This window comes from Budorcas taxicolor, chromosome 24, assembly GCF_023091745.1.
Source record: "Budorcas taxicolor isolate Tak-1 chromosome 24, Takin1.1, whole genome shotgun sequence".
Lineage (NCBI taxonomy): Eukaryota > Metazoa > Chordata > Mammalia > Artiodactyla > Bovidae > Budorcas > Budorcas taxicolor.
The window spans coordinates 10,846,781-10,918,869 of record NC_068933.1 but is presented as its reverse complement, the minus strand read 5'-3'; the positions used below and the strand labels follow the sequence as shown (position 1 = coordinate 10,918,869).

The 72,089-nt window shown below is 38.1% G+C and overlaps 1 pseudogene; it reads left to right on the top strand.

Annotated features, from left to right (window-relative positions):
- Nucleotides 1-32,727: 32,727 nt before the first annotated feature.
- On the top strand, nucleotides 32,728-53,651 carry LOC128068169 (dnaJ homolog subfamily A member 1-like; annotated as a pseudogene).
- The last annotated feature ends 18,438 nt before the right edge of the window (nucleotides 53,652-72,089 follow it).

Genomic DNA, 72,089 nt, shown 5'->3' with positions numbered 1-72,089 from the left:
TACATTTAAACTTCAAGCAGGAGGGTGTTCAAAGAAACACGGGAGCATATACAGATCTTTTTCTTATGTGTGCAGTGTGCTTTGAAGGGATTGTGTCTGAAGGTGGAGGTTTGAGGCAGGACTACTGGGGTCTTTGTTTCACAGGACAGGGCAGGGGAGAAATCTGGAGAAGCAATTTCCTCATGCAGTTCTTGAACAGTCTTCTAGCAGACTCTTTTAAAGTGTTTTCAGTTTTTCCTAGTCACAAGGCACTAATCAAAAGTTTAAAACAAAAGTGATGGAAAAGCCACCTGCTCTGGGCACAATGAGAAAAGGAGGAAGCTATGGTGCTGCCTGAGCAGGAGTGTGATGCTATAGTCCACAGCTCCTTTCTCTGACTAGAGGAGATCTCAGCCCTGGCAGAAGAACCAACCTGCCAGCTTCCCTGGAATTACTTATTCTCAAAAATCATGGAATTCCTACTCCAAAGTGGTTTTTACTGTTGCTGGAATTTGAAGCAATGTAATAGTCATTGTTTACACCATAGAAACAACTCCTAGACATTTTCAGTAACTTCACCTTCTCCACCACAATAGGGCCCTGCCATGATATTCAGTCCCATTGTCCCAATTCTCTTAATGTCTCTAATTTGGCCCAGAGAGAAATGGATGACTTCTGCAGAATGAGAAAGATATCTATAAGTCAGCTATCTGATTAGGGGTTAATATACAAAATATATAGAGAACTCATACAACTCAAGATGAAAATCACTAATTCAAATAAAAATAGGTAAAGGAAATCAACAGAGATTTTTTTCCCAAAGATGATACAAGAATGGCCAACAAGTACATGAAAAGATATCAGTAATACTAGTCTTTAGAGAAATGCACATTAAAGCCACAATGATCTATCACCTTATGCCTGTTAGAATGGCTGTTTATCTCCCTACATCTGCTAGAATAGCTGTTAAAACAAGGTAGGAGATGACAAATACTGGTGTGGATGTGGAGAAAGGGGGACCCTTGTGCACCGGTGGTGGGACTGTAACCTGGTATAGCCATTATGAAAAATAGTATGGAGGAATCTCAAAAAATTAAAACCATAAGCACCACATGACCCAGCAACTCCACCTCTGAAAATATGTCCAAAGGAAACAAAAACACTATACTAAAGAGACATCTAAACAGCCCCATGTTCAGGGAAGTATTATCTATAATATCCAAAACATGGAATTAACCTGAGTGTCCATTGATGGGTGAATGGATAAAGAAGTTGTGACATATACAAAGGAGTATTATTCAATCATAAAGAGAAGGAAATCCTGCCAGCTATAGCAACACAGTTGGACTTTGAGAGCACTATAATAAGTGAATTAAATCAGATAAAAATAAATACTGCATGATTTCACTGCTGTGATGACTCTTAAAAAAAAAAAAAAAAGAAACTCACAGAAAAAGAGATCAGATTTTGCTTGCGAGAAGCAGGAGATGTGGATTAGCAGAATGGAAGGAAGTCATCAAAAGGTACGAACTTCCAATAATAATGTGAATAAGTACTGAGGATACTTAGGATATAATGAATGACATGACGACGATAGCGATCAATAACATTGCTGAGGGGAAAAAGAAAAAAATACTGATTAATCCTATTTTCTGAACTTGAAACTTGTTGCATAGAATGGCCAGTCCTCCCAGGTTAGTCTAATTTCCTACAGCATAAGATTTAATACCTATAGCTGAGTTCTCCGGTCATAGTTTGCCCCCTGGCATTCAGTTACATGGACTCTTACAGCACATATTTGTACCACTAACTATGGCTTCATATTCCAGATGAAAAGGTCTAATCAGTTACCACTTCCTGGCTACCCTAACTGTGCTTTCTCTAACTTCTGAAGAATATCCTAATTTTTAGGTTGTTTTTTTAATAGTTTTTCAGTTTTATGAAGATAAAACTGACATCAAATTGTAAATTGACATCAAAAGTACAGATTATGTGATTTGATATGCATATATATTGTGAAAGGATTTCTCCCATCTAGTTAAATAGCACACCCATCACTGAACACGTAAATTTCACTCTTTGCAAATTTCAGTTATACAATACAGTGCTATCAACTATAGTCACCAAGATTTACATTAATCCCTCAAAATATTATTCATTTTTAAATTGTATCCTTTACGACTGAGTACCTAGAAAGAAACAATGCTCTGTCTTAGAGCTTAAATACACACACACACACACACACGCACACACACACACATATATACATATATATATCTATAAACACACTTTTTTCAGTCAGGAAAATGCCATTTAAAGCACATGATTTGAATCACTACTGTATAAGATATATTTCAGTTATATATACAAGCTAGGACTTGGATCACATCTAATCCAAGATGCAATGGATTAGAAGACAAATGAACAGTATCAAACATACACAAAACTGGGCAATGGTACAACTTGAACTACACTGTAAAGTAGGCATGTTCTCATAAGCTCCTTTTGTAAAGAGGGATAACAAAAGAACTAAGGATTTTATCTGTTAAAACGAGAAATCTAAACAGAACAAGTTCAAATATTGTACTAAGGCCTTGGCTAGGTGAGATAAGTCCTGGATACACTGGTTAATTGGCTACCTGTGGTGTTTGCAGACACAGACTGCGGATCTTCTCGAATGTGTACTGGCTTCGGCTGAGACTGACCCCCACTCATTTTTCCTTTGCCCTCCATCCACCGCCATCATGCTGGAGGGCTTGCCTGAAACCACAAAACTGCCTAAAACTTGCGGTTGTCTCTATGTCCTCACTTTGCCAATAGAAATGTCTAGAGGAAATAGTGTCTGCTTGCCAAAAGAAAAACACCCCCAGAAAGAAATCTTTTTCAGGTCTTTTGAACAAGAAATGAGTATGTTTCAATGGCATAGTAAAGCGTCTGCCTACAATGTGGGAGACCAGGGTTCAATCCCTGGGTTGGGAAGATCTCCTGGAGAAGGAAATGGCAACCCACTCCAGTATTCTTGCCTGGAAAATCCCATGGACAGAGGAACCTGGTAGGCTACAGTCCATGGGATTGCAAAGAGTCAGACATGACTGAGCGACTTCACTAATAAATATGATCATATAACGGTCCTCAGTTATATGATGGTCATCAATGGTAAACCAAGGCATTAAAGTAAGGTGAAAACCCACAAATACGCGTGTTCCAGATGATCCATGGATGACGGTATGCAGAGGAGAATTTTAACTTATGACTGTTTTTAGTCTCACCCATTTTTACTGTTTTTATGAATGCTTAATACGGCTCATGATATAGTAATATGAAACACATGCAATAGGCTTACAAACATTTATGTGAATATTGGGCAGTAATTCTTAAAATATTTTTACTAACAAAGTTCCACTCTTGCCATAGATTCAGGTATACTGTGGTTTATATATACAGTGCTAACCAGCTTTATGGTCAGGCTGAGATACCTAACTACAATTTATAGTATAACTAAAGTCATTGTGTGAACATTGTAAATAAATAATTAGAATGATGGCTGAAATGTGAATTTGTGTGACTAGCGAATGTGACTATCAGGAAATCTGTTTCAAGGCCTAATGAGAAGAAAATGTAAATTCTTACCAACAGTCCTTGATTCTTGCTCCCGTTATCCCAGATGAGCTTAGCCTGATATTATGCAACTGATTTTTGTATCTATAACATCTCTAGTATTACCCACACATCATTTTGAAAGGGCTAGCCGAAAGTCACAGACTCCTTTCTACTGAGCCACATGGTTTTACATCACTTGGCAGGTGACATGGAGTTTTCACATCCATGATGTCATATATTGCTCACAAACCTCTTGCTTCCTAGGATTCTATTATCCTGCTCTCTCAGCAGTAATTTCAAGCACTGACTGTACTTTCCACTAATGCTTTTGGTTTTCTGAGATCTTGCCTTTCTCTGTGATTTTATCTTCCTGAAGGATTATGACTACACTCTCTAATCTTCAAAATGCACGCCTACTCCACATGGCACTGCACCCTGCACACAGCAGACCCTCCGTCTCTGCTTCTTGATGCCTGCCTTCACTTTCTCCAACCTGACCGCCTTCCTGTCATCTAGGCCCTGGGTTTTACTGGGTTGCTCTTTCCTCCAGAAAACTTGCTTAGCTTAATCAAATAGCGCCTGAACCCCAGAAAGATTTCTCTCTTTCCTCATTCCCCACTACTACTTATTTGTAGTTTCCTGTTTCTAAAACAAGGAATTATCTTTTTCTTTTTTTTTTTTAAGCCCATATTTGAATTTACTGCATGTACTTTACTCACATTCACAGAACCAGCTTTTTGGGAAATGTTTACCTACATTGCTGAGATATCGTTAATTTTAAAAGTTATTATGAAATATTTAAGTCCATGGTTTATGTTGGTGACTGTGAATTTGGTTTAGCAATAATCACTTTCTCATGTGCCCTGTATTTGAAAACAAAGAACAAGCAAGTTAGTTGGTGCAGAGCTTAGGTTTGGGGGACTATAGCATAGGCATGGTTATACCAAAATAACTATAATACCGAGAAGATTGAGTGGTGTCATTAAAAACACTCAGTGTTTTTTCAAGTTCAAAGAAAGAAAGAGTTCATACAACCAATTTTGTCAAATTTAATAAAAACCCAAGTGACTTGTGAAGTCTCAACTCATGCACAATACTTACTGAAAAGTCAATTAATAAAATAAAAAATCTTCAGTTCCTTCAGTGTTTTATGAGCATCTGACATTTTAATAATAATACTTAAGGCACAAAGGGGCTTACCTGGTGGCTCAGACAGTAAAGAATCTGCCCAAATTACAGGAGACCCAGGTTTGATCCCTGGGTCAGGAAGTTCCCCTGAAAAACAGAATGGCAACCCACTCCAGTATTCTTGCCTGGATAATCCCATGGACAGAGGAGCCTGGTGGGCTACAGCCTGTGGGGTCGGAAGGAGTCTGACACAACTGAGTGACTTTCACTTACAAGGCATAAAACACAGTAAGTATTAAATGCAAAGTAAATGTTGAGTCGTAGTAGAGACGTAAACATGATGAAATATAATATTTCTCAAGCCGTTCCCTCCTTACAAATGATTTAGAGATGTGAATGCTACAGACAATTCGGTGCAATTGAGAGTCAAAAGAAAACAAAAACGAGTAATAGGGGGATTCTGCTGCATGGAAACCACCCTGGCATTTTTTTCAAGAGGATGTGAGGGTTTCGAACATAACGCCAATGGTTCCCTTTAGCAATTTGTGGCATCAACACCCATAATTCAACTCACCTGTTCCATCAATTATAGTGCTTATGCCGAGAGGTGTGGCAAAGCTTCTCCACAGGCAAACAGACAGACGACACAGAGAATGTTCTCAAAAAACCGCTTGCCAGTTTTCTGCACTGTCTCAAAGGCTGACTTCAGGGATACAAGTTATTTTCATTTTAACTACTTCCCTCACCTTTAAAACCACCTACTCAAAATCTCGGCAACTAGTTAGCACTCTCTCCCCTATATTTGAACTGTTTACTGGAGTTGGTTACTCAAAATTTATACCTATTTAACATTTCATGATTGAATAGAAATGCCTGTTATGGCTTCCAACTGCAAGTGAGCCTTTGACAGACGAGCTCTCCAAAGTATCATGCAGTTACTAGTTCCTTCCACAAAAGTGGAGAGAACAAAATTCTAAGTGCCCAGGAAATGAAATACTCTGGTATGCAATATTTATGCCTTCGGGGTACAGAAAAATTGGCCAAAAGCCAGTTTTTAAATAAATATTCATCGTTTCTACCCTAAAGGCACTTCTATCATATTTTACTAATAAGGATGTTGTTTAGAGATGCCATTATGGAGGTCAGAACCTAACGAAATAGCACTTTTATCTTTGTTTCCTCCTGAAGAAGAAGAAATTAAGACTGTACAATTTGTTGCCTAAATGAATTAAAAGGGTCTCTAAAGTGTCAAAACAAATAATATGTTAATTAGTCTATGGTTAAATTGTAATCATATTGATGCTCTAGATTTTCTAGGGCTAAAGTCTAATTATAACGTCAACATCCCTTTGAATGTGTATTTACATCTGTTTAAATGATCTGTTGAAATTGCTATTATAAAAATTCCTAAAAGCTTTCTTGAAATCATGTCGTTGAAAGTTTCAATCTGTCGTTCTTCAAAAGCTTCTGAACTAACTGCACACAAATTTTTCATTCTAGTCCATTTTCAGAACAAAATTCTTATTCAGTTTTTCTGTCATTGAGTAGTAACACTTCTGTGGCCCATGCTTCTAAGTGCATTTTTATCATAAGAGAAGCTGCAACTGCCAACTCAAAGAAATAAAGCATATTTGAGAACACATATGTGTTATACCATCTGCCTTGCTGTTCTCCAATACCAGGCAGATAGAAGGCTCTTTGGAACTGGGCAGTGGTCTTGCAAGAGGAACAAATTTCTGTCATGAGGCTGACATAGTGGGCAACTGTGTTCTCACACAAAAGTGTCCTCTACATCACCAAACACAAGATTCTGGGCTGACTTGCTAACTAACTAAACCACATTTATGAATTTGTCTAACGTTTTCTACATTCTCAGATAATTCACAGAGGTGAGGCCTGAATCAATTTCATGGAGTTGTCAGTTTCCCCTTGAAGTGAATAATATACAGTATGTCAATATTTTATTATATATTATGTATGACATGTGTGAAATTATCCTGATTTACACCAGGAAGTAATAAATTCTCTGTACTGAGGGTAAATAGTTCTCAGAGTTAGTTGTGTTAATATCTATGTAGTCAGGTATTCTAACTTTGGCAAAATATCTTTTCCATGTCTGTATATTTCGTGGTTAAGGTAAAACTCAACATTGAGTAAATTAGGTATGGAGCTAAGCAGTTTGCAGATTTTTAAATGGAGTTGCTTACATACAAAGAACATCAATATTTTGGTATTTTGTAGCTAATTTGAAACTCTAGAACGCCTTAGAGATTTTACAACTGTCTCCTTACTTCCTTTCAAAATATTTATTTTGTGGTTATTTTATTTTCCATGGAATCAGAGAGGTATTATTCTAGACTATTACTGCAGAGTACATAAAAAATATAATATAATTTAACATAAATATATTTTTAAGTATACTAACACATATATATGGAATTTAGAAAGATGGCAATGAGGACCCTGTACGCAAGACAGCAAAAAAGACACAGATGTGTATAGCGGACTTTTGGACTCAGAGGGAGAGGGAGAGGGTGGGATGATTTGGGAGAATGGCATTGAAACATGTATACTATCATGTAAGAATCGAATCACCAGTTTATGTCCAATGCAGGATACAGCATGCTTGGGGCTGGTGCACGGGGATGACCCAGAGGGGTGTTGTGCGGAGGGAGGTGGGAGGGGGGTTCATGTTTGGGAACGCATGTACACCCGTGGTGGATTCATGTCAATGTATGGCAAACCCAATACTGTATTGTAAAGTAAAATAAAGTAAAAATAAAAATAAATAAAAAAATAAAATAAAACAGCTTCAGTGTAATAAATATAAAATAAAAACTAAGGCCTTAATGCAGCCACAAGTTATTGAATGTTATGATAAGGCTAAAATCATTCTACATGCTACATAAGAAATGAAGTTTACACTCTCCTCAAATGTATTATCTAATTAGATGAATATGAATCCACTTCCAAATATCAGAAATATAATCAATGAAGGATTGATGATCTGTATCCTGTCTGAAATGAGGCTCGGAGGTGGATAACAAAGTTAGAGACTGGGTACAAAAAGATTCTGAGACGACAGAGTGAAATGAGTAAGGTTCATTTCAGCATCACGAGCAGGTCTTTCTGAAACAGAGGGTCATTGTATGGGATAGGAAGTTGACATTTAGAAAGACAGGTTAAGGAAGAGGGGCATTAAATGCCAATGTAAGACATAAAAAATATTGAAGATTTTCAAACACGTGAAAAAAATCTTTGCAGAGATTATTTTAGCAGTGTCAAGAAAGATGGTATGGAGCAGATTGGCAGACTGAAGGCAAAATGGTTAGAAATATATTTATTTCTAACATTCCGCTTCTAATATTGCACTATATACAGTAATGAAGAATCACATGTGATATTTATTAATAAGGAATAATGTTGCAAAATATCTGAATCTCACAGTGAAACCAGAGCCCAAGAAGGGCCTAGAAATACTCAAGCAGATCTTTCAACAATGAATTTAAGAGCTCTTCACACCTCAGCAAGTCCTAGTCTCAAAATGCTTAGAAATTAAATCATCCTCCATATCCCTGTGAGATTCACAGTGAAGCATAGCACACATTCATTTGGTTACTTAATGCTTTCTGTAAAGTAAGTTCTGCATTTCCAGACATTTCAGTGAGATGTATGTTTTACTGAGAAATATTTATGTGTATCATGACTAATGTCCATACTCTCCACAGAAATTCCTAAGCTAATTTTAGCAGCTAGACTACAATTTAACCTTGACACTTAATGGCTAACTGAATACATGGAAAAACTAGTGGTGAGGCAAAGGCATGTTTCAAAAATAGATATAATTCTGATCCTGAGTGCTAGGAGGATAACCAATATTAAGTATGTCTCAAAATTTTGCAATGAATATGTTACATATGAAGCAAATTTTGACAAAAATGCCTAATTTTAGCTTAAATTACTTTCATTTTAATATTATGTATCAGCATATAAACAGAAAATTAACACTGATTATTTTAAAAACCTATTCATAAGTAAAACTATAAAGCCTACACAATTCAAAATAACAGGACTAATATACTATCACAAAACAATATAATAGGTGATGTCATTTATTTGAAAATAAACTGGCACTTCTAAGTGATAGCATTGCTGAATTTTAGCACAGGGATTTTTATAAATTTCAGATGACTGTGCTATTATTTGACATGTAATAATGTGTCAATTCTCCCAGCATTTTGCTACATTCAATGTACACTGAAATTTTGGTTATTAAAGGTTTCCGGGTACCAAGTGGCTTTAACATTAATGCATTGTTTCAATGATCTTCCTCTGTCTTTCTTTCCTCCCCATCTTTGTGACTTCTTATCAATCATAGCATTAGAATTTGAAATAGCAAGGCAGCCAATATTATAAGGTGATTAATTAGGATTTCACTGATATTATCTTATCAATATTTTTAAAGATATATACTTATTCATAAACATCTCATAGGAAATTCAGTTCAGTTCATTCAGTCATGTCTGACTCTTTGAGACCCCATGGACTGCAGCATACCATGCTTCCCTGTCCATCACCAACTCCTGGAGCTTGCTCAAACTCATGTCCATTGAGTCAGTGATGCCATACAACAGTCTCATCCTCTGTCATCCCCTTCTCCTGCCTTCAATCTTTCCCAACGTCAGAGTCTTTTCAAATGAGTCAGCTCTTTGCATCAGGTGGTATTGGAGGTTCAGCTTCAGCATCACTCCTTTCAATGAATATTCAGGGCTGATCTCCTTTAGGATGGTCTGGTTGGATCTCCTTGCAGCCCAAGGGACTCTCAAGAGTCTTCTCCAACACCACAGTTCAAAAGCATCGATTCTTCAGTGCTCAGCTTTATGGTCCAACTCTCACATCCATACATGACCACTGGAAAACCATAGCTTTGAATAGTCAGTCCTTTTTCAGCAAAATAATGTCTAGGCTGGTCATAACTTTCCTTCCAAGGAGCAAGCGTCTTTTAGTTTCATGGCTGCAGTCACCATCTGCAGTGATTTTGGAGCCCAACAAAATAAAATCTGTCGCTGTTTCCATTGTGTCCCCATCTATTTGCCGTGAAGTGATGGGACTGGATGCCATGGTCTTCCTTTTATGAATATTGAGGTTAAGCCAACTTTTTCACTCTCCTCTTTCACCTTCATCAAAAGGCTGTTTAGTTCCTCTTCACTTTTTGCCATAAGGGTGGTGTCATCTGCATATTTGAGGTTATTGATGTTTCTCTCAGCAGTCTTGATTCCAGCTTGTGCATCCTCCAGCCCAGCATTTCCCATGATGTACTCCGCATATAAGTTAAGTAAGCAGGGTGACAATATACAGCCTTGACGTACTCCTTTTCCTATTTAGAAACAGTATGTTGTTCCATGTCCCATTCTAACTGTTGCTTCTTGACCTGCATACAGGTTTCTCAGGAGGCAGGTCATGTGGTCCGATATTCCCATCTCTTAGAGAAATTTCCAGTTTGTTGTGATCCACATAGTCAAAGGCTTTAGCGTAGTCAATGAAGCAGAATTAGATATTTTGGAAGGAATTCTCTTCCTCTTTTGATGATCCAACAGATGTTGGCATTTTGATCTCTGGTTCCTCCACCTTTTCTACATCCGACTTGAACATCTGGAAGTTCTCAGTTCACGTACTGTTGAAGCCTGGCTTGGGAATCCAGGGACCTCTGAAAACAGGTCTGAGGATGTGTAGTTTCTGAGGAGATCAAGTTTGAAAAACATCTCTGAAACACTGAAAGTCATGAGGAGAAGAGATATTTTAATTGCTTTTATTTGCTTATTATTTGTTTTCCAGGAACAGTGATTTCTTTTTGGTTAATGTTCAAGCTGGTTTTAGAAAAGGCAGAGGAACCAGAGATCAAATTGCCAACATCTGCTGGATCATGGAAAAAGCAAGAGAGTTCCAGAAAAACATCTATTTCTGCTTTATTGACTATGCCAAAACCTTTGACTGTGTGGATCACAATAAACTGTGGAAAATCCTGAAAGAGATGGGGATACCATACCACCTGAACTGCCTCTTGAGAAACCTATATGCAGGTCAGGAAGCAACAGTTAGAACTGAACATGAAACAACAGACTGGTTCCAAATGGGAAAAGGAGTACGTCAAGGCTGTATATTGTCACCCTGCTTATTTAACTTATATGCAGAGTACCTCATGAGAAATGCTGGGCTGGAAGAAACACAAGCTGGAATCAAGATTGCCGGGAGAAATATCAATAACCTCAGATATGCAGATGACACCACCCTTATGGCAGAAAGGGAAGAGGAACTAAAAAGCCTCTTGATGAAAGTGAAAAAGGAGAGTGAAAAAGTTGGCTTAAAGCTCAACATTCAGAAAAAGAAGATCATGGCATCTGGTCCCATCACTTCATGGGAAATAGATGGGGAAACAGTGGAAACAGTGTCAGACTTTATTTTGGGGGGCTCCAAAATCACTGCAGATGGTGACTGCAGCCATGAAATTAAAAGACGCTTACTCCTTGGAAGGAAAGTTATGACCAACCTAGACAGCATATTGAAAAGCAGAGATATTACTTTGCCAACAAAAGTCCATCTAGTCAAGGCTATGGTTTTTCCAGTGGTCATATACGGATGTGAGAGTTGGACTGTGAAGAAACCTGAGCACTGAAGAACTGATGCTTTTGAACTCTGGTGTTGGAGAAGACTCTTGAGAGTCCCTTGGACTTCAAGGAGATCCAACCAGTCCATTCTGAAGGAGATCAGTCCTGGGTGTTCTTTGGAAGGAATGATGCTAAAGCTGAAACTCCAATACTTTGGCCACCTCATGTTAAAAGTTGATCATTGGAAAAGACCCTGATGCTGGGAGGGATTGGGGGCAGGAGGAGAAGGGGATGACAGAGGATGAGATGGTTGGATGTCATCACCGACTCGATTGACATGAGTTTGAGTGAACTCTGGGAGTTGGTGATGTACAGGGAGGCCTGGCGTGCTGTGATTCATGCGGTTGCAAAGAGTCGGACATGACTGAGTTATTGAACTGAACATAGAAATGATGAGAAAATATTTGAGAAAATGATATATATGAAAATTTGGCATTTTCCTTGTAAGAGTTGCTGCCCCCAAAACACATTTTCCTCAGGAAGAAGAATACTTATAATATTTATAAAACACTCCAGATTTTCAGTCCGTAAATCTATTCTTTCTGGGCTTTTAGCCAAGATGTAGAAACATGCTGATAACTCTGGTGACAAAATTTGTATCACCTAGGTCATTATTATAGCTACAAATAAAATACTTGAGTTGTGTGCAATCTATAATTCTATTTAACAAAAAGAGGGGAAAAAAAGCCTGAATTTCTGTTTTATTATATTTCAACTGCTTCAGTTCCTTGAGAATATAAAGTTGGGCATTTATATGATTGAAAACTGGCCACGATGGTCAGCCTCACGTTATTGCAGGTGGGTAAGAAAAGGGAATCACTGGACTCTTAACCATGAAGTTGCTAAAGGGCACTGTGTGTTAATGCACTCTGTAGATGCTCCAACATGGTCAGTAGCTTTATTCCCGAGTGTTCTTCTGCTGGGTTCTCTCTGCTCCTCTGCTACTTCTTCAGGAGACACAGGCTTTCTGTCCCAAACTGGGAAGAACTGGTGTTTGGGATGAGTGAAGCCTGGACAGATGTAAATAGAGGGCTTTCTAGCCGAATGCCCTCCCAAACACTGAATAGCCTTCTGGTAGCAGAGGCTTCTACTTCTTTGCCTGACCTGATTTCCAGCCATAACAGATCCCCTATTGCTAATTAAGAAGAGTGGGTTGATGGTCTTCTGAGTAAACAAAACTTAGATTGTACACGGAGGAAACCCTAGAGCCTGGAGAAGCGATGTCTCATTCTCAAGCAGTAGGACTTAAAAGTGACTGCTGAATGGCTTGAAGTAGTACAGAGCTGGTACAGGCAAAGGATGGTCAATAGAGAGCATTCTTTGATTACAGATCTGAAGCAATAATAACATATTAATATTTGGAAAGTACTTCTGGTAGTTCACTTCCAGAAATTTATCCCAAGGGCACATTGGATGTACATGTACATCCCTACAGAGGTGCTCTCTCAATTCAGTCCCTCAGTTGTGCCTGACTCTTTGCGACCCCATGGACTGCAGCACGCCAGGCCCCCTGTCCATTGCCAACTCCCAGAGTTTACTCAAACTCATGTCTGTCGAGTCAGTGATGCCATCCAGCCATCTCACCTATGTTGCCCCCTTCTCCTCCCGCCTTCAATCTTTCCCAGCATCAGGGTCTTTTCCAAGGAGTCAATTCTAACGAGGTACTCTCTAGTAACAAAACATTGAAAACAAAGTAAATGTCCGTTCATGATGTGCATGGACCAAGAATTATCAGACTGTGGTAAAATGATGCTGAACAGTGTGCCAGGATGTTCAAGACATATTGTAGAGCCCAATAAAAACAGGTGATAAAATCATTTAAAAAGTATAGCATGAGTCAATGTTCCAACTATAAACAGACAGTATGCTTAAATTAGGACAACTCTGAGTTTAAGAAAAGACTATTTACAAAGATGTGTTTTGTTCACAGAAACCAGAGGGCTGCACAGGAGAATGCTTAGCTCTGCATCCCTGTCAAACAGCTCCTAGAACCCGGGGAGCTGTCTAGGGAAGCTGTGAGAGGACCTGAGCTGTGGCTGAGGTTGCTGGAGGCAACCCTGGAAGAAGGGAACCAGGGAAATAAAACCTGATTCTTCCTCTCCTCTCTCCTTCTCATTTTTGACATCTCTCACTCACTGAACCAAAAGAAGCCAGAGGGCAAGGGAGGTCTTGGTGCCTTTTGGGATAGAAAGGTAGATGGAAATTTATCTATCTAAGAAAATGATTGAAATAAGCCTGCACAGGTGTAATCAAAATTTTATGTCTAAATAGATGCATCAAAAAGTAGGAAAACACACAGAAATGTCACAACACACAGAAATATCTCAAGAGGTGGTATGATTAGATTATGGTAAATTCTTTTTTTTTTCCTCCTTTAAATTCACCAGTCTACTGGCTACAGCAGTACTCTTTTGACAAACATTTTTTCATTGCCCAAAGAAAAGTTTATCTATATTCATTTAATTATAGAATCTTAAGTTTTAGTATCTATACTTATTGTCAGTAGGAGGTTTCTATACTGCTAGTACTTGTTTAAATGAAAAAAAAAAAAATTAATCACTAGGAATGCTGAGGACAGATAGGTGGTCCAGGGATGCCTCTAAATCCTTTTCTAAAATTGACTGAGACCATCCTATACTTCAAGATAAACATATAAAGGCAAATAATAATATATAGAAAAAAAGGAATGAATCTTGGGTTTTTTCTACACAGAGAGAAACCCAATAAAGAACAATCAAACAAATTTTGGGTTCTTTTATACTTTAAATATTTACAGAAAATAGTGATTCAAAGTTAGGTTTCATATATATGCCAATAATCAAATCGCTAGTGAAAATATGTCACAAGTTGAAAGGTATAAAAAACAGAGAGGTAGATTCAGAAATTAAAGAAGTGCCAAGGGCTTCCCTGGTAGCTTAGTTGGTAAAGAATCCACTTGCAGTGTAGGAGACGCCAGTTCTATTCCTGGTTTGGGAAGATCCACTGCAGAAGGGATAGGCTACCCACTCCAGTATTCTTGGGCTTCCCTTGTGGCTCAGCTGGTAAAGAATCTGCCTGCAATGTGTGAGACCTGGGTTTGAACCCTGGGTTGGGAAGATCCCCTGGAGAAGGGAAAGGCTACCCACTCCAGTATTTTGGCCTGGAGAATTCCATGCACTGTATACCCCTTTGGGTCTCAAAGAGTCAGACACCGCTGAGTGACTTTCACTTTCACAACTTGCTACAGTGTTTTTCAGACATCTTAATGGTTATTGTAAATGACTGAGAGTAGTGATCAAAAATAAAAGAGAGACCACCAAACAGGGTGAGACAACCAATAGTATACCAACACAATGTTAGTGTTAAGAGAGGGCATTCTAACTGTAAAGAAAAAGAGTTTTCAGTCTTCTAGGAAAAAAATGAATGATAAAATTGAACTTCTTTCAGAAAGGTTAACTTTAGTTTTGAGTGTTTCTCATATAGTTGCAATCCCTCATAATATACAGACAGTCCTACCAACCTATTTGAGATAAACTAAATGCATGGATGGATAATCACTTCAAGAAGAATCCTCTCATGATCGTTTAACCTATCTGAACTTATCAAAATTAACATAGTTTTTTTTTTAAATTAATCAAGAAGCGGATAAAGCATCCATTTGGCCAACTGGGGAAAATTCATGTTATGACAGATATAGTTGGTAAGCTTTGGCTCAAGTAGAGCGAACCACTACACTCAAGCAGACGAAAGAACTGAGATGGAAAAAAAAAGGTATTTTCTGCAAGCACTGGAACCCAGCAGTCACTTTTCAGGAATAACAGAAAATAAATCCACATAAAATTTTGAGATGAAAACAAATATCAATAATTTAAGTCTTTATTGCTATTGCAGTTGGAATGACATTAAAATTTTCTCTGGGGAATCCACTTTTTTTTTTCCTTGCCAGAATCCGTTAACTGTGTCCAACAAAATGTAGCAAGCAGGGCCTATTTTGTCAAAAAGCTTAGCAATGTCATATACATATTCCATTATTTAAGCAGAGAACTCTATTTTTAAAATGAATTTCTTATTTATCATTTGTAAAGTATTTTCATTTTAGGCTTTCTGCTATATATATATATATATTTATTTATTTATTTATTTTTTCCCCCAAAATCAAGCACCCTGTCAACACTGAGTTTATCCTGGCAAGCAGCCTGGTGAAAGTCTGACTTATTGAAGAGTTCAGTCACATTACCACATGCAGTACATTTGTCTGGTTTTCTTTTTCCCTCCTATTTCCATACATATGAATAAATCTGTAGAAGAAAAATAGCACATAAATTGCTTTTACATGATAGAATAATGTCTGCCTACCTGGAGTGGATTGGATGTCAAAAGCCCTAGCATTAACCCGTCTTTGCTCTTCTGATGAGCCAAGCAACCTCATCTCATTTCCTGATGAGCAACACTAGATAACACCTTCCAACCTTAATGGAACTGTTTGGCTAAGGTATATGAAAATCTGTGACAAGTAAACACAATTAAAAACGGAAATTAGTCTTAAAGTTTGGAAGAAACTAATAAAACCTAAGGGATTGGCGAACAGAACAGAGGATATTTAAAATGGATACAGAGGAAAATGTGTTTACAATTTTCAGAAGAGGCTTGAATATCAATCTCTGTCAGTTTAAAGGTTTTTACAGGCAGTGAGAGAGGGGAAGAAAGAATGCGAATGAGAGATTGTGCACACACATAGAAGCTTTACCGTAAGGACGGAGAGGAAGCAACCCTACTTTTTATAGTTTATAGGGCTGCCTGGCAAAGACTTGATGGCCTCAAATGATTCCCACTGCCACAGAGGTCATCATACTCCCTTGCATTTAGGTTAGACCATTACAAAGCTCATTAAAATGTAAATATTACCTAAGAACGCTATTGAACCATTTTCAACTATTTAACTATCCAATTACCCAGCAGTGTTTTAACAGAAAGCATTGCAACAAAGGAGATTTTTTTTCTAGATAATGGAATAAAAGAAGCAAGAAAAGGGCACTGGTTCCAAGCTTCAGCATACATGTTTCTTGGTATCCAAGTGGGGAACTGAATCAATAGCCTCCTGGGATACCAGAACACACAAATTCTCAAGTCTCAGGTCAAATAACCTGCTGCACACCCTCTTATATGCTCTACATTATTTGTAAATTGCTTTTAATACCTAATGGACGTGCTATATCAATAGCTGCCAGTGCACAGAAAATTCAAGCTTCTCTTTCTAGAGCTAAGCTAAATTCAAGCTTGATATCTGGAGCTAAGCTAAATTCAAGCTTGCTTTCTGGAATTTCCTTTCCAAACACTTTTGATCTGCAGTTGGTTGAATCTGCAGATGTGGGACCCTAAGTAGGAACATCAAAGAAAAGACAAATATTTAAGATATATAAAGAGCTAGTATTAAATAAGTGTTGTCTGTGTCCACAAATGCCTGGGAACAATCCCCTGATTCTACACACAGACACCACCAACAGAATATAACAACATCTCTACAAACAGTGAGCAAGACACGATGCCCTCATGTTTATAAATCTCAATATCTTACCAAGTCAGCAGAGCCAAGGCAAAAAGACACAAGAAGAAAAAAGCACACCGTAAAACTATTGCTTTATCAAATAGAGCAATAAGGAGTTTGTCCATAATAAATTAGTTCTTAGAAAGTAAGGAACTGACAAGTCACCTTCTGGCATCTTGACGGCAGGCTTGCATTGTAGGTATGATAATATCCAGTTTGAAGAACAGTGAAACTATTTCTGAGAGGTTAAGGAGTTTAGCTCAGGTTGCTCAGAGGGTAAGAGCTGGGATTAGGTGTACAAATGAATTTTAATCGACTTCGAAGTCCATGTTCTTTCCATCACAGCACGTGAGGGGGTGGGGTGTTGGAACATGCTTGAAATTTTAACTTCTTTCGGTTGTTTTTGTGCAATGTGATCTGAACACTGAGTGTAACTTACATATCACACATTTCTATAGTTCAGATTAAACATTAACAAGACTTTGTTGAAACTATTATTAGCTAACACTCGCTGTGAAGGGAGAATTTGAACTACGCTTTAGAAAAATGTCTCTTGGTCACTTATTCATGGGCTCCAATCATAACAGTTGCAGGACTTTGAAAAGCAGCAGTGTTTTTTACTTTTCGTCAAAATGCTTTTCTTTGCTTACTAAACAACCTGGCATGAGGGTCCTAATACAATAAATTGGGCTAATAGACCAAGATCATCAGAACACACAAATACAAAGCATACGAAGAAACAACTATTAGGCGGTAAAAGAGTGATAATTTATGAATTTACTCATCTTAACAACTTAGTGACACATACAGCTACTTGGTTACTACAACCCATATCAGGGCCCAATGGCGCAAAGAGAGTGAACCTCTCCTTCCAGCATCCACAAATGTCATGGTAAAAATGTGATGGCCGGCAACCAACATACAGAAACAATGAGACATGGAATCAAGATCGGTAATAGAGATCGATGTTTGCTATGCAAGGTGTTGAAGGGCATCATTTGAAGACAGAGACCACACCTTTATCAAGAAGCAGACTCTATGCCTGCTAGACTGGGCATACTGCTAGAGTAATTACAGCTAGGGTAGTTAATAATCCTGTCATGATTTCACTGTCTGACCGAATGCTTCAAGACGGGCAAGCAGAAACACAAGACCATGATCTGGTTGCTTCCTGTTACATGGTAAACATAGAATATGCTATACTCAAGCATTTAGATTACTTTTCAACCTCATAGGATTCTTGAAAATTTACATACTAGATTGAAGCAGCAACAAAATTTAATCCATACTTAAACCCAATCAGTTCAGTTCAGTTCAGTTGCTCAGTCGTGTCCGACTCTTTGCGACCCCATGAATCGCAGCACTCCAGGCCTCCTTGTCCATCACCATCTCCCGGAGTTCACTCAGACTCACATCCATCGAGTCGGTGATGCCATCCAGCCATCTCATCCTCTGTCATCCCGTTTTCCTCCTGCCCCTAATCCCTCCCAGCATCAGAGTCTTTTCCCATGAGTCAACTCTTTGCATGAGGTGGCCAAAGTACTGGAGTTGCAGCTTTAGCATCATTCCTTCCAAAGAACACCCAGGGCTTATTTCCTTTAGAATAAACCCAATATATTACACCAAAATGTTAAAAGTCTATATATTCAATAAAAGTGTAATTGTCAAATACTACCGAGAAGATACAACCGTTTTTCACCCTCAAAATGACTAAGTCAACCAAGCAACCAATCAAGAAAGATCAGCAGCAAAAACTGCAGGCAAGCTCCAATTGGCTGGTAATTTCCATGAAAATTGTCAAAAGCCATCCAGAAGTGAAGCAAATTAACAAAACTAAAACTGTATTCTTTGTATTTTACTTCAACAGGTATTTCTTTTAAAGTCACCAGGTTAATTAATTATTCCTGCTAAAAGAGAAAAAAAGTGCCAGTCTGTCCTTTATATGCAATGTCTCCACCATGAACAATAATCTGGAGCTTAAGATAATTAATACTATATATCCTTGCCTTTGAACAACACAGCTGTCAACCATGAGACTTTAAAATTAATAGGCTCTTCAAAGCTATAAATCAGAAACCATGATAATTTTATATAATAATTCTTAAAATGCACTTACCTTTTAGAGGAAAAGCACAGTTCTGGCAGCAAATTGCCTGTTAAAATAAAATATATCATTTATTGGTCTCTAGTACATAATATAAAGGATGATTCATTGTTATCTGCAGCACAATTATAGGCCAACTTTAAAAACTTTTCCTGATTTCATTTAGCTTCTTTTTTCACTAAAAATTAAAATCACCTCCTTGCTTATAATAATTAAATGCCTTTCTGTTCAGTACATGTGCACTGAAAGCACAAAAGCTAATGAGTTTCATGTTTGAGAGCAAAAACAGAAATTACAGGGCACATTATCCAGGTCATGGCTGTAGATTTCAGTCCCTTCTGCTCAGTGACTGTAATACGACACATGGGAGTTAATGTCTACGCTGGAAGTTTTAAGGATTAGGTGTTAGAGCAACTTTCATTTCTACTAAATAAAAATAAAATACCAGAGAAAAGTTATTAATATAAGATGTACTCTTCTCAAAGATTGCATTAGTTATTTGAATTTCTCATATACTTTTCACTGGAACACATTAAAGTCAGAGAGATTTTTATTTACAATGCCTGACAACTGTCACTGAGATGAAACAAAGTCATGGTCCCACATAATATGCAGCCAAGATCGTACTTGAAACAATACTGACTTGAATCGATATAACATTTAATCCTAATCAGAGGCTAGGCTATAGTAAGAGAAATAATAGCCATAGAAGAAACTCCTTTGACGGTACTTTCTTTCCCACAGGACCTGAATTCATTTTCTTAGAAGCAAAAAAGAAAAAAAAATCAAGAGTAATTTTCTTATGAACTCTATTTGCATGTGTAAGACTACACAGATGCATTTTTCTCCTACTGTCTAAATGTATCACAAATCTTGATATTGAGAGGTGCCTGTAGGTATTGAAAAATATGATTTTAACTGAGTTTAACTGTATCCTCAAAACAAGTTAAGAGCCAAAGACTTGCAAAATTGATAATGTCTTGATACTAATTTGCAAACAGAGGTGGCTCCTGGTGTAAATTCATGTGAGTTCACTTGAGTGTTAAATTGTCAGGACAGGAAAATCGCTTCTCACTCTAGTCCTAGATGGACTCTTTCTAATAAGACTTAGAGACAGGGCAAGAGGCGCTCAGGGATGGAAGGAGAGGTGACCTGATGATGCTGCTGGATGTGGGGCTGGGCTGTGCTCCCGGAAGACCCTCTGCCACCCCTGGTGCCCCACTGTCTCGTATCGCCCTTGACTGCCCCCTGCAAATGTCAGGTCATGTTCCCTTTCTGAAGATGCCCTTCTCAGCCATTCCGGCCAAAACGGATTAAATCATACAATGTAAATATCCACCTGCCCATAGGGATGACTTCTAGGTGTCTCTTTGCTTTGATATAAATGGAAGCATTCAGGACAAAAACAACAACAACAACTTCAAGTCCTTGAAGATAAATAGTTTTTGTTCCCCAAAACCACCACAATAGATTAATTTCCACAATCTCTTACGATGACTGTCACTCGCCTAGTTATGGGGCCTCCATAACTCCTCTGCTGTCCACACACCTAACCTCACCCCTGATCCATTATCCATGCACATGGCAGAGAACTGTTTCTTTTGTTTGTTTGTTTTTGTTTTTAAGAAGGAACAGATATAATCATGTTTAAGCACTACTTAAATATTTTGGTTATCACTCAGAATGAATCTGAAAACCCTTGACCTGGCTTCTAAGGCTTGTTGCTCGGAAACTTTCTGACTTTTTTACTCTAATTTCTCACAACACCTTCTCATGACATTACAGATATTGGCCAGTTTCCCTGCTCCCATCAGTGACCCTCTTCCTGGTCTCAAGCCAGGATCTTGGCTAGCGTGAAAGCTGAGAAAGTCCTTTCACCTTTATGACCCTTGACTTCACTTACAAATTTCAAACTTTTTTTTTTCTCTAAGATTCTTCCCAAGAATCCTAAACTGGATCTCTTTTGCAAAACTGCAATTGTGTTTTGCTCAGTTTTCTCTTTTCAAGCACTGCAGAGAGAAAGTTTGAGCTCTGCTTGGTTCCCTACAGGTAGAGTGAACCTCAGTCTACCATCTAAATGGGGGAACTTCTCAGACCAATGAAAGCTAGGTGCCCATGCATGTAATTGAGGGCAGGTCTGAGCAAGCCCACCCACATGGCACACATTCTGTGGAGGAAGCATCAGCTTTATGTGAAGGCTCAGAAGGGAAGCCCAATTTTAAGTGAAAACATTGAAGGCGCTGATGAGCCTTAAGGCCTGATGGTTGCCCATATTCTATGTTACATAAGGTGGAAAATGTCCTCACTGTTCCTTTCCTGTACCACGCAGCTATCATAAAAAGAACCCCCCTAAATATTTTTAAGTAAAATCAGAACAATGTGGGATAAACTTATAAGATTTTCAGCAGCTGGACCACAGCCCAAATCACTGCCCAAATTACAGGCCACCTGGGCTCATTTCTGGGCAAGCCTCTTATCAGCTTCTCTCTCCGCCATCAACACATTCACATTTATCAGCTAATTTCCAACCACGGGCTGCAGCAGCTGATGTTTACTCCTCCACCCGAATGTACTGATGATGATTTGGATGTGAGGACAGGGGAGAGGAAGCCATTCAACACTCCTAAGAGCTGAGCGCCGAAGAATTGATGCTTTTGAACTGTGGTGTTGGAGAAGACTCTTGAGAGTCCCTTGGACTGCAAGGAGATCCAACCAGTCCATTCTGAAGGAGATCAGCCCTGGGATTTCTTTGGAAGGAATGATGCTAAAGCTGAAACTCCAGTACTTTGGCCACCTCATGCGAAGTCTTGACTCATTGGAAAAGACTTTGATGCTGGGAGGGATTGGGGGCAGGAGGAGAAGGGAACGACAGAGGATGAGATGGCTGGATGGCATCAGTGACTCGATGGACTTGAGTCTGAGTGAACTCCGGGAGATGGTGATGGACAGGAAGGCCTGGCGTGCTGTGATTCATGGGGTTGCAAAGAGTCGGACACGACTGAGCGACTGAACTGACTGAACTGAACTGCAGAGCTCGCCACCCTCTTTGTAATCAGGCCAAAGCAAAATTCTCTTTGAGCACAACTGGGAGCAGTAGATGTTCCCCTCAGACCATCAGTTTTCAAAAAAACTCTCCACAGAGATGGGTAATTACAGAGCTGACTATATGAAGACTGAGGTCCTTGAAATGGGCCTCTTCTTTCAGACCTTCAGTACTCTGGTTAAATTCGTGTGTGTGTGTGTGTGTGTGTGTGTGTGTGTGTGTGTGTGTGTGTGTGTGTGTGTGTGTGTGTGTGATACACTATTGGGGTGAGTGAGATAATACACTTTCCTTTCTTTGAAGGTTGACGTCCAACTGTGACTCTTAAAGACAGTGGAATTTAATCACACAGTGGCAAAAGGATAGATCAAAGTCAAAGACAAGGGGGAGAATTTTATTCGGTACATCACTTTGGCTAAATTAGTTGGGAAAGGAAGTAATGAAGGGCCCAAATCTTTATGCTCCATTAAGATTTTTCTACTTGTTTACCTGAAAGATACAGGGGATTCTAAAAAGGAAGACTGATATCATTTTTTTTTACTTTGATAATCAGGTTAGCAGTATGGTGGCTGGTTACAGTTAGGGAAACAGGCCTATTGAGGGACTTTTTATGTAACCCATAACTGAGAAGGTGAAGAACGTCACAGAGACAGAGGCAATGGGAAGTGAACAAAGGGAGAATTAAGCAATATATGGAGAAGGAAACGGCAACCCACTCCAGTATTCTTGCCTGGAGAGTCCCATGGACAGAGGAGCCTGGTGGGCTGCTGTCCACAGGGTTGCACAGAGTTGGACACGACTGAAGTGACTTAGCATGCATGCATGCATTGGAGAAGGAAATGACACCCCACTCCAGTACTCTTGCCTAGAGAATCCCAGGGACAGAGGAGCCTGGTGGGCTGCCATCGATGGGGTCACACAGAGTCGGACATGACTGAAGCGATTTAGCAGCAGCAGCAAACAACATATTTCCAAAATGTTTAAGAGGTATAACTGATAGAGTTTTGACCATCTGTGAACAGAAGTTTATAGAATATCTTTCCAGGTTTGGCATGAGTGACAATAGCTGCAATTTTCAGTTGAGTGTATCATGTAAGAAATAAGAAGAATGAGAGGTAAGAGAAGATGATGGGTTAACAGACTAAAGGTTTCAGATTATTGAAGTTCAGGAAAAACTTGGGAGACTTGGCTCAATACTTTGGTGTACATCACTCTAATTTTATAATTGAGCAAAATTAAACCAAGACATATATGCTATCTCAAAGGCATAGAGCTACTAGGTGGTAAAGAAAAGATTTTATTTCCTCCAAATTCTGTTTCCGTTGTAGAATTGGCTCCTGACTTTTAAATGCACACCTAAATACCACATTTTTTCATCTACGAGGCACTGATGGTGTCTCAACCTGTGATTTATCTAATATACTGTGAAGTTAAGATTTAGTAAACGAAAGCAGTCATCTCTCTGGTGAACGTTTTCGTTCCCTTGGTGTGAGATCCTTTTGAAGCCTAATTACTGACGGGCAATTACCTTGTCAAAAAAATGATGCAAATGGTCTTGCAGCTCGGCCCTACCATTCCACATCGATTCCACCTAATTAGAGGACCAAAAACCATGTCCATGTCTACGTCGGTGAGGACAGTGGATATGGAGCATGAAAAGAGACCAGATGGCTCTTAGAGTTGAGTTGGCTACCTAGTGAGAGATGTCCTCGGAATCTTTTTTAATTTCTCTTTTTCAGGCTGGCCTCTAACAAGCTTTTAATGGAGATTTTTATTTGTGCATTTCATCGTTGTTATGCAAATCTATTGTTAGTGAATATGCTGCCTCTCTAGCCTCTTGCGAAAATTAGCATGGTTCATTGTGGCTGTAAATAACAACTGTACTCTTTTTGATAGAAAGGATGATTAAAGGGGTTTGGGGTTATCTTTTTATTCTTAAACTTTGTTCACATTGATTTATTTGCATTGTTAACCGCAAAACATAAAAGATTATCTCAAGTAAGAGTGTGTCATATAATGTCTATTTTGCTCTTTGCTAGAAATAGATGATTATGCTGCCAAGATGCATTGGTAGAGTGATTTATTTTCCTGCATTCCACCCTCCCCCACCCAACTATGCAGAGATATGTTACTGTATTCAACTAAAGTCTTGCATTTTCATAGAGGATAAAAAAAGAATTTTTCATCGTATCAGAAAGCAGAAATATTATTTATCACCAAAATTAGTGGAAGGCTGAGACATCTGTAATTGTGTAGTGTATACAGTAATAAATCCATTCTAGAATTTTAAGAAGTCACATCTAGATGGAAAGAACTCTTTTACTTTAAAGGTATACAGTCCTGTACAAAGTCAATTATATTTTTGATCAAAAGTGACTGGTTAGAGGTTAAGGATATTGACTTGGGAGTCATACTGCCTAGGTTGAAAGGGCACTTAGTAGTTCTTCATTATGGTATGACCTTCAGCAAATTACTTCTCTCTGCCACTGTTTCATCAAATGTCAAAAGAGGAAAATAATCACTATCTCATAGGGCTATTATGAAGATTAAATGAGTTAACATATTAAAAGTATTTAGAATATGGCTGGGCACATAATTCACCCTCAATATGTTAGCTTTTATAACAGTTTCAGTGACTCTATTGCTCTACTATTTGGTAGATGAGTTACCAAGTGATATTTAATATATAAGTTAGGCTTTGCTGAATATGAAATACTGTAATGCCTCAATTACCCTGAAGTCAGCAGAAAATCAAGTAGTAATAATAATATGAGTGCCAAATGCATATCACAAATTTTTTGTACAACATCTGAAATATGTTGGCTATACAGAGGAATCTCAGAGGTGTTTTTTTTTTTTTTTTTAAGGAGGAACACTATGCTGCAAGTGATACAAATATACAAAGAATCTTTGCCTTTAAGCAAATCCATAATCTAGTTGAAAATGAAATAGGAATAAATACGATGTTAGGTAACAGAGGATTATTTCCATGAGAAAATGACAACAGAAGAGAGAACTGAGGGAAATGGTTAATTTTGGCAGGCAGGCAAAGTTTGGGAAAGATGTCCAAGCTATATCATCTTGCTTGGGTCCACACTGCTGTTTGGAAATATTTTACTCAATTTTAGAACTATAATCTCTAGCCTCTCTACAAAGCTTTTACTGTCAGGCTAACAGTGAGTGCTTTATTGCTGATCATTTGTATTGATGAAAACAATAATTAATGTAACCAATGCAGGAGACAGGGGTCTTTATGGGAGTGCACCGAGGAGAATGGACTGAACAAAACATAGAAGGCTCAGAACAGCAAAATCAATCATAAGAAAGAGTAAAGCTGGAGGCAGCACATTCCCTGATTTCAAACTATATTAAAAAGTTACAGTAATCGAAACAGTATAGCATTGGCATACACACAGACATAGATCAATGAAATGAAACAGAACCCAGAACTAGACATACACGAACACTGTCAATAACAAAGGACCCAAGAAAACACTGGAGAAGGCAGTGGCACCCCACTCCAGTACTCTTGCCTGGGAAATCCCATGGATGGAGGAGCCTGGTAGGCTGCAGTCCATGGGGTCGCTAAGAGTCAGACACGACTGAGTGACTTCACTTTCACTTTTCACTTTCATGCATTGGAGAAGGAAATGGCAACCCACTCCAGTGTTCTTGCCTGGAGAATCCCAGGGATGGGGGAGCCTGGTGGGCTGCCGTCTCTGGGGTTGCACAGAGTTGGACACAACTAAAGCGACTTAACAGCAGCAGCAGCAGCAAGAATACACATTGGGGAAAAGAACAGTCTCCTAAATAAACGATGCAGAGGAAACTGGGCAGCTACACACAAAAGAAGAAAACCAGATCCCTAACTTACAGACCCCTGATGCTGCTGCTGCTGCTAAGTCACTTCAGTCGTGTCCGACTCTGTGCGACTCCATAGACGGCAGCCCACCAGGCTCCCCCGTCCCTGGGATTCTCCAGACAAGAACACTGGAGTGGGTTGCCATTTCCTTCTCCAATGCATGAAAGTAAAAAGTGAAAGTGAAGTTGCTCAGTTGTGTCTGACTCTTCGCGACCTCATGGACTGCAGCCTACCAGGCTCCTCCATCCATGGGAGTTTCCAGGCAAGACTACTGGAGTGGGTTGCCATCGCCTTCTCCGTACAGACCCCTAACCACACATAAAAATTACTTCAAAATGGATCCAAGACTTGAATACAAAATCTAAAGCCATAAAACTCTGAAAAGAAATCGTGAACTGTCTTTGACACAGGTCTTGGAAATGATTCTTTGGATTTGATGACAAAAGGCAACAAAAGCAAAAATATACAAGTGGGATTGAATCAAAATAAAAAGCAGAGCACAACAGAGGAAACCATCATCAAAATCAAGAGTCAAGCCACTGAACGAGAGAAAATATTTGCAAGCAGTATCTCTTAACGTGTTAATATCCAACATACAAAAAGAACTCACACACCACAACAGCAAAAAGTATATCTGATTAAAAAATAAGATCTGAATAAACATTTTTTTTTCCAAAGAAGACAAACAGGAGGCCAGTTACATGAAAGGGTGTTCAGCAGTACAAATGACCAGAGAAATGCAAATCAAAACCAAAATGAAATGTCACTTCACACCTGTCAAAATGGCTAATAATAAAAAGACAAAAAAAAAATAACAAGTGTTGGTGAAAATGTAGAGCAAAGGAAGCCCTTGTGCCCTGTCGGTGGGAATGTAAATTGATGCAGCCACTGTGGAAAACCATATGGAGATTCCTCCAAAAATTAAAAAGCAGAATAAGCATATGATCCAGCAGTTCCACTTCTGGGAATATATGTGAAGGAAACAAAGACTATGGCAAAGAGATATTTATATACCAATGTTCACCGCAACATTATTTTTAACAGTCAAGACATGGAAACAACCTATGGGTCTGCTGATGGATGAACAGATCGAAAAATGCGGTATGTATATACAGTGGAATACAATTCAGGAGTGAGAAAGAAAGAAAATCTACCATTTGCAACAACATGGATAGGGTCTTATGCTAAGTGAAATAAATCAGACAGAGCAAGACAAATTGTAATTTAAATCCAAAAATCCACCACCATCACCACTACAATAAATAACCAAGCTCATGGATACAGGGAACACTGCTAATTACTGGTGGGGGTGGGGGTGGGGGTGGGGGGATAGGTGAAGGGAGTTAACAGACACAAATTTCCAACTACAAATTAAATAAGCCATGAGGAGGAAATAGCATGGTGATGATAGTTAATGATAGTGAATTGTGTATTTGAAATTTGGCTAAGAGATCAATCTTAAAATTTTTCGTTACTAAGAAAACATTGTAACAGTGTATGGTGATGGATGTATGGGAATGGATGTCAACCAGATTTACTGGTAATCATTTTGCAATACATACAAATATCAAATCATTATGTTGTATACCTAGAACTATGTTACTTTTCAATTATATCTAAATTTAAAAGTGATATTAAAAATGAACAAAGCAGCTTAAATACTATAAGAGAACAGATGACACACTGCCAGTGGATGGGAGAGGCCACCGCATTTTGCATAACATTGAAAGCACGTTCAGATGTGACACTTGATCGAAGATAGGAATGAATGACAAGCAGCCATCAGTCTGGGAGGAACCCAGCAGTAGGACTTCCAGGAAGAAGGAAGCCCAACAGGGAAGGCATGGATGGGGATAAAACTGCTGCAATCTGTGAGCAGAAATCCTTTGAGTAGGAAGGCTTCTGAGCATGGTCAGGAAGATGGGCATAGGACCAGGTTTTGACTTCAGGGTGGTTTTTTAAGTGCAAAAGGGACAACACTGAGGTTTGGAAGGAGGGGCGGCACTGGTCCAATTTATATTTTTAAAATTCTGCTGTTGTGTCAATTGCTAGCAAGGGTCAAGGGTGGAAGCCAGGAAAGCAGTTAAGAGGTTATTGCAATGACGAAGAAAGAGATGATGGGAGTTGGATACAGCAGTTACAAGTGAGATAGAGACACAGGGATGGTGCCAGAATGATGCTGGGATATAGAGCTCCCAGGATTTGCTGATGTGAGAGAGATTGAATATGAGACAGAGAGAAAGCACCATTACCTCCCAGGTCTCAGGGAGGCAAAATAGGATATGCTGCCATTTACCAAGATGGGATTGAAACAGGAAAAATAACACAGAATTGGGGAAGAAAATATTTCTGTTTTATCAGTATCAAGTGTGTGGACCACAGTGACATGTAAGTGGTAATGTTGCATACATGATTCTAGAACAGAGCTTGTCTCAGCAACAGGGAGTTTCAACCTCCACACTATTCTCTCTAAATCTAGATGCTTCTGTCCTAAGCTGTGAACTACCCTACAAAGCGCACATTTGTCTCTTGCCCCTCTCTACTGGATGACAGTATATCTCTCACATGGTTGTGATGAAAATGTTTCCAGACACTGCAAATAATGGGAAGGCAAAATTTCTCTGGGTTGACGATCACTGGGCTAGAGATACACATTTAGGTATAAAAATAAAGGCTGAGTTTGACACTGGGAATATGGATGATCTCATGAGAAGAAGTGGGGAGGGAGAAGGCTCACCCCAGGGGACTCTGAAATCAGAATCTGAACAGAGGAGGAGGATCTGGCAAGGCAGTCAATTAGGCAGAAATTAAACCTGATGAGTGTGGTGGGTTGGACTCCTGGAGAGGCTATTCTTGCCAGCAGGAGAGAGTGAACTTGTGTGGTTCATAAGAATGAGCTTGATTAGGTAAACAAGGGCAGGAAAATAATGCTTCCAGATCATTGTCTTAGGAGAACTGGCGTCTAAATGCCATGAGGCAGCCTCGGTGTGAGAATTTCCATCATCTTCAGTTATTTTAGCAGGATATTCTGCTTGGGTAAGGGTCTGATGAGAGATGGTCGTCAGCCCTTCCTCAATGTACTTTGCTGTGTTTAAGGCTGGGTGCCGATGCTCCTCCCAGGTATCTGCATAAAAGATGGAGGTAGCTCCAGAGGACCCTGAGTTCCTAACTGTCGTCTGAATTAGAACACATCTGAATTATACAAACAAATCCAATGGTCATCCTTGGTCACCTAAATCGCTAATGACCAAGGCCCGATCGAGAAGGCCAAGTGTTCCTGGGAGGGAAGTTACCCTGAGGTTGAAAGGAGTCTAGGACAGTCAACTAGTCTTTAAGGACACAGCAGTCAGGGATTGCTACCCTGGGCGGGGCATCCCTCATAGCTCGGTCAGTAAATCATCTTCCTTCGAGGCAGGAGATCTGGGTTTGATTCCTGGGTCAGGAAGATTCTCTGGAGAAGGAAAGAGCAACCGACTCCAATATTCTTGCCTGAAGAAGCCCAAGGACAGAGGAGCCTGGCAGGCTACAGTCCACAGGGTTGCAAGAGTCAGAAACCACTTAGCGACTAAAACCACCAACTACCCTGGGCCAGCGTCTTTCAGAAACCCTTTCACATTCACTGTATCCTGTGTGCACTGGGGGAGGGGTAGCGATGTGTGTATGAACTAAATGAGCTACATTTTCAAAAAGCTGAAAGTTTGAGATTTAACAAGCCTGACTTCATCCACCGCGAAAGGAAGTCATCTCAACTGAAAAAACAGCACAAGGATAGTGGGAGAAGCAGCTTCTAGAGACGGTGACTGGGTGGGTTAGTGGTACCTGGAACTTGGCCAACAGCAGTGGCTATAAGTTCACCATAAGCAGTGCTACCTGGATGCTCAGCTCCACCTTGACTGATGCAGCAGTGGTATTTGAGCTAACAGTGGACAGGATAAGGAGGTGGGTCTGTATAGGTGGATGCAGAAGGCTGGGAGGTAAGAGGGAGGGGAGATTGAAGAGCTCAGCCAGGAAGAAATTTATAATGTCTAATTTTTTTTTCCTCCAGAGTTAAATATACTGGATCAAGAGATACACTTATAATCTTAATAGCTACTGACAGACTATACTTTAAATAAAGTTATAACTCATAATTCACTGGTTAATTAATAGTGTCGATTTCCCTACACTTTCATCAGCTCTAGATGTGAATCCATATGGCAATCTGATGGGTGAAAGAAAATGCGATCTCATTTTGCTCTAAGGATTTCACGTCCACTATTGAAGGCAAACTTCTTTTTATATAGAGTTAAAGCTTACTTTTATTCTCATCCCTGGAATTTGCCTGTTCACACACTTCGCTTATTTTTCTGATAGACTCTTGATCTATTTCATATTCACTTGTAGAAGTTCTTTTCATATTAAAGGCATTAATCATTTGTCATATTTCAGAAGATCATTTCATTTAACACACATGTATTTCTGCAAAATGGCTCACACTGAGGCAGGAAGCAGATGCCCCCACCCCCCAGAGGGTAAAGCAATTGGCGATTCATTCCTCGTGGAATGATACTCCTAGACAAGAATAGCAGGACAATTGACAGACGAGGCTGGGCCCTGCCCAGATATGAGAGGAAAGACCACGTACTTTTCATTCTCAAATCCAGGATACCTTCCTGACTACACATTCACAGAAAGCCTCCTTGGAGGTCAAAAATGGAGGGAGTGTCATCCTGTAGTAAGTGATGCCAGCTACCCAAAGTCCTCTTTGGCAAAACTAATCTCGGCTAAGAGATGCATGTGCACACGTGAGAGGATACAGAGATAAACCAAATATGGACTCAGAATGAGGCAAATCAAGATGCCTGACCAAAGGAAACCTGGAAGAAATGTCCCATAAAAATGATTCACAAGGCTGCAACTCTGAGTCTGCGGGAGTGTCTATCCACAGGCACAGTACTCTTTTCCTCCTAATAAACACTTTGCTTGTTTCACTACTTTCCGTCTTTGTGGGAAATCTTCTTTGCAAAGCCAAAGGGCCAGGCCCTTGTCACTGACCACTGGTCTAGTGGCTAGGGTTTGGTGTTCTCATTGCCATGACCCCACTTAACCTCTGGCCAGGAATGGAAAGCTTGCTTCAAGCCGCTGCAGGCTGAGGCCACCCAACTTCAACATGTTCCCACACGTCATCAATGTGGGGCTGGGCCTCGTACCATCCGCTGCTGCTGCTGCTAAGTCGCTGCAGTCATGTCTGACTCTGCAGCCCCACAGACAGCAGCCCACCAGGCTCCTCTGTCCTGGGATTCTCCAGGCAAGAACCCTGGAGTGGGTTACCATTCCCTTCTCCTGATACCATCCACAGAAAGACTGAAAACTTAGATGACTCTGCTGTGAAGATTTGGGGATACAATCCCTAGGAAAGACTAGCATTCCTGTGTTAGGAGTGGTGTTCTGAATAACGTGGTGGTCTGAATGATTAAGATGTGGGTTTAGAACAGAATTGCCAAAAGACTAAACAAGCTGATTCTTCTAGAATACGTATGTAGCTCACCATTCTGCTTTGAAGAACACTTCGATCGTTGTAGGCAGCCATGAGTCTCTCTGTTAAGACAGATTTTCCAAACAAAATATGTTCCCTGGGGTACAACTGTGTTTTAAGGGAGAAAAAATAATCGGTGGCCAAATATATTTCAAAGTGTTTTTGTAAAGTGTTTTTATTGAAGGATTCTGCAGACACTTTTAAATGCTAATGTTTATTCTGAAGCTCTAAGTAAAACTTGAATGTGTAGAATTTCCAAAATTATTGAATTACAGTCCTTTGAGATTTATTTTTCAAAGTATACCACCACAGATAGTATTCATAGAATAAAAGTTTTATAATTGCTTGCTTAAGGAAATATCTATACACTCCATTGTAAATGAATAGCTTTCCTGGGATATTTGCCTTAGCACTGCCATCTTGTCACCACAGTCATTCAAACAACAGCAAAATGTATATAAAATTACTAGGGGACCATTTGAGAAGATTCATAAATTCAAAGTTTAAGCTGAGTTGGAAGAACCTTAATGTAGTTAAAAGTTGTAGAGTCATTCTCTGTGTGTGTGTGTGTGTGTGTGTGTGTGTGTTTACACCGTGTATCTCCATGAAGGTTACCAAAAGGAATCCTCTAAACTTAAATAATATACAAATAGATAGGTACACAGAGATGGGAACTTAATTTACTGAGAAACCTTTACTAAATATATAGAGCTAAAACAAAACATAATGTTTAAAATATTTTTTAGCATTTTTGCCTATACTTATGATGGATTTTAAGTTCACTTAAAAACATTAGATCTTTTCTTTAACAAATTTATTTGCTACTATTTTTCAGGATTTACCCTGAATTCACTTAATTTTAAAATTTAGTTTTAATTTTGCCCATTGTAATTTATGAAGAAAGGTAAAATGGTAAGGGACTAGTACCTGATTAAGAGAATTAATTCTCATAAATAACCTCTATTGACATGACTTGTTCATTGTCCATTTAAGTTGCAGGAACTATTGATAAACTGTAAATAAGTCACAGATAAGTATTCACTCTGGGTTCCTAAACGTGCCATTTTACCTGTAGCTCTCGATAATTACTGGTTGCTTCACTCTCTAGCACATATGAGCATTTCTAAAAAGCAAGATTATGCATTGCCTATTAAAGTCATTGCCAGCATCTCAGAAACTGAAGTAAATGCTTTCACAAGTAGCATTTCCAATGAATAATGCTGAAATCAGACTTTTTCCCCCCTATTGAAAGTGCCTCAAGTAGTTGGCTCCTTTCCCATCGGCTACTTTGTAACTGCGAATACGACAACATGACGGTGATTCACAGATGCCAAAATATGACGAGCAGAGCAAATCTGTGTTCCAGATACGATAAGGTGAGAAAGACGGAACTCTTGGCCCCAGGTGATTTCCACGAAGACACCGGCATACAGTGGGGCTCACTATCTACCCCATGCAGCCGCCAACTTTAATAACAGGAGAGGGAGAGAAACGCATCTAAAAATGCAAATGGATGAAAAAATAAAACTGGGTTGCATAGTAACATCTTAAGCAGATTTGAGAGATGTATGTTTTGGAAGCCTAAGCTTCAGCCCTGGAAAATGGTTTTTGTGTATTCAACACATTTTGGGTTAGAACTGAGAAAAATACATCAAAATTATGAGTGGCTTAAAAAAAAAATCCCTTCTTCAATCCACCAACCTTCTAAACAATGTGATATTAAGCAAAGTTTGTTTCTGGTTTTTACCACAATATTTAGAAGCTTATTATAAGTGTGAATCTGCTCCATATATTAGGGGCTGTTGTTACATCATTGGAAAACACAAACAAACAAACAAACAAAAACCCACCAAGTTGCATCTTTGAAAGACCAGGTATATGTTCATACATACCACTTCTCAGTTGTTCACTGCAGTATTCAAGGAAAATAGAAGCCCTGTTTTCACTTGTTGTACATTTATGTACAATTTTATTCATATATTCTGATTCCTACCAAGTCTGATTGCAAATTAACCCATGTAAGTGCATAAATGGCCAGAATTTATATGTAAAATCGATGTTTCTCCCTGTCAAATCCCAGCTATGCTTTCATTAAACATAATATAGATGAATATTGAAGTAGTTTTACCAGAATGATGAGAAAATTAGAGATATTTTATGCTAAACTGCACCTAAATAAACAGTTCAAAACCTAATTTGTAAATAAGAAAAGGCAATGTTTCTTTTAATTCATCACATTGACATTATCTGGATATATCTGTATACATTACACAGCGGTAGTGTTTTTGAAATATACATAGTACAGGAAAAATATAATTTTGGTGTAGATGTTTTCCTAATTGGTTTTCAAGAAATATTCAGTGTCAATTTTAATGTCAAGATATAAACACATTGAGAAGTTATTTAGAGATGGCGAGCTCTCTGAGACAAGGAGCCTTATTTGTTTACCATAGTATTCTAAGCAGGTAGCAATGTGCCAAACACATAGTATATGTTAAATAAGTATTTGTGGAATGATTTAATGAATACATAGAGAAGTGAAGTCCATTAAATAAATGAGGCTTGATCAAAATATTTCACAAAATAGCCAAACTTAGCAATTAATGTAAAACAAAACTATTTCATGCCTAATTCTATAAATTAAAAATTGGATTTTTTAGCAAGGAATCACTCAATATTTCTTCATGATTTTTTTCTCTTTTTACTGGTGGTGTGTAGTGGAATAAAGGACCATTTACTGCCTAGAAACCATACTTTCAAAAGGAGTTTCAAAAATACTTGAATTCTAAAATATCATGCTGCTTACTTACAGCAAGTCTATGAAAAAAGGCTTGTTGAGCACTAAATCGCACCTCTTCTTCTCAGCCAATCTGACATCCAGGATTGACACAAGGGCTACAGTAAGATGTTCAGTTAAACATTCACCCACACAGGCTTCACATGTTTCTGACAGCATGCTTATTTTTGGGTGCTTACTGTAATCCAAGCACACATCAGCTTTTCTACATGTATAACCTCACTGAAGTCGGTGTTACCATTATCCCCATTATACAGACAAGAATATATAGGCTCAGGCAGGTGAGGAAGTTATCCAAGGTCATCTACTGAGGAAGTCGTGCCATAGGTCATAAAACAAACAGGCAGAAAAAAATACCTAAGTTCTCAACTAGACAGAAGAATCATTATAAAGGATATTATGAGTCAGGAGAAGAAATTTAGAGAGACTAAAAGAATGTGCCCCAAAATATAAAAATTGGGAGCACTCAATAGTTTTAATCTGAAACACGAACAAATTTATAAAAGCTACCAGATTAACCTACACAGGGGAGACTCAAGTTCAATCCCTGGGTCAGGAAGATCCCCTGGGAAAGATTCCCTGGCAACCCATTCTAGTATTTTTTATTTTTCTTTCATTCCAGAATTCTTGCCTTGAGAATTCCATGGACAGAAGAGCCCGGCAGGGTACAAATCATGGGATCGGAAAGAATCGGACATGACTGAGCAACTAACACTTATCTATATAGATTATAGTGAAAAGACCAAGACATTTAAGGTAACATTTGAATATAAAATGGAACCAGGTCAGTCCTAAGCTCCAAGAGGTTTTTTTTTTTTTTTCTTAATTTGAAGTATTGGTTGTTACGATGATCTACACCACCTCATAAGATATGGACTTTTACCATTAATAGAATAGATTTTATAATTTAATATAGCAAAGGCCTATCATTAATATATAAAACTATTAATATTTAACATCCCAATATAAGTTATTATGCCTAAATGGCCCAGAGGAAAAAAAAAAAGAAAATCCAACTGTGGAATGAAATCTGTGTCCAAAATAACTCTTAAGGAGAGCTTCTCATTTGACTGGATTTGTAACATAACTACTTTGCAACTAAATAGATAGATTTCTCTCTCTTCTTTCTGTGTTTATTTTTCTCTTTCCCTCCATCCCTTTCTCTTTTCTTTAAACTCCTATTACTCCCTTTACTCATAAAATCAAATGTACCTTAAAGGAATCTACAAAGAATGCCTGAAATATTTAAAGCTTTGTGCACTACTTAATATTAAAAACTGCTCCTAAGGGAAATGCCTATTAAATGCCACCTTCGGCTACTGCTATGTTATAAAATCTAGTATTAAAATCCTCACCATGACCAAAGGCATAGAGGGGGTGACGAGTATACCATGTAAGGAGAATAATCAGGTACACATACAGCTGCTGCTGCCGCTAAGTCGCTTCAGTCGTGTCCGACTCTGTGCGACCCCAGAGACGGCAGCCCACCAGGCTCCCCCGTCCCTGGGACTCTCCAGGCAAGAACACTGGAGTGGGTTGTCATTTCCTTCTCCAATGCATGAAAGTGAAAAGTGAAAATGAAGTCGCTCAGTCGTGTCCAATTCTAAGCGACCCCATGGACTGCAGCCCACCAGGCTCCTCAGTCCATGGGATTTTCCAGGCAAGAGTACTGGAGTGGGGTGCCATTGCCTTCTCCCGGTACACATACTGGAACTATACAAAAAAGATCTTAATGACCCGGATAACCACAATGGTGTAATCACTCACCTAGAGACAGACATCCTGGAGTGTGAAGTCAAGTGGGTGTTAGGAAGCATCACTATGAAAAAGCTAGTGAACTTGATGGAATTCCACCTGAGGTATTTCAAATCCTAAAAGATAATGTTGTTAAAATGTGGCCCTCAGTATGCAAACAAATTTGGAAAACTCAGCAGTGGCCAAAGGACCAAAAAAGGTCAGTTTTCATCCCAGTCCCAAAGAAGGGCAATGTCAAAAAATGTTCAAACTACCACAAAATTACACTCATTTCACACGCTAGCAAGGTAATGCTCAAAATTTTTCAAGCTACGCTTCAACAGTATGTGAATCAAGAACTTTCAGATGTTCAAGCTGGATTTAGAAAAGGCAGAGGAACCAGAGATCAAATTGCCAACCTCCGTTGGATCATCAAAAGCCAAGAGATTCCAGAAAAACATCTACTTCTGCTTCATTGACTATACCAAAGCCTTTGACTGTGTGGATAACAAGCTGTGGAAAATTCTTCAAGAGATGCAAATACCAGACCACCTTACCTGCCTCCTAAGAAACCTGTATGCAGGTCAGGAAGCAAAAATTAGAAACAGACATATTATAACAGACTGGTTCCAAATTGGGAAAGGAGTATGTCAAGGCTGCATATTGTCACTCTGCTTATTTAACTTATATGTAGAATACATCATGTGAAATGCCAGGCTGGATGAAGAACAAGCTGGAATCAAGATTGCTGGGACAAAATCAATAACCTCAGATATGCAGATGATACCACCCTTATGACAGAAAGTGAAGAGGAACTAAAGAGCCTCTTGATTAAGGTGAAAGAGGAGAGTGAAAAAGCTGGTTTAAAACTCAACATTCTAAAAGAAAGATGATGTCATCCAGTCCCATCACTTCATGGCAAACAGTTGGGGAAACAATGGAAACAGTGACAGACTTTATTATCCTGGGCTCCAAAATCACTGTGGATGGTGACTGCAGCCATGAAATTAAAAGATGTTTGCTCCTAGAAAGAAAAGCTATGACAAACTTAGACAGCATATTAAAAAGCAGAGACGTTACTTTTTTTTGACAAAGGTCCATATAGTCAAATCATGTATGAATGTGAGGGTTGGACCATAAAGAAGGCTGAGAGCCAAAGAATTGATGCTTTCTAAATGTGGTGTTGGAGAAGACTCTTCAGAGTCCCTTGGACTGCAAGGAGATCAAACCAGTCAATCCTAAAGGAAATCATCCCTGAATATTCATTGGAAGGACTGATGCTGAAGCTGAAACTCCAATACTTTGGCCACCTGATGCAAAGAGCCAACTCCTGAGGAAATAATCTGATTCTGGGATGGACTGATGGCAGGAGAAGGAGAAGATGAGATGGTTGGATGGCATCACTGAGTCAATCAATGGACATGAGTTTGAGCACACTCCAGGAGATGGTGGAGGGCAGGAAAACCTGTACGCTGCAGTTCACGGGGTCACAAAAAGTAGGACATGGCTGAGCAACAACATCCTGGAACTGGATTAGAGGATCCTTACTTGCCAGTTTAGAATTTTCTACTTTCATCAAACAGTAGGAAACCACCGTAGGTTCTGGAGCAGGATGACATAGCCAGTGTTATGTGCATGAAAAGAAAAGTCAGACAGTGTTTGAATTCTTCAGGAAAGGGGAAAAAATGAAACAAAACCAAAAAAACCTAGGAGCTGGGAAATTATTTACGATGTTGTACACAAAATAGTACATGTGTTTATCATTACTGACCTAAATTAGACTTAATATGTTTATATTGTTTTGCCAATTAATCATTCAAAAATCTTGACTAACAACCCAGACTCTGATATTAGGTATTAATTATGCTTCATATGTCATATGACTATATGAATTAAACAAGATGTCTTAAGGAGTAATAATGTTGAAGCATATTTAGAACAAAAATATGCCTTAAAGGTTAAGGGAAAGAGAGAAAGGGAGAGAGAGGCTGTCAGAATCCTGTGAAAACTTGCCTACTGCACTGAAAAATTACCCTCTAGTGAATTGCCTTCAGGCTGCATTTTCAGAAATTATATTCTAGTAGTGGTCAATTTTTCAACCCAAAGGGTGATATTTTTCTCCATAAATTTGATTCCCAGTCAATACTTTTTTATACATAATATGATCTAGGTATTTCACAGTTAAAAACAACCAAGGTTAAAATGTCTCATAAATACATAGTATCGTTAAACAGCAGCCATGTAAAGAGAGCGCTAGCGTCCCACTGTTGACACTAAGTGTGTTATTAGCCTACTTGTCACTCTTTCTTCTCAGACAATTTCAATAAATAAACAGTGAAACTCATAATGTACATTTCCCACTGTCAGAAGCTGCCATTCTTACCCCTATCCAAACAGGAGATGTGCTAGTTATTTCTGTAACAGACGGACAACTTTTTATATGTCAAAACATGCTGTCATTACAGTGATGCTGGTTCCACAAGTAGTTAATGAAGATAATGACATATATGATTAAGCTTAGATGCTAAAGAATCTGCCTGCAATGACGGAGCCCCAGGTTCAACCTGTGGGTTGGGAAGATTTCCTGGAGAATGGAATGGCAACCCACTCCAGTATTCTTGCCTGAAGAATTCCATGGGCAGAGGAACCTGGTGGGGTACAGTCCATGGGGTTCCAAGGATTCAGACACAACTGAGCAACTCACACTTCATTTGAAATATGTGTTGATTGCTTCTGATTATAGCCTCAAGGTTTAACAGACCTGTACACTCTTTTCTCCCCCTACATGACAGTTCATAAAGCTCCAGCTAGATTCTGGCACCATGCTCTGCAGCCTCAGGGTGCACGGAGATTGCCTGAAAAGATGAGACAACCCAATTTGCAACAGTGGTCCAGGTTCATCTCTCTCCTCCAACTCATTCAAGCTCAGGGCAGTCCTCCTTTTGACTGAGCTTGTCACTGTTCCTCTGCTGCAGGAGACTTCATGCCCAATGCTTCATTTTTATCCAAGTTTTTGTTTTTTTTTTTTTTAAATTCACAACTTAGTACGAAACATTTAACTTGTTGGTATTGCTTTGAAGGCAAACTTTGGCTTGCTACTGAGTTCTTTCTTTTCCCCTATGTACCAAGTCTTCCTTATCCCAATCTACCAGCCACTGGACTCACTAGTAATGTCTAGAAACTTTGACCTGCTTGTGACTCTGCTGCTTCTAATATGACCTAATTTGAGAGCATCGTTTTTGGAGTCCTCCTTCTGCAGTTTCTCTTTTGCATCTTCTCTCTCTCTCTTTTAATTTTTCCATTTTAACAGTGGAATTCTCTACCCCAAACATCTTTAAGAGGCTTGCAGCTATTTTCTTGGACTCTGGTCTCTCCTCACCAATTCACCCTTTGCTGCCACAACATTAATCCTCAGAGACAATTTTTCAAGCATCCCCTGTTCAGGAATGTAACATAAATGCTTTCGTCCCTGCTTAGTCATCACAGACATCCATAAAGGGTCTTATCTGAGAGAAGGAACCTGTGTGACTCTATGGGGCTAAATGTCCTACAAACTATGATTTATATTTATGATTAACATTGTATTTAGATTCAAAAGAGACAAATGATATTAGTGGGTATTCTCTAATCAATCTGTTGATTGTTCTGGTTAAAAGTATATTCCCAATTAAAATTTCTTCCACTTAGATCCACCTAATACATTACGCCACTTGGAAATGATCATCAGAGATGGAAAATCTTCCACTTTTATTTTCATGGAGGGACAGATATTTGGGTGAATAGTAGAAAAATTCTTATCCATTTTCTCTTTCTTGAGCTGGATTAGTTTTACCATGGGATCTAAATATTGATTTGCTTGTAATCTCAATGAACTCTTTTCAACTAACACTGAAAGCAACCTGAAACTAATACAACATAACAATTCACATTAATAAAAGGGAATAAAATGTTATTATTTTGAATTGTTTCAAGGAACTTTTGCTTTGTGGTATCACATATCAAGTAGTCTCTGGAAAACTCACTGTTCACTAGTGGATGAAGAAGGTAAATCGTGTTTTAGCATTGTTTTGGTTTGTGGTTTGGAGCTTAAGAACACCCTAAAAGGAGACTGAAGAAGCCTGTGGGTACCCCTGAGCACACACTGAGTAGTGATGCTTTCTGGGAGTCCGTACAAGCAGGTGATGCTCTGGAATGCAGTGGAAGGGGCTGCATAAGTCTCAGGGCTCTGAACATTAATGGCTACTGCCAATTTATTATTTCAATACATATTCAATTCTGTATTCTCCATGGTCTGTGGATGTGATATTGTTTACCTTGGGAAGAAAAGACAGTTTTCCACCCATTAGAACAAGAAATCTTCTCTTCCTAACAACTCCTGTGCCATTCTGGAGAGTCACCTTTGCCTTGCTTCACTCATTGTTGTTCATGGAACCAGCTCTAAAAGCACAAAGTTTAAAACTAAATGGAGGAAAATCAGATCTGTATTCACCTAGTTTTCCAGGAAACACTCTCAGGATATATAAGTTCACAAATAAATGTGAAGGAAGAAAAGAAAAAAAAAAAAAATCTTGCCATAAAGTATATTGTTTAAATATTTGGCTAACAGTGTTGTAAATACTTTACACTTCAACTCATGATACAAAGCAAAATAGACTAAAAATATTTTAATCAGAAAATAAATTGTTCTAGAAAATTGTTTCCAAATTACATGAAAAAAGTAGTTTCTCCTTTTCGATAACTTGTCTATCAAACTCAGGATGAAGTTGCTCACAATTCAACATCCTTTTCCATTAAATTAGAGTAGCATGGTTTTCCAGGAAACAGTGAAATCATTTTTTACTTTTTAAATCTAAAAATAGAGGATGTCACTAAACTAAAATTAATTTACAAGGAAAAGGACATGAACTCTCTAGTGTTAAACACATCTGATTAGTGAGTTAATGAAAGACAAAGTACCACAGCCTAATATAATTATGTCCCATTTGACTTTGTGTTTAAAGCTCCAAAAACAAGATTTAGCACAGAAGTAGAAAAGATGCTAATTAATGACCTTTTGTGATTGCCATGTACCAGACATCTTATATACACTGGCCAATTTGTTCCTCAAAACAATTCCTGGTGGGAGTTACTGACCTCATTATGTGTGTGCATGCTCAGTTGTATCTGACTCTGCAATCCATGGACTGAGCCTGCCAGGCTCCTCTGTCTATGGGTTTCCTGGGCAAGAATACTGGAGTGGGCTGCCATTTCCTCTGCCAGGGGATCATTCAGACCCAGGGACTGAACCCGTGTGTCCTGCATTGGCAGGTGGATTCTTTACAACTGTGCCACCTGGGAAGCCCTCATTGCAAAGATACACTAACTGAAGCACAAGGAAGTTGAGTGATTTGTCCAAAGTCTCAGGAATTTTAAGTCTGGAAACAGGGTTTGAACCTAGGCAGCATTTGACCTGAGACCTACTGTCTATCACCACACCATATTTCCATACTCAGGAAAGAGCGAATACGTAAATCAGAGATTACGTTCATGTCATTTTTATTGAAATGTTAATGTAAACTTGTTTTCTCTGTATACAAGGAAACAGTTGATTCATTAGCAGAACAGTAATTAAAATGGGTCAGTAAGTCAACAATGGAAATTCTAAAGGCATCCTAACCATTGGCTAACTACATGAACCAAAAACCAGGATACCATGCTACATTCCTAGCCCCACCGAAGAGCCAGCAGCTTGTTTTTCCTCCTTTATCCCAGTCTCTAAGAAGAGCAACAACGTAAAAATACTCTCACTGGATTCTTGGGAGAATTTTGAGACATGTTCCTACCACTTCGTCTCCCAGTCCCAATCCATGTACCTGCCAAGTCTTCAGTTCTACCCATTAAACAGCTGTCAGCACGTCATCCCTGCCGTGATTTCAACTCAGGCCCCTGGCATCACTCTTATTATCCATGCGGACTCTTAGCTGGTATTCTCCTTCCCATTCTGGCTCCCCACTCCGATATCGCCATCACCAGAGATGATCATCCCAAATTACAAATCTGACTATGGCCCACCCTGACTCTCAAATGGAATCTTGATACATCCCATTTTCACAGAACAAGATCAAAACTACATATCAAGATACACAATGCCAAGTGCCATCTGCTCCAGCTCACGCCTTTTTAGATTTCTCAGCTTCTCTTCTCCTTGATAGTTTGGAAAAGGAAAATGTATACCCCATGAATCATCTTTTTTATATGCCTAGGATTTTTGCCACCCAGCTCCTCCATCTAGCTCCCACTTGCTTTCCACAGCACATCTCCGGACAGAAGCTTCCTCTACTCTTTCTATCCCATGACCTTTGTGCCTCTCCTGGGCTGGTATTAGGTGCCATATACCCCCCAGGACATGCAGGACAGGCTTTGACACAGGGCTTATTGCTTCATTTACTGGTCTCTTCTCTCCACTTACTGGAAGGGATATGACAATAATCATTGTTTTCCCCAGGGCTTGCTACCGTGCCTGACATGTAAGTGTTCAGTAATCACTTCTGCTGAAAAAAAAAAAAAGCCAACATTATAAACGTGACATGAACACTGCTTCACTTTACCTTTGCTACACTTGACAAAAGAGAAGATAAACCTGAATACTGCAGAGCCAGCCATATTTTTATTACCTAAGTGACTCTAGTCAGCACGTCATGGCAAATAGATGGGGAAACAATGGAAAAAGTGGGAGACTTTATTTTGGGGGGCTCCAAAATCACTGCAGATTGTGACTGCAGCCATGAAATTAAAAGACGTTTGCTCCTTAGAAGAAAAGCTATGACCAACCTAGACAGCATGTTAAAAAGCAGAGACATTACTTTACCAACGAAGGTCCATCTAGTCAAAGTGATGGTTTTTCCAGTAGTCATGTATGGATGTGAGAGTTGGACTATAAAGAAAGCTGAGCACTGAAGAATTGATGCTTTTGAACTGTGGTTTTGGAGAAGACTCTTGAGAGTCCTTTGGACTGCAAGGAGATTTAACCAGTTCACCCTAAAGGAAATCAGTCCTGAATGTTCATTGGAAGGACTGATGCTGAAGCTGAACCTCCAATACTTTGGCCACCTGATGTGCAGAACTGACTCATTGGAAAAGACCCTGATGCTGGGAAAGATTGAAGGCGGGAGGTAAAGGGGACGACAGAGGATGAGATGGATGGCATCACCAACTCGGTGGACATGAGTTTGAGTGAGCTCCAGGAGTTGGTGATGGACAGGGAAGCCTGGGGAGAAGGCAATGGCACCCCCCTCCAGTACTCTTGCCTGGAAAATCCTATGGGTGGAGGAGCCTGGTAGGCTGCAGTCCATGGAGTCGCTAAGAGTTAGACACAACTGAGCGACTTCACTTTCACTTTTCACTTTCATGCATTGGAGAAGGAAATGGCAACCCACCCCAGTGTTCTTGCCTGGAGAATCCCAGGGAAGGTGGAGCCTGGTGGCTGCCGTCTATGGGGCCACACAGTGTTGGACACTACTGAACCGACTTAGCAGCAGCAGCAGGGAAGCCTGGTGTGCTGCAGTCCATGGGGTCGCAAAGAGCTGGACATGACTGAGCGACTGAAGTGACTGAATTCTCAAAGAGGTGTCAATAATAACTATTTTTTAAAATTTAGGCTATAAGTTTAATATTGAATAAATTAAACAATTTTCTTTTAAACAATAGTTCAACTGTAATGAGCTGAAAAGAATCAAATAGAGTCTCATTTCTAAATACAAATGAAATTGTTGGAATTGCTTATTTTTTTTTAATGTTGTACCTTCTGCTCCCTTAACAACATTCTGAAAGAATTTTTTCATCAACTCATCTCGAAGGAAAAAAGGTTGTCATAGTTTTAAAATGTTTGATACAGCATTTATAAATATGTTTTAAAACATGACTGCCATTGTTAAAGGAGTTGAAATTTCCCCAAAATCCTCAAAACCAGTGCGGTGTTTTGATCACTGGTTCTAGAGTTAGCCTTTTCTGGGTTTAAATTTTAGCTCCATGACTTCCTTACTGCTCAGCTTGGGGGAAGATTACTTAACTTTGCTCAGGGCCATTATTATTATTTTTTTTTTCCCCAGCTAAAGATAGGGTCAACCATAATCTCTACCTCAGAGCTTGCTCTGATATTGGTACAAGATAAACCATGGGTAGAATGAGATGCACTGCTAGTCATAGTAAGGCTCTATAAGCAATTCCATTTGTTGGTTTGTTATCATTTTTATTATAAGCTTATTATATATTTAAAATTGACACTCTGAGAACACGTTTTCCCGAGCTTCACCTGTTTCATAGCCCACAAGTGGCTGGCAGTACTCCAGGGCTGCCTCATGAGCGGCTGAGTCTTCAGAGGCATGGAAGTATCTAGGGCATCTGGCTCTCCAAACCCAGCTGGGCTAGCTCATATCCTGGTGTCCAAATATCCAAAATCAGTATGAAACTCACAGGGGATTCATGGAGAAGACAGAGCTGACATTGAATAAACTGTACTTTATGATTCCACAGGCTCACAAGTCACTTGTCTTCCTCAAGAAGGTAAACTCTGGATTTAACAATAACAGCTTTTGCCTCAATTACTCTATCAAGACTTCTCGAGATGAGATCTGTACTTAACACCAGGGTAGGAGCACATGGCTAGCACTGTCTTCACAAAGAATGAGCTGATTTCTTTGGGGGATAAGGATATGCAAATAGTCTGGATAAAGGCCAAAATAGGCTGACAATGAGGATGGCAAGCCAGGTACACTGCAATTATGATCACACATGGCCCCTGATTTCCAAAAACAGGTATCTCAGCCAAAGACAAGGACTGAAAGAAAACCAGAAAGACGGAAGGTGTTTTGTTTTCTGTTACTCTTTGTACCTACCCTTTGGTCCAACTCACAGTCTTCTTTCTATTAGACTGTTTGTGTAACTATCTTATCAACACTTAATTGTGAATTCCACAAAGCCAGGTTTCAGGCCACATGCTGCTATGTGAGGACTGACAGAATTTGCCCAAGGAAGATGAGCCAATCGATTACTAACAAAATGTCCACACTCAAAGCCAACTTAAAATATAATGCTAAATTCAGATATGGCTTAGATATTAGCCATCGAGCAAGGTACCTAATCATACTAATTGGAAAGCCACAATAGGTAAAGCTATTTCAATAATAGAAGACTGTCATAATTTATATCTCATATTTAAATAAGAAGAATAAGAATTAAAAGTAATGTCTGGAGTACCCATTTGTCTGCAGTATTTAATCAGAGTAGGGGAAACAATCTCGTGAATGGATGTGCAAGTGACTGCCTCTCCAAGGTGCCATTCAAGATATTCAAAGGGATAGGATCAGGTTAAGTATGGAATAACAGAGGCAAGATAGAAATTCACTTGCAGGTAACTCACTTGCAGCTGAGAAGCATGTATATAAAAAACCAGGTGCATCAAAAACCCAGTGTCATTGTTTCCTTTTTTTTTTTTTTTGGTAGCATTGATTGACTAAATGTCTCTAGAGAAGAAATGAGAGGAGTAAAATCTGTGAAAAGAATGTAACAAGGTCTGTAAAATCCCTCCAGACTAACTGGGTTTATAACCAAAACAGATTAACAAGGTCTACACTCAGTGGAGGTTTCAATTAGGCAAGATCAATTATAACAACTGCACAGTCTCCACAACTTAAGAGGGGCAAAAAAATATTATGCCTAAGTTACATGTCACTAAAATTAATTTACCTTTCATGGCAAGCCTCTCAGAGACAGTAAAATCTGACAACAGTATTTTAGCATCTTAAGATTTCATAGACACTATTTTTATGAATGTACTTGAGTTCCTAATAGACACTTATCCATATAAAAGTATAGAGCTAAATTGTAAGTAATTTTTTTTCAATTCAAGACAGCTAGATAAAGGTACTGGCCAATTGTTTTGCTTGGTTAATCATCTTTTTTTATGCTTTGTGAAAGGAATTCATGGGAATTATATCCCTTTCAAAGGCAGAAAATTGTTTCACTTTTTTCCTTATTCTCTATAAATCATAATCTCTAAAAACAGAGGTTTCTCCCATACTTAGAAAAAACCGAAAGAATATGTTCAGTCACACACGAATCTTCTGAAAAAATTGATCCTCTGGATCCAATTGCATTTCAAGGATCTAGTCAAGATTTATACCAATTTTCTAAAAAAGACTCCATCTCCTAAAAATAAAGAAGGAAGGAAGCAAGGAAGGGAGGGAGAGAGATAAGGGAAAGGAATTAAAAATAAAGAAAAATAAGAAAACAATGAAAGTTAACATTTTAAAGCAGAATTTTAATGAATATGTCTTCTATAGGAGAAACTGGCAAATATATTAGCTGAAGAACAGGTAATTCATAGAAAATCTAGGTAAATTTTAAGATTTTTCTTAATTTGCTTTTAAAACAAAGATTTCTAATACCTATTTTTTAGAGCTAAATCAATCTTTACCATCCATGAACTGTGGTCTACCAGGTTCCTCTGTCCATGGGATTCTCCAGGCAAGAATACTGGAGTGGGTAACTGTTCCCTTCCCCAGAGGCTCTCCCCAACCCAGAGATGGAACCCAGGTCTCCTGCATTGCAGGAAGATTCTTTACCATCTGAGCCACCAGGGAAGCCCAAGAATACTGGAGTGGTAGGCTATCCTGTCTCCAGGGGATCTTCCCAATCCAGGGATCAAACCAGGGTCTCCTGCACTGCAGGCAGATTCTTTACCAGCTGAGCTACCTGGGAAGCCCATGTATGTATCAGCTAAAATTTTACATAATGTAGTACTTGGGATGTTGGATTTCTATCCCAAATATTTAAGAGCACAGTTTACAGTTCTTCCTGCCCATACAAATCTCAAATATGACATTTAAAAAGGGGTAAATATACAGAAAGAAGCTTATGCTCTCTTAAAGCAAAAACTTAAAAAAAAAAAACAACTATTCACTGAAGATTGCTTTGAATTTTGTGAACATATATAGATTATTATGTCTCTTTTGACAGTGAGATTATAGAATCCAATGATTCTCAAGCCACTCTAGACACACAATTTAAATACTTAATAATACGGACTCATTTATTTCAAACTGTAATGACTGTGACCCAGAATAAGATATACAATGTACATTGCAACCTAATGCATACCCATCCCATAAAAGTTTTATGAAACAATATATACCCTTGCCAAGTGTAAAGGATAATATTTTTAATTCTACATTTTCTATTTTAGTCCTGTCAAAGCTATTCATTTTTATAAAAGTGTTTTTAAAAAATGAAGAAAATCGTTTACAATTCCATTAAAGATATGTGAACTCAGTGGGGTCTAAGGTCCATTTATAAAGGCTATGTGTTCTCTTTGTAAATGGAAAACTCTGGAAAAGCCACATTTAAGATTCAGAAGATGAATTAAAGGCTGATTCCAAATGCAACCTTCAGGCACTGTGCAACAGAGAAATCTTGATTATAAATGAAACAAGAATTTAAAAGAGCTTTAAAAGAATCTGATAAGCATTTATGTAGCATTTACTATGTGACAAGCACTGTACTAAGCACTCTGTGGATCCTGTTTCTCTTAATTCTTCTGCCAGTTCTTCATGAGGTTTCAACTCAGGGCTAGAGAATCTGAGGTGTAGAGTGTTTAATGTCCAAAGAGCTGTCTGTTTATCAATGGAGGCTAAGTTTGCAAATAGAGTACTAGCAACAAGAGATGCTGAGTGATGTATACTGAGGACTTGGTTGCAAAGAACATTTTGATAGTGCCTAGGAAATCTAGACACTTTCCTGAACAGAAATATAGGGAGGATAGTATCATTCTGGGGCTTTCCAGGTGATACGAGGGATAAAGAACCCTATTGTCAATGCAGAGATGTAAGAGACGCGGGTTCAATCCCTGGGACAGGAAGATTCCCCTGAAGAGGGGCATAGCAACCCACTCCAGTATTCTTGCCTGCAGAATCCTATGGACAAAGAAAGCTGATGGGCTATACAGTCCATGGGATCGCAAAGAGTCAGACACGACTGAAGTGACTTAGCACACATGCACAGTATCATTCTAGATTAATCTGGCATGAAGCAGGGACTCATGGAGTCAGGTATGTGACATCAGTCTTATTACTAAGGAAATACGGTGTCAACAAAAATGGCAGTAACAATGGTTAGTGTCTCCCACGTGTTTCAAAGGTTGGCCTGGGAGTCAGAAGATCTGTCAATAAAACAGTAAAGTATTCACATGAAAACAGACACATAGGTCAATAGAACAGAATGAGAGACCAGAAATAAATGCACACATACATGGTCAATTAATTTATAAGAAAGGAGCCAAGAATATATAATGAGGAAAGGACAGACCCTTCAATAACTGGCACTGATATAATGGACAGCCACATGCAGAAGAATTAACATGGACCACTATACTTACACAAAAGTTAACTCAAAACAGACCTGAGACTCGAATTTACATTCAAGTACTATCCCTGAAACCGAAGAACTCCAGAAGAAGACATAGGAAGTAACCTTTTTGACATTGGTCTTGGTGATTTTTTTTTTTTAATCTAGCATAAAAAGCAAAACAAGTACAAAGTCAAACTAAAACGCTTCTGCACAGCAAAGGAACAAAATGAAAAGGCAATCTACTGAATAAGAGAAATTATTTTCAAATCACATATCTGAGAAGGAGTTAACCAAAATAGACAAAGAACCCACACATCTCGGTGTAGGGAAAAAAATCCAATCAAAAAGTAGGCAGAAGAACTGAAAGACATTTTTCCAAAGACAACGCACAGATGGTCAACAGGCACAAGAAAAAATGCTCAGCATCACTATCAGAGAAATGTAAATCAAGACTATAATGAGGTATCATCTCATACTTCTTAGAACAGTTAATACTAAAGAGACCAAAGATGAGTGCTGTGAGAATGTTCAGAAAAGGAGACTCCTGTGAACTGTCAGTGAGAACATTAACTAGCGTAGCCACTATGGAAATCAGTGCAGCAGCTCCTCAAGAAAATGAAAGGCAAAGAATTTTTGTAACGAAGTATGGTAACAGATTATTAAGTTACCGAGACCTATTGTGGTGATCACTTTACAATGTATACCAATATCTAATCATGTTGTACACCCAAAACTAATATATTATATGTCAGTTCGGTTCAGTCGCTCAGTCGTGTCCGACTCTTTGTGACCCCATGAATCGCAGCACGCCAGGCCTCCCTGTCCATCACCAACTCCTGGAGTTCACCCAAACTCATGCGCATCGAGTCAGTGATGCCATCCAGCCATCTCATCCTCTGTCTTCCCCTTCTCCTCCTGCCCCCAATTGGAAAACATGCCACTCTATGCCCTTTGGTACATTTTTACCCCTAATTCTTCCCTTGTAAAGGGGTATAATGCAAATTAATTTATCATTGAGGATTGTCATGAGAATATGTAAAGCATCCAGTAAGTAACTTTGTATGCAGGAAAACCATTATAAATGGTTTACAATATTTTTTATTTTATTCTCATTCTTGTCAGTTCTATAATTTGTGTTTTTTCCTTCTCCCTAACCCTGAAATTAAGTTGTGAAATGAAACTAAATCTATAGGGAGAAGGTTAAGTGGCTCAGCTTTAACATAAAAGATGGGAAGAGACTGGATTCAAGTATTCATACTCTGCGATGACTAACCTGAATTTCTCAGTTGAGATGATTTACATTTTCTGATTTCACCTCAAGTGTTTGTGTCCATCTGCTTCTGAGCATGTTGTTAAATATGCTTGACAAGAAAGAAGGGTAAGGATGATGTGACTGCCACTTTCTAAGGAGAGGGGGAGAAAAGGACTAAAATGATCTACTTAAATCTGTCACGTAAATAGTACTTTATGATGTAAAGCTTCAGTTTATCTCTTAAAAAAAAAAAAAGATTAACAATATGCTCCTTAGGGTATATTTCCCGGAGAAACCTAAAAGCTCGGTATTGGTGTCAGGAAGGGTGCAGTCAACTTTGTATTTAGTAAATAATTTTGATTTCTTGCCAATTTTGACAGTCCTTCAAAAGTTTCATCCTTCGATTAGAGCCATATAAGTGAAAATGCAAGAGAAATAAGAAAACATTGAAAAAATTACTTCATTTTATTTCTTTGCCAGTGAACTGAAGATATGATTAAGAAATATGCCTACATCCCTCCCTAGGCAGAAAAGTGACAGTTAAAACAATAACTAAGGGGAAAAATCAATAACTTTGAAAATATAATTAAATATTTTGTAAGCAATAATCATGAAATGAAAGTCAAGTGACATTTTTGGAAAATTATTTGCAACAAGTATGCTAACTGGGTTAATAATATCTTCTATATACAAATTCTGAGAGATACAAATGTTAACACCAAAACAACACTGGACAAAGAACAAGAGTAGACAATAAGCAAAGAGATAAAAGGCCAAGAGTTTTACTTCATTCGGCCTCCAATAAATTAAAAAGTGAACAAGCAAGTTCTCATTATCACCAAAATGACTCTTTTTTCCCAAAGTTGTTTTTTTTTTCTTTTTTTGAACAGCCTATAAGTCTGAAGTAAGTATACAAAGACATAGATATTTATATATTACTACGGATGTTTTGAAAATGAAAAAAAAAACATTGTAAAAGCTGTTACCTGTAAAACGGGAATTGTAGACAGATTTAATACCAAAATCACTAAGATTGGGTGCAGGTCATCTAGACTAGAAACTGGCAGGCACATGTCACTGGTTTCCATTCATACCCCTTTTGTTTGTACTAACATTGCTTTCTGCTGCAAGAGATCATGTGTGGTGAAAATTTCCAACTCAGTAAGTACCAAAAGAAGAGAGAGCAAAGATGATCTATTGATTCAAAAGTAGAGGTCCTAAAATCAAGGTATCCTTAGCTTAGATATGTTCAGCCAACTTGCAGCTCCTGCAAAACCTTCTAACTTCCTCTCCTATTTTGTTCAAAGAGCCAAGGATGAAGGTTTGGAAGGCTACTTATGTAGGAAGAAAAAGAATCCTATTTTTCCACAGAAGACATTAGGAAATCTTTTATCCTTAAGTACAGAATATAACTGATGGACCTAACAATGGCATGAAAACCAGGCTTACTTCTGAACCACAAAGGGTTTTTTTTAAGGGAAATCCTTTAATGGTAGCTTCTTTGTCCTGTATTGGTCTCCCTCTAAGATTTTACTAAGTAAAGTGAATTTTAAAAATTCAGAGATAACATGATCAAACTTGATATTATAAGGAAAAACAACAAAATTATTAAAGCTATTAACCAATTGGCAAATTATTAAAGAAAAAAAACTTCAGAAAATGAACCTATTTTACAGATATGGTGACCAACGTCTTTGCTGGTCTGGCGATTTCCCAGACTTCCCACTGAAATCCCTGCCTCTCAGGAAGTCACTCTATTCCAGGCAAACCATGACAGTTGGTTACCTTATGACTTGAATCTTAATATAGATTTATTTGCCATTTAGAAAATAATAACTTGCCTTTAGACATGAGAGGCTATTGTTAGTCACTTTAGTCATGTCCCACTCTTTGCAACCTCATGGGCAGCAGCACGCCCCCTGTCTTTCACTATTTCCTGGAGTTTGCTCAAACTCATGTTGAGTTGATGATGCCATCCAACCATCTCATCCTCTGTCACCCTTTCTCCTCCTGCCATCAATCATCCCCAGCATCAAGGTCTTTTCCAGTGAGTCCCCTTTTTGTGTCAGGTGGCCAAAATATTGTAGATCAGCTTTACCAAGCTTTACTATTTACCAAATAGTATATAATGAAGTGCTCCTCAAAGGGTAAATGGAAATTCTCTATTCTAATACCAAGGTAGGTGAGGTTCTTGATTAACGAGTGTCTCATTTAACCAAGACGTTCACCAGGTTTCTGAGGGAAAGAAGCCATTCAATACACATCTCCCTCTAAAATGAGGAGGAAAAAACAAAATCTTGAGCTAGAGCATTCGATCTCTTATGGGATTTATTCAGAATCCAAATCTCAACCCAAATAATTCTGGACCTGGCATATTGTTTAAGAATATCTCTATGGTCTTATTTTTTTTCAATATATTTATTTAATAATGTATTGAGACATGTAAATGCATTAAGAGCTAACTGGCACATAAAATATAATAGAGCTCATGGCTATTCCCGGTCAAGTATTTTGGTACTTTATCAGCATTTCCAGGATCTTTAAAAAACTATAAAATATTTCTTGGCATACTAAACTATACAGGGACAAAACCTCCTCCTCACTTGGAGTTCTAAGAAGGGAGTTACTCTAGACATACTGTGTGACATCAATGTCATTTGATTTGAATATTTCTTGATCAATTAAATTTCTTAGTTTATGTATTAAGACATCTGAGGTGACTTTACTGACTGAATATATTAAGCTAGTTAAAATAGTTCTATGTAAAAGTGTATGAAAATTAATTATAAACATGGGAAAATGCACAAACTTTAAACTACTAAGAAGTATGAACTCAGGACAGATTTTTAATTAAATTTAAGTGGGACAGCTTAAATTTGTCAAATGGAAAGACACTCTTGTCAAAATTGTAAAAGTTCAACTTTTTCTCCAGATATTTTAGTAACATTCAAATGCACAGAGATTGGATTCACCATGTAGACAAAACATCCTACTGATTACTTGAATCGATTAAATTTATTCATCTCTTTCAGATGACAACACTATGTGGGCAGACTGATTTTCAGCAGTTTGTCTAACGACAATCTTGAAAATGAAAGAACTTTTCTGGAATAGATTTTTCTCAAAAGGTGATGCTTCCATCTTCTTGCTTTCACCTTATTGGGAATCTTCAGATGCTGAAAGTGACATTCTTTTTTATGTTGTTTAACTGAAAGAAAGGATTAAGAGACTGATACAGAACAGTTTTCCCTGGCTATCTATCTACAGATTTGAGCAGATTTTGGCATGATTTGTTTTTGAAACAAAGAGTAGTAAAATTAAGATTATGGATTATAGCTTTTTTTTTTTTTTAACTCTTCAATAACAACTTCCTGATTGTTGAGCATAGATGTGAAAGGGCACTGTTTACTGTCACTCCCTTATATTTATCCCTAATTTTGACATTAATATTTCCAGACTGGACTTCACTGTGACACTAGTGTTAAATGAGAATTTTAGTATTTAGAAGAAAATTCTAGAATCTCATATTAACAAAAGCATGAAAGATGGCCAGAAGATAACATTCCATGGTAAAGAAGATCAAGAACCAGGATTGGAGACAAAGGATATTATCATTGCTTTAGATCAGAAGGACCATGCTTTTACTTAAGGAGGAGAATACCATCTCGTGTGCATGAACCTGCAGCTGGCTGAAGTTTTGTGTGGCTTCCAAAAGGCAATCTACTTTTGACCAAACCATAGTCATCACTTCTCATCCAGGTCAGATTGTCAAGCATAAAGACATTAAGGGTGTGCTAGATGAAGGCATGCCAATTTATCATAGACTATATGAAAAGGGCTGCCTAATCACTGAATTGAGATTAAACTTTCCAAGAATGGCTTTCTCTCCCCTGATAAACTCTCTTTGCTAGAAAAACTCCTGAGAAGGAAGTAAAAAAGATTGATGAAATGGACCAAGTAAAACTAGTGGACTCTGATTCAGATCAGGAAAAACAGTGCCATTCAATGGAGAAGCATATGAAGATGATGATCATTCTTGAGGTGGTGCTCAGTGTCAGACTTCTCACTAGGACCAGGAATGAAACTCACTGCTGGCGTTTTATTTTTAATAGTTAACAGAGTGAAAGATTATAATCATCATACTTTCACTACTTGCTATTATTTTAATATTCATATATAGCAGTGTTTTAAAAGTTAAATGAAGAGTATACTTGCATATAAAAGTTTAAAAATACCTCAAAGTATTTATACTTTGTTGTTCATTTATAGAAATCACTATTTATTATGAGTTCTCGTGATACTAGGAAGCTCCCTCCTTGTTTTGATTGCACATATTTTGGAAGCAAGTCATGCCTTCACTTGAATCCAGCTTCTTTATACATTGTTTTATAGCTGGATCAAATTGTTATTTAAACCCCAGGTTGAATCAGCAACATAATCTGCTGGGAAACACCATACTGGGAGAACAAAGCATTAATATTTATTGAAAAATTTGTAGACAGTGGCCTCAGTTATATATCTTTGACTATTTCTGAGGTACAAAATATGTTTTACTGATGAGAAAACAAGAACTCTGAGATGAGAGATATTTAGGAACTTGTTTAAAGACACAGTGTCAGAGTTGGTATGCAAACTGGGATCTATCTGGATTTCAAAAGTCTTCATTATTTTCACTGTATCTCACTAATCTTCATTCTAGGAAGTCTAAGTAGCAAACTGAAATGACAAAAGTTTTTTAATCCTTAGACTGAGATGGAAGATATTTGAAATTCTTGCCCAATGTGAATGCTTCATGACCCTATTGAACTACAGATTACCATGATTCCCACCTTGGCCTTTTGCTAATAACTAACATGACCTTGAACAATTCATTTCATCCTTTTCAAACTTAGTTACACATATATAAAATTTAAAGAAAACTCTTCAAACATGAGACTATCATTACATCAGTGATATATTATTTTATCCTTATTCTAATTCCAAAGCAGAAATTTAGTGAAAATGTTAATTGCATTACTTTTCATATTTTTCTCTCTTTGAGTACAAAGGGTTATAATTGTTGCCATTTTCTGTTTGAGTGTCCTGTTATTTGATTCAAAATAATATACAATTTTAAGTTACTCAAGTAAATGTCAGATTGACTATGTATATTTAATATTGAGAGTTAGATATCCACAAATGATGAAGATCAAGACTCATGAAACAGTCTCAAATAACTGTCAGAGTGTAATTCAGAGTTTTATAAAGCCACAATCTTCATGTAATGTGCCCACCCTAAACAATGAATAACTAATTTATAAAATCGATATGTGCTAAGCCCTCAAATTAAATCACATTACTCATCATGCAAGTAAAACTAATACAGTAATTGTCATTACCCATACCTCTCTATTAGAAGTAAACAGAAAATGCTGCTGGTCCTGGCTAGTACACTCAGGACACAATAACAGTTGAGATTTACAAATAAATAAATAAATTCCAATGTTTTCCGTTACTAATTTCTCTGTGCAATTATCATTTGTATTTTGAATTTAAATTTTCAGATTATATGGAAGTCTCTGAAGTAAAATTTCATAAAAGTTTATATGACTTCTGATGTAGTTACTTATTGTAACAATTTGGTAAATCAAACAGAAAGAACATACAGGTAAATGGAAGTTACTTAGCTGGGTGGAGGGCTCACAATTATTCAACATACTATTGTATTCAATTATTCTACTACTCAATATATTATTAAAAACAGAAATATTTTTCACAGAACTAGAACAAATAATTTCATAAGTTGTGTGGAGATATAAAAAGCTTTGAATAGTCAAAGCAATCTTGAGAAAGAAGAATGGAACTTGAAGAATCAACCTGTCTGACTTCAGATTATACTACAAAGTTAGTCATCAAGACACTATGGTACTGGCACAAAGACAGAAATATAGATCAATGGAACAAAATCAAAAGCCCAGAGATAAATACATGCACCTATGGACACCTTATCTTTGACAAAGGAGGCAAAAATTTACAATGGAGAAAAGATAATATCTTTAACAAGTAGTGCTGGGAAGAATGGTCAACCACCTGTAAAAGAATGAAACTGGAAAGCTTTCTAACACCATACACAAAAATAAACTCAAAATGGATTAAAGATCTAAATGTAAGATCAGAAACTATAAAACTCTTAGAGGAAAACATAGGAAAAACACTCTCTGACATAAAATACAGCAAGATCATCTGTGACCCACCTCCCAGAGTAATGGAAATAGAAGCAAAAATGAACAAATGGGACCTAATTAAACTCAAAAGCTGTTAAACAATGAAGGAAACTATAAGCAAGGTGAAAAGACAGACGTCAATGTGGGAGAAAATAATAGAAAATGAAGTAACTGACAAAGAATTAACCTCAAAAATATACAAGCAGCTCATGCAGCTCAATTCCAGAAAAATGAACGACTGAATCAAAAAATGGGTCACAGAACTAAACAGACATTTCTCCATAGAAGACATACAGACGGCTAACAAACACATGGAAAGATATTCAACATCACTCATTATCAGAGAAAAGCAAATCAAAGCTACAACGATGTACCACCTCACGCTAGTCAGAATGGCTGCTATCAAAAAGTCTACAGACAATAAATGCTGGAGAGGGTGTGGAGAAAAGGGAACTCATTTACACTGTTGGTAGGAATGCAAAATAGTACAGCCACTATGGAGAACAGTGTGGAGATTTCTTAAAAAACTGAAAATACAACTGCCATATGACCTAGCAATCCCACTGCTGGGCATACACACCGAGGAAACCAGAATTGAAAGAGACACATGTACCCCAATGTTCATCACAGCACTGTTTACAATAGCCAGGACATGGAAGCAACCTAGATGTCCACTGGCAGATGAGTGGATAAGGAAGTTGTGGTACATATACACAATGGAATATTATGCAGCTATTAAAAAGAGCACACTTGAATGAGTTCTAATGAGGTGGATGAAACTGGAGCCTATTATACAGAGTGGAGTAAGTCAGAAAGAAAAACACCAATACAGTATATTAATGCATATACATGGAATTTAGAAAGATGGTAGCAACGACCATATATGTGAGACAGCAAAAGAGATACAAATATAAAGAACAAACTTTTGAACTCTGTGGAAAAAGCTGAGGGTGGGATGATTTGAGAGAACAGCATTGAAACATGTATATTACCATACGTGAAATAGATGACCAGTCCAGGTTCAATGCATGAAACAGGGCATTCAAGGCCTGTGCACTGGGACAACCCAGAGGGAAGGGATGGGGAGGGCAGTGGGAGGGGGGTTCAGGATGGGGAACACGTGTGCACCCATGACAGATTCATGTCAACGTATGGCAAAACCCAACATAATACTGTAAATTAATTAGCTTCCAATTAAAATAAATAAATTAATTTTTAAAAGAAATATAAATGGATAGATTTATTTCTGTGATGAAAATGTGTGATATATCAAGGAAGAATCAATTCTTAAATACCACCTTGAAATCTATGTTTAATTATTTTTGCTTACCTTACAATTTTGAGCTAGGTAAAAGTTAAATGAGAAATATGATCTTTTTAAATAATAGTTGGCAATAATGGAATTTTATTTAGCAAAAAAAGGAATACGCACATTTGTGTAACTATGGACAGACTTTAAAATATGTATTTTCTATATTGTAAACTCATTAATATGCATAAATTAAAAGTTAAAGATACTATATATTATAATCATTGAACACAAATTTAGTACACTATTGACAACTTTAGTCATAGTGTCCAACGTTTAACTCACAATTTGTGATTGGAAAGTAAATGTTCTCTTGAAATAAAAGAGTATTTTATTTTTGCATAGCCTAATAGAAGGTGACGCATCTTAACACATAAGTATATTAGAGATGAGGTTATTGATTGAGGAAGAGTCACAATTTGAGAGCCAGATGTGCTCTGACTCCCCTTTAAAATACATCCTTAATGAATTAAAGAAACATCTAGCTCTTCCTTTGTTTAATTAAGTAGGTGCTAATTTAAGTCAGCCCCATAGCATCATATCCAAGGTCTACTCTGCGTAGAGACTCTAAGACATTCTTGCTTTATCATTATCATCAATAATGATATTTTTTTATCACAAATTCTCTACCACCACTATGATCATCATGTAAATTATATCTCTAAAACTCTCATAACTCAAAGACTGTAGTGTTAGGACCAAAACTAAGTTCATCCAAAGTGTAGAGAGAAACCAGGTTTAAACACAATTTTAAACAAGGCAGCATATGCTATTTACTGCTAGGTGATGGCAGCATCGTGGGGCATGCAGGAATCGAAGTGAGCATCACTCAAAGGCAACAAAAGTAGAGTATAGATTCCAAAGTGACAGGACAGAAATATGGACATCAGTTGACCCTGCAAACCACAGCCCCAGCTGCTACCCAGAAGATATCCTGCAAGTGAGAAGTGAGCTGTCAACGCTACCTGAATTTAAATCAAAAGAATAGGAAGCAAACTCTCCTTCTGCTTTGAATACAATTCTTTAAAATTAGTACCATGTTCACAGCCATTTATTGTATTTTTATCAAAATACAATTATTTGTAATATGATTTAATATTTAAGTTAATACATAGGAATATATAGTTAACATATAAGAAAGCACCCCAGGTTATTCTAGTATTCTGAATCACTTCAAATCTGACATATTTGTAAGTTTTCGACATCTAGGCTTCAGGTCCTAATTTGGCAGATGTTTAAAATAGCTGAACCATATGGTCTACTAAAGATAACATTATCAAATTCAGTATGTAACTCCTCACGTTTAAATATGCCCTATTGAATTATTTAAGTCACAATGTCTCCTTAATTGTCTACTGGAAGAAAAATATACAACCTTACAACTCACTGGTGTCCAGGATTTTGGAGGTGACCCATGTACAATTTTGCACAAAATAATGTTCCTGCCATAAGAAAATAATATTCTAGAGATCAAGAAAGACAAGACAAATAAGGAAGACAATAAGTAAACACACTGCATTAGTCTAACTGCATTAGATTAAGATGTTGGTAAAAACAGTAAACCGTGGCTGAATAGCAATAACTTCTCAGCAACTGATTTGCACTAGTGTCTGAAAGCATGATTCCATTTAGCATGATGAGGGAGAAAATAGTTCACAGTTTTGGCTTGGACACTATATGAGATGTCCATAAAACAAACAAGGAAACTGACTTGCATATACACATCCAAAAATCAGAATAGCCATCTAGGATGGCTTTAAAAAAATAGGAATTATTAACAATTAGGTGGTATTTAAAAACTTGGGAAAGTAGATGACCCCTAACATAGTACAGTTTGAGAAAAAGGTAGAAAGGTGGTAAGCAACATGCTGAATCCAGAATCTCAGCCTGCAAAGAATGGGTAGAGGAAAGGCAGAAAATAATGCTAACATAAGCAGCCAACAAAATCTAAAGGATACCCTGGCTCCATGAATGTATTTCAATGGAGAGCAAGTGACTGACTGTTGAAACCTGCTGGAAAATCTACGCAAATATAATCAGGAAGCTCAGGGTAAAGCAAAATTCACTGTTGTTCCTGATGAGAAAAGCTTCAGTGAATTGTTAGGGAAAGAATTCAGTTTGGGGAGGATGGAGAGGTTAATACAAAGAGGAAAAGGGGATACAGAAAATCTAGAATATACTTTTGAAGACAATTTAGGAGATGGAGAACAAAGGGGAAGAATTCCTTGAATAAGGCGGAAAGAGATTCACAATATTCAATAATTCTTAATAGGAAGAAAGTAAAAAGATTGGTATAGATGTACGCTTGCATTTAATAGTCAACAACCGGGAAAGTGTTGGCCAGTAACTTCCATTTCTCCATCATGTGTAAGGAAAGTGTACCCCTGAGTGAAAGGGATGGGAGGCTTTGTCAAGGATTTTAGGAGAAACGATGCAACTGGTCATCTCAAAGTGTGGGAAACGTAAATGTAAGAGAAAATATCATGACTGCAAAGAAGTGTTGATTATTCATTTAAGTTCAGCGTTCTGTGAATTCTAAACAAATAAATAATAATTCCTCCAGAACTTAAAGTTAAGTTTGAGGCATGGAGAACCTGTGTTGGACGAAAAAGGACTCAAGTTGCAATCCCGGCATTCCCTTGTGCCTTGCCAAGTACCTATCTACCGATGGCCCTTTACAGATTTGCTATTTTCTAATTCCTTCTGTGTCTTTTTAAAACATGTGTACTTTGTTCCCAGGGCTTCCCTGGTGATTCAAATGGTAAAGAATCTGCCAGCAATGCAGGAGACCCAGGTTCAGTCCCTGGGTCAGGAAGATCCCCTGGAAGAGAAATGGCTGCCCACTGCAGTCCTCTTGCCTGAAGAATTCTATGGACAGAAAAGCCCAGTGTGCTACAGTCCATGGGGTCGCAAAGAGTGGGATCTGACTAAGCGAATAACACTTTCACTTTTTACTTTCACTTGTCTCATTTAAACTTGTTAGATTTCAGTACAAAGAGGGAAAAAATCAATATGCATGGATCTAAAAAGAAAGCTGTTGCTGCTAAGTCGCTTCAGTTGTGTCTGACTCTGTGCGACCCCATAGCTGGCAGCTCACCAGGCTCCACCATCCCTGGGATTCTCCAGGCAAGAATACTGGAGTGGGTTGCCATTTCCTTCTCCAATACATAAAAGTGAAAAGTGAAAATGAAGTCGATCAGTGGCCCCATGGACTGCAGCACGCCAGGCCTCCCTGTCCATCACCAACTCCCAGAGTTTACCCAAACCCATGTCCATTGAGTCAGTGATGCCATCCAACCATCTCATCCTCTGATGTCCCCTTCTCCTCCCGCCCTCAATCTTTCCCAGCATCATGGTCTTTTCAAATAAGTTAGCTCTTCACATCAGGTGGCCAAAGTACTTGAGTTTCAGCTTCAACATCAGTCCTTCCAATGAACACCCAGGACTGATCCCCTTTACAATGGACTGGTTGGATCTCCTTGCAGTCCAAGGGACACTCAAGAGTCTTCTCCAACACCACAGTTCAAAAGCATCAATTCTTCTGCACTCGGCTTTCTTTATAACCACTCTCACATCCATACATGACTACTGAAAAAATCATAGCCTTGACTAGATGGACCTTTGTTGGCAAAGTAATGTCTCTGCTTTTTAATGTGCTGCCTAGGTTGGTCATAACTTTCCTTCCAAGTAGTAAGCATTTTTTAATTTCTTGGCTGCAATCACCATCTGCAGTGATTTTGGAGCCCAAAAAATAAAGTCTGACACTGTTTCCCCTGTTTCCCCATCTATTTGCCATAAAGTAATGGGACCAGATGCCATGATCTTCGTTTTCTGAATGTTGAGTTTTAAGCCAATTTTTTCACTCTCCTCTTTCACTTTCACCTAGAGGCTCTTTAGTTCTTCTTCACATTCTGCCATAAGGGTGGTGTCATCTGCATATCTGAGGTTATTGATATTTCTCCCGGCAATCTTGATTCCAGCTTGTGCTTCTCGCAGCCCAGCATTTCTCATGATGTCCTCTGCATAGAAGTTAAATAAGCAGGGTGACAATATACAGCCTTGACATACTCCTTTTCCTATTTGGAACCAGTCTGTTGTTTCATGTCCAGTTCTAACTGGTGCTTCCTGACCTGTACACAGATTTCTCAAGAGGCAGGTCAGGTGGTCTGGTATTCCCATCTTTCAGAATTTTCCACAGTTTATTGTGATCCATACAGTCAAAGGTTTGAGCGTAGTCAATGAAGCAGAAATAGCTATTTTTCTGGAACTCTCTTGCTTTTTTGATGATCCAGCAGATGTTGGCAATTTGATCTGTTTCCTCTGCCTTTTTTTAAACCAGCTTGAACATCTGGAAGTTCACAGTTCATATACTGGTGAAGCCTGTTTGGAGAATTTGGAGCATTACGTTACTAGCATGTGAGATGAGTGCAGTTGTGCGGTAGTTTGCGCATTCTTTGGCATTGCCTTTCTTTGGGATTGGAACGAAAACTGACCTTTTCTGGTAACGTGGCCATTGATGAGTTTTCCAAATTTTCTGGCATACTGAGTGCAACAACCTAATAGCAGCATCTTTTAGAATTTTAAATAGCTCAACTGGGATTCCATCACCTCCATTAGCTTTGTTCATAGTGATGCTTCCTAAGGCCCACTTGACTTCACATTCCAGGATGTCTGGTTCTAGATGAGTGATCACACCATCGTGATTATCTGGGTCATGAAGGTCTTTTTTGTATAGTTTGTGTATTCTTGCCACTTCTTAATATCTTCTGCTTCTGTTAGGTCCATACCATTTCTGTCCTTTATTGAGCCCATCTTTGCATGAAATTTTCCCTTGGTATCTCTAATTTTCTTGAAGAGATCTCTAGTCTTTCCCATTCTGTTGTTTTCCTCTATTTCTTTGCACTGATCACTGAAGAAGGCTTTCTTATCTCTCCTTGCTTTTCTTTGGAACTCTGCATTCAAATGGGTATATCTTTTCTTTTCTCCTTTGCTTTTCGCTTCTCTTCTTTTCACAGCTATTTGTAAGGCCTCCTACAGTCATTCTGTTTTTTTTGCATTTCTTTTTCTTGGGGATGGTATTGCTCCCTGTCCCCCATGCAATGTCACAATCCTCCATCAATAGTTCGTCAGGCACTCTGTCTATCAGATCTAGTTCCTCAAATCTATCTGTCACTTCCACTGTATACCTATTATTAGGATATGTGTATTCATAGAACCATGTGTTAGGCTTCACTCTAAAATCAACAATGTAATACGGTGAATATACCTCCCTTTGTAATCTCTCACTGAATTCTGGCATCTCCAGGATGGAGTTCAAACATCACAGTTTTTCATTAAGGTTTTTATGTTCCCCAGTTATTGCCTCATTCACCCTGATCACTCTTCATGCAACACAGAAAATAAGAATATGCACATCACTTTTAATATCCTATTAAGAATCATATTAAATATTTTTATTTAAATGTGTACCTATTCACCCTAGATGTTCATAAATAACTGCATTTCTTTTTTCATTTAGCCTTAAGTCATGGATATTTCCACACGCCACTGGCCATTCCCCTACACTGAATCTCATGTCTGCTTAGAGTTAATTCCTATGAAATTATGATGATTTATCTTACACTATACCAGCTTTGGGGGCACATGTACCACTTTTAACTATGCACTTTTATCAACCATGCTGTGATAACTGCTTTCCCTGAGAAGTTTTAATTCATCTCTGATTGTTTCCTGCAACTTGACTAACTTGGCAGAGACTTAGGATGATCTTAAACACATTGACAAATTACCATCTCAATACCTTTTACTGGGTAATATTCCCATCAGAACTAAATGAGATTATCTATTTCCTACACCACTATCACCTCATGTTAATATTTTCAAAAAACAACTAATTTCTCATGAAAAAAGAGCCCACACCATCTATATACACCACTGATCTATCTTTATGACTGAAGAGTGTGGAGTTCAATGTGGGCATCTGTTATGTCTGACTGATGGTTGTATGAGTCCATATGCCTAGATTGAAGCATTAAATAAAGATCTAATGTTCGAAAAAGTAAAAATTTCCTGACGCTTAAGTTTGTGACTACCTATGATACAGCTCCCTCTGATGAGCTGAAGAAACTGAAATCTCAATATATTAGAAGTTAAACTCATGTAACATCCCCAACTTTATTAGATCCACAGTCATTCCCAGAGTTACCCACGTCTGAAAACGTCAGAGTCATTTTCAGTGTTTCTATCTCCATCTACCTTCAACAAGCTACCAGTATATCCACTGAGTCTCCTTCTGAAGTTCCTTTAGTCTCTTAGCTCTGGTTTTGTTTTCTATCTGAACTATAGCATTAGTCTCCTAAGAAAGCAGTCCACCATGGAGAACTCTTTCTAACCATCCCACAGGCTACACGGGGGTTTTTCAGCAATCCTGCCATGGTGGTCTAGGTATTCTTTGTTGTGAGGTTGTCCTTCATATTGCAGGGTGCTTAACAGCACCCCACACCTCTTTATTCACTAGATGCTAATTAGAATATCACCAGCCATGACAACGAGAAATGTCGGTTGTTATTGGTTAGTTGCTAAGTTGTGTTCGAGTCTTTGCGACCCCATAGACTGTATGTAGCCCAACAGGCTCCTCTTTCCATGGAATTTTCCAGGCAAGAATACTGGAGTGGGTAGCCATTCCCATCTCCAGGGGATCTTCCTGACCCAGGGATCAAACTCGCATCTCTTGCATTGGCAGGCAGATTATTTACCACTGAGTCACCAGGGAAGCCCAGAAATGTCTGTAAATATTATCAAATGATTCCTGAGAGGCCATATTGTCCTCCGCATGCCCTCCTGAGGATCACTGACCCATACATTAAAGCTTGAAGTTCTTGTAGGTTTCTTCATTCCCAGGAGACCAAAGTCCAAATTCATCATGACATTCAGGTTTCTTGAAATCCAACGTCTTTTTACTTTTCCCTGCTTCATTATTTTTATCAGCTCTGTTTCTTTCCTATATTTTCCCTCAAGTCAAGTAGAATATCTTGATATTTCCAGAACATATCATGTATACTGTTGTACAAAGAACCTACCCATTCTTCAAGATTCATCTCTGTCATCATTTTTATGATTCTTTTCCTGATTTTCATGTGCTTCAGTAGCTCTTGTACAGCACTTACTACTTTGTTCTTTATTATTGCTATGTGGGCTACTTCTTGAGAACAAGAATTGCTTTCCATTGATCTTTGTACACCCAATTCTGAGCACAGTGATCAGCCTATGGTGGGAGTTCAATAAATACTTAATGAATTCGAGGTGATTGTTTGATTGATTGATTGATTGTTTCAGGTGTACACACTTAAAAACCTCATCACAGCTAGAGTAGAGTATTTTAAGAGAACATCTGTTACGTTCTGGAATCATATAAGAGCGCCTCACTCTAAATAGTTATATGGTATTCTTTGCATATTTGAAAGTATTTTTATATACTATACATAGATAAACTTTTCTGATTCAGTCCTTTCATTGTTTTATATAAGGGTTAACTATATAGAAAACATTGTGACATTTTCACTAACATAAGTTATGCCTCACACACATAAAAAGTCCCATTGTATACATACTGTATAGCTACATTTTTCCCACTAATCCGACTCTGGCTATCATGTCTCTGAATTGCCCCCTACTCAACCTGGATAATCTTGAGTGGTGCAAAATTCCATTTTTTGATTGAACGCATGCAAACTGAACACTTAGCTGACTTATTTACTTCTGCTTAACTGCCTGAGGCAATTTAAGAGGAAAGTAGGAAATGAATATAGCTCTAGAAGCCCTGAAATGTTGCTATTGACTATTCACAAGGAGTAGAAGAGATAATGACGAAGTGCCTCTAAGGCATACCATTGGGTTTCCTTGAAAAGGAAGGAGACTGTTAGAAGCAGTGGGTTGAAGAAACATATCAACAATTATTTCATGGAAAAAGCCATCAGCCATGATCTGGATTTGTGCAGAGGTCAACATCATAACACAGGTGAGGTCACCCTTGAGGCATTTTTCTCACATACCATTATCTGTTAGTGTACACAGTTTAAGGCAGTAGTTTAAAATACTCAGTAAGTATTAATAATTTATTAAATTGCCTACATTAGAGAGGTGAGAAATGCTGTTATTTTCACAAAGTCAATAAAGAGCTACAAGAAGATATTAAATGACTCAATCATTAAAGCAAAATCAAAAAGTAGGGTTTATGCTAGAACAGACAACTTTCAGTAATAAGCTCCTTTCTAGAAGTCAGTGATTGCTTTTCAAGCATTTAGCATCTAGGGTTAGGTCTAACGGAAAATACACAGACACTGTCAAAATGTAATTAAATTTAAATATTTTGGTGGCAAGAGTACTTGCCCCCAAAAAACCAATGCCATCCATAGTGTTGCCTCTTAGTGTAATTAACAGATTAAGTTTATTATCTCTGGTAACAAACCATTATTTCATTGCTTCAAAAAAATTCAGATGTAGAAACCATAATCTGTCTAGTAGAGTGAGAGGAGACACTTGCTCAAAGTTTGATTTTAGTTCAGCTCCCAGCTTGACTACTGATTAACTGTAACATCTAGAATAGCCACTTCAGGCAGATTTTAGCCTTTATACATCCCTACTCCTCTTGTTTCCCCAATTTTGGGTTAAAAGGCAGAAGTCACATAAAGGAGAAAAGAAAAACATAATCACACAAGTAAGAGAATGTATACATTCTTCCAAATGTCAAAATCTCTTGGGGAAATGGAGCTATGGAAATTTCCTCACCATTCAACCTTAAATTGTGATTGCTTAGATGGTACATGGTATTTATGAGAGGGGGAAAGCAAGAATTGAACTAGACAGCTTGAAAAAATTAGGTAGACAATAAAATATAAATTTTGCAGGAAATGTATTCCCCTCCTTCCAGTGACAGAAAATGTAAAAATCACAAGTGTGAAATTTTTGACATGTCTAACTATGAAAGAACCATGAGTCTCTTTAAGCCAAAAAAATATATCATACTTGGAATGGTGTACAGGTAACGAAAAAAATGTAAATGATAGAAACAAAACTTATGACATCATTTCAGTTCAGTTCAGTTCAGTCTCTCAGTCATGTCCAACTCTTTGCGACCCCATGAATCGCAGCACGCCAGGCCTCCCTGTTCATCGCCAACTCCTGGAGTTCACTCAGGCTCGCGTTCATCGAGTCAGTAATGCCATCCAGCCATCTCATCCTCTGTCGTCCCCTTCTCCTCCTGACCCCAATCCCTCCCAGCATCAGAGTCTTTTCCAATGAGTCAATTCTTCTCATGAGGTGGCCAAAGTACTGGAGTTTCAGCTTTAGCATCATTCCTTCCAAAGAAATCCCAGGGCTGATCTCCTTCAGAATGGACTGCTTGGATCTCCTTGCAGTCCAAGGGACTCTCAAGAGTCTTCTCCAACACCACAGATCAAAAGCATCAATACTTCAGCGCTCAGCCTTCTTCACAGTCCAACCCTCACATCCATACATGACCACTGGAAAAACCATAGCCTTGACTAGATGGACCTTAGTCGGCAAAGTAATGTCTCTGCTTTTGAATATACTCTCTAGGTTGCTCATAACGTTTAACAATGGAAAAAGAATATTCAAAAAGCCAGTTTCTATAGGTCAAATCACAATTTCTCATTCACTATAATTGCAAATATTAGTTCCTGAAAACAACAGAAAATGAATCAAAGAGAACAGCACCTTAGCAATGCAACAGTCAAAGAAAGGTAATGCATTTAAATAAAATTGCATGAATGTGTCCATTTGCATTGTAATTGAAATGGTAATTTGAGGGCTAAGCACAGAACTATCTTAGGTATAGAATATATACCATAAACCTTCCAATACAATATTGTAAAGTAATTAACCTCCAATTAAAATAAATTTATATTAAAAAATTAAAAAAAGGATGATCATGTATGTGTATATATATATATATATATATACACCAAAAGAATTATAATTGTGGTCATAACCTGACAGGCTTTCGAAATACTCAGTGTGAAAAGATGGTTGCTTGAAGTATGAGAGAAGAATGGAAGGCAGAAAAAGGACTGTCAGTTCACCTATCTCTGTAGTTATTTTCCTAATTATTTTATTCCCAACGTTAGCTTAAGTGAAATCCCATTATTCATTATGTAGAACCTTTAAGGATAAAGGAAATACTTATTTCTAATTCTCAAAATTGCCGTCTATGTTTTTTCTGATATTGTAGACTTAAATGTTTAGATTATCTTTTCAAAAAAAAAAAAAAAGTAAAATCAGTGAAGTACAATTGAAAGTGGATGAATATAGAAGAGTAATCAACAGGCCTTAGCCATAGGAGAAAAGAAGGTTTTTCAGGCTTTTTTTTTTTTTTTTTTTTTTTTAGTACCTTGAAAAGGGATCATACATGACAAGGTACAAATTCCAAAAGTAATTTTGCTGACTCTTTGACAAAGCCCTGTTATGCAATTTTCTTCAGTTGAGAAGAAGAAAAAGTTGAATAGGTAACTGTATTTTAAACTTTTATTTAGGAAGTTCAAAGAGCAAAGTATATGAGACTGCTACATATACTACAAGTATATGAGAGATCATCCTCTTTTATTGCCAGAGGACACCATTAGGGGTCACTCAATAGCACTGGGCTGTTGATTCTCTCTCTTAAATGAACTGCATGCTGAATTTGGCGCAATTGTTTTAGCATTTTAATCCTTGAAGGGTCTCCATGCTTTGTCCCCAACAAAAAACAGAGGACATTTGAGCTTTCTTCTGGGAGCAGCTAAAATGTATTAAGCACCCACTGTGTGCAAAAAACTCTACTGGGCATGTATACATTATATGATGTTAAGAATTGTAAGTGAGGTGAGATGAACTCATTCCACATAGACTAAGGCTTCATGAGACTTGGTAGATGGCATGAGACCATACAAGTCACTGAAGTAAGCAGAGGGAGCAAGAATCAAGCTAAGACCACAAGCACACTCTTCTCCGTGGCATGAACTCTTTTAAGTTAGTATATTTTATGACTGGTGCATGATTAGGATTTAAGAGTTTCCTGTATTGAGTATGGTTTCCCTCATAGCTCAGCTGGTAAAGAATCTGCCTGCAATGCAGGAGACCCCGGTTTGATCCCTGGATTGGGAAGATCCCCTGGAGAAGGAAAGGCTACCCACTCCAGTATTCTGGCCTGGAGAATTCCATGGACTGGTTGCGAAGAGTCGGACACGACTGAGTGACTTTCACTTTACGTTGAGTAACAGACCACTTAACATTATAGATCTTTGCTCCTCGTGACACATAAACGTGGAAAACTTTTCTGCATTTGAATTCAACTGAACTAAAAGGTCTTAATCAGTCATTACAGTGTGTAGATAAGAAGCCAAGAGCTGATTGGGTTTTGTTTCTGAGCACTTGGGCGGCATAGTAACTATCACCAATATAAGTCAGAAAAGTTTTACCATAGATTAAAAGATTCAACCTAAGTTATCAGGACGCCACAACCATATTCACCTCTGCATGCTGTCAGGCACAAAGAGTCATAAGTCATTGTATCCCTAAAGCAACATTTGAAGAAATTAAGTCCCTAGAGGAGCCTGGTGGCCTATAGTCCACAGAGTCTCAAAGAGTTGGATATGACTTAGCAAATAAACACCAACAATCCTTTATTTCTCTAATACACAGATTTTCAATGACAACAACATTGGTAACTGTCATTCCAGCCTAGTGTGGTGTTTGCTTAGAGGAAGGCAATGCTCACTCACACAGCCCAAAATAAGGGCTGCGAAACACTTCCTTCTACTAGTGGCTACTTGAATCATTAGACACTGTCCTAATTAATACACTTAGTGCTGCCTGCCTTGTTGGGACAGTGTGAGGGTCTCTTCCACAAACAGTAGACAATTCCTAAGCTTCACTCTGACAGGACCATTTCAGGTGATATGCCCACTCTTGAGCAAATTGACCAGGTCTCATCTCCAGGCCCCGCCCCTGTAGCCGGAAGTAGTCAGCTTCTCTTAGGCACTTGTGTGTTGTCAGTGAGGGACCCAGCCAGCAGGGGACAGCTATGCAAAGGAAAGGGAGGCTGTGAGCCAGAGTGGCAGGAAATGGCATCTGGGAGGCAGAATTCACAATATGTTTGCTACACTAGAGACAAACACGAAGAAATCCAAATTTAGTTCTCTTTATTGCATAAGATGTTTTTAGTAAAAAATCTAGACTGTGACTCAACTATTCTCTATAGAAATCTTATGGTCCAAAGGAATTCTGAAATGAAAGTTTCCAAAATCATTTTCATTAACTCCGTGGCTTGACTGCTGTATATATTCACACATTCTTCTGTGTTTGACCTAAACTATAAAGGGGTAAGTATTTTTTATTGTAAGCCTATGTTGGTTTTGCATAATTACTGTCATCTTTTTAGGAACTTTGTTTTACTTCTGTATATCTGGCATTACTAGGAAGGTATATAATAGATGGTTAGGGTCTTCAGATGTGCAGCTGAGTTTATTCTTCATTTATCTACAATCATCCTGTACATATATCTGTTTACAGAGTTCTAATAAGCATTTTACTGTTACAACAGTGACAATATGATTGACTATTAGTAGTATTAATACCAATGTATTTAATAATTTATAAACTTGTCTGAGAATATTAATACCAGCTACATAATAGATACTCTATAAATACTTCTCCAAACCATGATATAATTTACTGAAGTATTTCATCTCTTAAACAGTGATTTTTTTCTTTTAATTATTTGGGAGTCTATAGAGCAAATTATTGGAATTTCTTAATGTTGTCACATTTAAACAGATTTTCATGATACACACAAAATAGGTAGGTTTCCTTTTTGCAATATGACCAAAAAAAAAAAAAAGAGCAAAAAGGAAAATGTCAATTAGGAAAAGTACACACATACACATCGTTTGCAAAGAAGAGCCCCTGGAAACATGTTGGTTTTGGTCTTAATCAATGGTTTTCCACTGAGACCGTATTCCCCTCACCCCCAAACAGCCAGATGGCAGTGTCTCCAGACATTTTTGGTTGTGAAAACTAACGGGAGATGCTACTGTGCTATTGGTATCTAGTGGGTAGGAGTCAGGGATCCTGCTCAATATTTTTAAGCTCAGGACAGTTCTGACTCACAACAAATCATCCAGCTGTTAATAGTACCAGTGTTGAGAAACCTGGCGTTGGCCCTGTCCATAATTAATTTTTAAAAAACAAAGAAAGCTTCTATGAGAAGTGATAAACCTAAGCTGACCCCAACATAGATTTGAGACCTAAATTCACACTGTAAATGAAAACATTCAATGTAAAGAATGTTCTCTAAGCCATCTCTGTGACAGTTAATTACGTAAGTGGTAGAACTTTGAAAGTGAAAGACATTGTATTGGCTAGGTTTCTCAACAATAATTACAAAGGCAAGAAAACACTGGAAACATTTGAAAATATCTAAAGTTTAATTGAATTTAGAGAGTTTACATTAAATATATATATATATTTAAAACACTGGGGAAAAGTGGTATTAACCTGGAATGTATACATGAATAATATATTCATGTATATCAAATGAATGTATTTGGTATTAATAAAATCAACAGTGAAAAAAATTCAGGTAAAAAAAAATTGAGTGGGTTTAACAGAATAATTTAACCCTACTAAAGGAACATTTATAGACATGTCTGAGGTGTAAAAACTATTGATCATAAAAGAAAATTCATGAACAGAAACTTAAAGAGGATAAATTAAATTCAAATAGAAATAGGAGCACTATTAATAAACTGAAATTAATTCTCCAAAGTATAAAGATGGATAGTTAGTAATCCAGTATTATACATCCCAAGGAACAAGCTTGTATAATATGACATTGTTCTACATGCGTAATTTCAAAAACAGCAGAATCCACTGCATGTACCTCCTAACCTGAAGCCAGCAGTAAGGTCCATAAGTAAAAATAGAAAATATCTTTTATTTTTATTTATTTTTTACTTTTTAAAAAATGTTTTATTTGTGTATTTATCTTTTGCCACACCATGCAGTATGTGGGATCTTAGTTGCTGACCAGGGATTGAACCCATGCCCACTCCCTTCATTGGAAAGTTAAGTCTTAACCACTGGACCACCAGGGAAGTCTCTGGAGGACTACTTTTAGCTTTTAAAAACATACAAGTGAAAAGAGAAAGAAGCATCATGCGTGCTCATGAACTGCTCTTCTCATAGTGCTTTCAGAGAAGCTCCAGGAAGCCTCCTTACAAAATTATGCTGGAAACATCCCTGCTTCCTGATACCTTTGCATCTGTTTCAGGCTGAACAAAATTTTATTGAAGGACAAGATGAAACAACAGAGAAATGCTCAAAACATGCTATTTAAAACCCTCACTTGATATTTAATTTGATAATGATAAAGTGAAAGAAAGTGAAGTCGCTCAGTCGTGTCCGACTCTTCGCGACCCAGTGGACTGTAGCCCATCATGCTCCTCTGTCCATAGGATTTTCCAGGCAAGAATACTGGAGTGGGTTGCCATTTCCTTCTCCAGATTGACAGGGCACCACTTATTTGAAGAACACTTCGCCAAAGTGGAACCTCTTGAACATTTTCACATTCGCTTTCTTTGTATCGCTGACCGTTCTTGGAAATGCAGGCGGCCCTAAGCAGTGCTAACGCGGCTGTCTCAAGAGCCCAGGTTACCAACAGGAAGGTGCCAGAGTCTCAGGTCTGGAGAAGAAAGCAGGGCAAGTCCCGCTGAGAGATCTTGCACAGCAGTGACAGCACAGACATACTTGAGCACAGAAGAGCGTGGATGAGAAAGGAGCGAGAGTACATTACAAAAAAACACAAACTACACTGGATACCCAGCCATCAGAAAATAGTATTTAAGTAGATCCTGAATGGGAAAAGTGAGGAAGAAAAGACTGTTGTTGTTGTTGTTGTTGTTTTTAAATAGCGGGGTGCCATTTTCCAGGGCAAACTGTTG